This window comes from Pinus tabuliformis, chromosome 5_2 (genome assembly GCF_031772625.1).
Source record: "Pinus tabuliformis cultivar Carrire ecotype Pingquan chromosome 5_2, CPIR1, whole genome shotgun sequence".
NCBI lineage: Eukaryota > Viridiplantae > Streptophyta > Pinopsida > Pinales > Pinaceae > Pinus > Pinus tabuliformis.
Genome location: NC_142306.1, coordinates 514,444,333 through 514,516,421, shown reverse-complemented (window position 1 = coordinate 514,516,421; position 72,089 = coordinate 514,444,333).

Genomic DNA, 72,089 nt, shown 5'->3' with positions numbered 1-72,089 from the left:
TACATGACATTTACTTATCCGATACATGCAGTTTTCTCTCTCTCCCATTGGATGTGTGTCACTTTATGTGTGGCATCGGGTGGGACTCAGTCAAAATTGCTTACCACCTCAAGGCCTTCTGATATCCTAACAGTTTGTGGAATCCTGCACAACAAAACCAAAGACATTACTTTTCCACATTTCATAGTGTTTTCTAGTTCGGGTGCTTTGGGGTTTTCCTTCACTGAGGGGGATGCCCTACGATATTAAATTACCAAAAACCACCCTTGTTTCTTGATTTGGCCTCTAGTTATCCCAGTTTGCACCAGCGCATGTTACCATGGGCCATCGGTCTGTCCGCTCGATCGAGGGTCCTCGCTGCTCCGCTCTGGCCACAATTTCAACTATTACGAGGATTCCTTCTGATAGCTTTGATTTTTCTAAGACTTGAATCTTTTGGAATAATTTTAAACAGTCATGAAAACTTAGAGAGTGTTTAGGATCCAATTCAGATCAACTACAAGCCATTATTTTTTCGTTAATGACCAGTATTTGCTTGTTAGATCTAAATGTAGAGGCATCCAATCCGACCTATGTAGGATAACCCATGCTTGAACCAATAAAGAAGATGAATTAATTTGGAATGATACCACACGCAGGGACGGATAGACATTATGTGTGCATTTAAGGCACATCAAGTTCAAGATATGGTGACCACCAAACGGATTGCATTCCTGACATGCTTTCGTCCTTGTCCACTAGGTGTAATATTGTTCACTAGCTTTGAGGTGCACCACCTTGTTGGCCACACAGGTTTTGCACATGCTCATAAATACTTTTCTACCCAGAAAATATCCTTATCGGGGCTTGTTGCTGGGGCCGAGTGGAGGTTTTGCTACTTCGCCAAGTAACTTCCCCATTAGGGAACCTTAATTTACCAATCAATGAAACCTAAATTGAATAGATTCTAAACCTTAACAATAACTTGAATTCATTATTTTTACTTTTATTTAACTATATTTAAACTAAGTATTAAGTACTCCTACTATGTAGCACTTTTGTTTTTCTTATTCCAACATAATTTCTCCTTTATTCTGATAATTTTTTCTTGAGTTGCATGTGGCTTTAAATTGAGGTTGATGTAATCATAGAAATCATCTTGTCTTTTATGTTTCTATGACATTAAGCATTGTGTGGAAATATTCATGTTCTTCATGGAGGAAATATTCACCTTATGATGATGATAGGATAGGGAAAATTGTAATTTATTTTAGGATATGTTCAATCATTTTCCATAATTATTCATAGATGTAGTAACACCAACTTCACAACCATGTAAGATAATGAAAGCGAAGAAAGTTATTGTGTAGGTAAACTCTATGATATTATATAAAGTCACATCATCCAAGTTATTTTTATGATAAGAGAAATTATGTAAATGATTTTTTAGGATTTGATTATCACAACATTTTTCTTGACAATTCTAATAGTATTAAATCATTGGTAATTTTTAATTTTTTTTCAGTATCTTAGAGATACAATATTATAAGACCAATATCATTAACATAAAAAAAGATAGATAATGACCATTTCAAAAAAACTTATTATTTTGGTGTATATGCCAATAAATGATAAGGAACGATCTTTCTTAACTTTATATTATATTATCATTTTCAATTTAATCCAAAAAAACTTAAAAAAGGTTTTGATACAACTTTATCATTGCAAACTTTCAATTCTAAAAAAACATTTACCCTTTTAATGTTTTAATGAATTCAGAAAATTAATTTTAAATTATTTTATAACAATAAAAAATAATTGACATAGTTATTTTTTAAAAATTCTCAATTTAATATCAAATTATGAAAGCCTACATATTGAAATAGGAGTTGTTTTTAGTGTGATTTTTGGACTTTCTAGTGCGAGAGTCTGGCGAAAAATTTGAGTTGAAATCTTCATTTATGTTATTTAAACTAGTTTTTTGACTGTATATATCAATTCAGCACCCTAAAAAACCCCTTGGGCACTTCCATTTTGCAGGGATTACCCATCAAACTTGTGATTTCAATAACTTCTTGCTAGATTTTAGCTAAATTAAACTAGAAAACGCACCAGAGAAACTTCCAAAATGTCACACTTAAAATGACTCGATTGAAATATAAAAATTTAACTTTGTACAACATTTAATTGTATCCAAAAGGCATGAATTAATACTAGCTTTTTTCAAATACCTTTCTTCCACTAATTAATATTGATCAAGCTATAAGACTTATACTACTTGTCTATATTAGAAAAATAAAAGAGAGAACAGAGAGCTATTACACAAAACACAAGTTTCACTTGATACTTTTATTGATCACCACAAGTACAAATATATAAGACACCAATTATTGACTTCAACACAAACATATCACCATTACAACTCACACATTAGAACAACTACTTCTACAATGGCTCCTCGTAACTCCTAATGATAACTACACATGACATGGAAGCATTGCTTCCAACACCCTCCCTTAATGCTTACATGGAAAACATATTACAATAATAAATAAATATGTCTGACTTGTCTTCATCAATACCCACATCCACTCTGGAATCTCACAAACACTGCTCTTTCATCACCACATCTTTGAGTTGTCACTTGACCTCTATTTAAAACATAACTGCCTCTGATTATCGTTGATGAACTTTGCAAGATCAACAATATTCACAACTCGGCTTGTCGGGGCTTCTGCGATAAGAGCCATCAAGTAATGAACCATCCTATGGACCAACCACCATCTCTCGGATATTTTGATTTCGGCTATCCGTCAGTTGATAGGATGGAGGTCTAGATACAGAATGTGTTTAAAAGTTAATCAAACAACTTGACTAATGAGCACCTGTATTGCAACAAGAATGTTGTAACCCCTGGGGCTACCAACTTTACTTTATCAACTCGGGGTTCGTACAAACTTGGAGGTGACAGTGTTATATACACAAGTAAATTTTATGGGTCTTCGCTTTTTCATTGCTAAGCTAGCGATAGACCACTAAGGTTTTTCAAACCAAACTCCTATGGATTCAGAAGAATCTTGACTACCAATGAGGGAAGAGAAATCTTGTCTACTGCAGTAAGGAAAAAGACTGAAATCAAATGCTAAAACACACCATTTTCCAAATGACTGCTAAGAGGATATGATTTAAAATAATGTTAAGTTAACATGTATGAAAATATATTGTCCTAAGCATGTAAATTCAAAGCACCAAACATTCTACTGCTGTGCATGTAAATGAATAAAATACTTATGTTTGTCTTTTTTTCTTTTTTATGTGAAAGTGTGAAAACTAATCTCTTTTGGTGATGTGGCAGGTGGCTTAAGGATGATGGTGAATGATTAGAAGGCTGGGGAGACCAGTAGGAGACCATTTCTAGCTTCCTAGAGGCTTTTTCCTCAATTCAGCCTCAAAGCAGGCCAATACAGGAAAACCTACAGGATGTCCTAATGTGTTCTATAGGATGTCTTGAAAAGCTATAGGATCCCTTATATTTCTACAAGATACAACCGAGAGAAAAATGATGTGTGTTGAAGGTGATGGAAGTCTTAAGGAAGGTGGTTGGTGGATTTAATGAGGCAAGGGAGTGCCTATGACCACTTCAGAACCCAAAACCAAGGTTATGAGATGATTGGATTTGCTCAACAAGCTTGCAGAAGTTTCCTTGTGAAATGATGAAATTGGTGAGGGTTTTAGTGAAAGCAAAGAATGATTATGGATGGATGAAGTTGGAATGAGGTTGCTAACTATGAAATCTCTATGTACTTCTGAAACACCTGCACTGCATCAAACATTGAAATTTACCCAAAAATCATGTAAACAACAAGACTTTCAATTATCTAAGGAAATCATGATTTTATAATCTAGCTACCTACTTCATGCATGCAGAGAACTTGCAGAATAATATGGAACATTGATGAGATCTAATGTAATATTGAAGATGGAAGAAATGATAACTAAATCCTACTCTTGCAAACTAGTCAAATTTTGGCCTAAGTACAAAAAACCCTAAATTCTATGAGAAACTAGAATTATGTCTTTTTGGGGCTGCATAAGAGTTCTTTCCTCAAACCATGATCCCTAGAGGAAGGATTGAGGTCAAAACCACATATTGAAAAATTTTTGATGTTCCTTTATCTCTTCTAAAATATTGCTAAAGTAAAGCACAAATGGAAGAAAACTAATCAAATCTACATTACTTGCAGTGAAATAATTCTAAAGAAAATTCAACCATTAATCTATGAATTCAATCTAAGCATACAAATATAGGAAGAAAATCCTTTTCTACTGGGATTAGTCCCTGACCCAAGAGCTTCAACCCTCTAAGTTAACTCAGTGATGGATCAAGGAATTGCTCATTCTCATTATCAAAACAGAAAATTACATAACAATGTCTTCCACAAGTCTTGTACTCTAAAATGACTAGTGTTTTTACAGCAAAAATTTGAATCCTAATGAGGCTCTAGGCCTCTTTATTTATAAAACTAAAGTCTCCAATGACTTCCTTAAATCTAGGGAGGCTCAGCTCTAAAACTTGAGATAAACTAACTCTTTAACTATCACTTGCTCGATTGCCTTTCAATCTCCATGACTTGGCTGCTTGTTCTCCGAGCTAATATTAATGATGGAGGAATATTCGAATGAGGGAGGAGTAAATGAGGAGGATCTACCTCCTATAATCTCTCCTCCTTGTCTCATTTGAGTTTCAACTCTTAATTAGCCAAAATTCCATGACTTTCTCTCACAAACCTGCAATCAATGCACATTAGTCCATAAACAAAATATAATATCTCACTTTGACTCATCTCATTAAACAAAATATAATCAAAATATGTAATAAATTGTGAGAAGAGTTGATTTGACTAAGCTAGGAGGTGGATTAAGGTTCATATATTTACCCAATAATAAGTCTCATCATCACCCCCTACTGAAGGTGTTTCTCATCCTCTGACCAAATCAATCAATACCATGTATTCCATTGCTCTATTGGCCTCCCTGACATCCCATGCTTTTGTTGTAGTTTCCTCTTCCTATGCATAGAGTCCTACCTTCCTTTATATTTCCTCCCATTTCTTTCTTTCTTCCTCTTCCTTCCTTCCTTCTAACATTCCTAAGAGTAGTGGTGGACTAAGTCTCAAGACAATCCAATTGACTTTGAGTCTTTGGAGAGCTTGCTTTTACATGGGTGTCCTATTTAATGCTTCTCTCATTCTTTGAGGAGAATGGTACTCTCTGATTTTCAAACTGTAGGGAAATGTATTCCATCTCCTTTGGAAAGATTTCATGTTGTCATCCCCTAATATCCTAAACGTATCCTCAAAGTGTGTAATGGCTTGCTCTTGGGCAGCAAGGTATCTGGGTGCAAGTTGAGGTTCATTTGAAATCAAGTTATGTGTGCTGATGATAGCCATGGGATTAGACTACTCAGCCCTTATGATGAGATGCTATATTTCTTCCCTTGCCATTATTTTCTTCATTTTAGCATCCCTTTCTTCCTCATGGTTCATCCATGATGCCAAATCCATCAACTGTAAGTCCCCTAGTTTTGAATTAGGGTCCCACACATTCATATCTATCAAGGCTAAGTTATGTAGGTAGAACTCAGACATCTTAGACCTATCCTTGAGTGTGCTTTGATCACAAAGATCAATGAACTATCTATAATCTTGTAATGACATAGTGCCTCTCTGTGCTAGAGTCTTGATTTGGAACTACAACCATTATTCCTTAAGGTATAATGCATAGGACTTAGCTGGCATCCTGCACTGAATTTCCTCTAAGGATAGACTGGCCATGGATGCCAATTGATTCTCTCTTTCTTGTATTTTTCCTTTTAACCATTCATTTTCTGCCTCCAACTGAGCTTTCATTATCTCTTCTCTGTCCTTGAGGGTGCTCAGTTCTCTGCCCATCTCTTTAACTTTTTCCTCCATGTGACCTATGTCCTCCACCCCTTTGGATTTGGCAATCTGCATCCATCTGTGTGTTCTTACCCTTGTTTCTCAAGCTGAAAGAATAATGGGATGGAAATTTTTTGTGGAATGACCCTACCCCCTTCAATAAACTTGTAGTAGGAGTCAAGGTTAGGTTGAGGACTAGGTTCCCTTAGCCTTGGATCCTCCTTCTTTGTTTCTTAATGCATACTCCCTTCTTTATCCAATTTCTCAGTTTCCTGTAAGTTTAGCATAGTTTCATGTAGGATTGCCTCTGCTTCCTTCAGATCCTTCTTTGTATCCTGTAGGATTCCTTTTCCTTTCGATGAGGCAAATCTATTGATAGGCCTTCTAATATAAGTGATAGGAGACTTGGGGGAGGATTTTCCTGAGGATCCTTCTCCTTTGACTTTTCATAAGAGATGCCATTTTCTCCTACTATTCGAGTGAGTCTTTAATAACAATAAGAACCTTGGTGGGAGTTTGAGGTTTTCCCCACCCTATTCTTGTACTTTTTCTTGTCCTAAAGTACAATGGAGTTTGTCTCTCTCTTTTTCCTTTTTGTTTCATAGGGGTTCTAAGGGCAGTGAGGGCAGCTACTTCCTCTTTCCCAATGGGTTCTGGAGATACCCTGGGTGATTTCTCCTTGTCTTCTACCTCCTCTTTTCCATTCCCCCTCTCACCTTTGTCTTTCTCCTCTTCTTCTCCCTCTAGTTCCTCACTCTTTTCATCGGTTTCATCCTTTGCATGTTCTTTTGTCTCTTCACCACTTTCCTTCTCTTTTTCTTTCTCTTATTCCTCATCTAATCCCTATTCATCCCTCTCTATTTCTTCTTCATCCTTTTCAGTTTATTCTTCATCCCTTTCACTGGTAGTAGGGCTCTTGTCATATTCAAGGGCTTTTATATCTCCCTTTGTCTGCATGTCTCTGAAAGTTGCCCATGTGATAGGGATTCTGAGGTTTTGGAGGGCATCTTCTATGATAAGTTTAATTAACCCATGATGGGCTAGTTGTTGATGGTTTCCTTCCTGCACCTTCATGCTCATATCTATCACTGATTGAAGAAGGAAGTAGGGGATGCTGAGTTTGTTTTGAGGAGGTTTGTCTACTCCAAACCTCAATTCTTGAAGAAGCCTAAAGTGGTATCCATATACCACACTGTACCTACCTCCACATGAGATATACTTTATAAGGTGTTAGCTAATTTAATTACAAGGATAGGGTAGGCTTGCTCTTCTCACTCCATTTTTTTCTTCCATGGCCTCCTCTCCTTCTAAAAAGAATTTCTCCTTTGCAGTTTGGCTAGTTTCCTTATCCTCCTTTCTCTAAGGCACTGCTAAGGGAAGTGTGGTAATTCTACTTATGATTCAGGGGTGAGCTCTATGGAGAGGCCTCTCACCACAATAGTGGCATGGGTCCTAGTGAGTGGAATGAGGGAGAGAGAAAAATCTATGGCTACTTCATCATCATACCCCCTCAATTTCTCAAAGAAACCCATCCAATTGTGCCTTGTGAATATCTCTAGCACAGGAGGGTTCTGATGGATCCTCACTATGTTGATGGGCTCCCTTTTATTAAATCCCCCTGTCATTTTCTGATGGATGGAGGGTTGTATAGGTCTGCAACCAAATTTAATGAATGACGAAATTTAAATGAAAATTCTATGTATGAAATTCCCTTATGCTACAATCACTTTCAACAACCTAGAAGATTTTTTTATGTTCCTTTCACTTGGAAAAATGTGGGGAAATGTAGAGCCTAACTCCTTATCACTTCTTGATTAAGCCAACCCCTATTTTCCTCCCTCTGAAACTACTCACTACCAATCCTGTAGGTGTTGGACTGTATCCTATAGGATCCAATAGGATTTTCTGTAGGATCCTGTAGGTGTTCATGCGCAGGAAAAAATGAAATTTTCCTTTCTTGTAGATTGCTTGAGGGCTGAGAGTGACTTTTCTAGTGTGGAGCCTTAATAATGTGAATGCTTCTATGCATGGGGATCAACGTTTATTTCCTCATATGGGTGATTTGAGTGAGATGTTGTGCTGGCAGCTAAGGTACAAATATTTATTTTGGGACTATTGGTCCCACTACCACATCATCATTCTCCTTACCTTGTAATAAGCTCCCACTTTGGGCATCCGTATCTTTACTACTTTCGACCTCATCCTTCCTTTCCTTGACTTGACTGCTGCAACGTGTGTAAAGACTAATTGTTTTATCCTCATTGACTAAACGAAGGTGGCCAAGTTAACTGGCCAGCATTCGCTTATAAACCAACTCTTTCACAAATTTTACATCTTTTGATCACATTATGCTAACGAGAGAGTGGAAGCGAGATACTTACCTATGGCAATGATGCCTTGATGCTATTTGAAGAATGAAGTCTTTGTTGTGTGTTTGCTGCATGTGATTTTTTCCTTTTTTTCTTATTGTCCTTTAATGATTTTCTTTGATGTGTAGGTACTTGGTGTTGATGATGATGCTCCTAATGCTGCTACTAGGCTCTGGAGGAACTTCTTCTACCTCTAGATCTTCCATGCTTGAAGCTGACTGCAACCTGTGATTTCTTTTTTGTGGGATAGGCTGCTACAAGATTTCCTACATGATGTCTTGTAGTTGCTTCTCCCTCAAAAATTTTAATCATTTTCTACTCCTAGTGCCCAAGGATGGTTGGCATGGGCAGAGAAGGGATCTAGGGATTTGTGAATGAGGAAAATATCCTTCAAGTGTTGTCCCCTTGCTATCTGCCTTCATCCTCTTTTCCCTGTTTTTTTCCTTTGAAAACTGATTTTTTTTTTAAACTGATTTTTTTTATGAATGCAGGGGTGATCATGGTGGAGAGAGGTATGGTGATGAGATGGTGAAGTAGGAATGTACTTTTTTGACATGGGCAGGTCATCCCTTGTTGTAGGGTTACTTCCTTTACGATTCCCAAGCCACTATAATTCCTACAGGATCATCCTGTACATTTTCAGGGAATCCTTTAGGTTTACAAGGAATCTTGTAGAAAACAAATAACCCTTGCAAACTGAGGTAAATGAGTGGAAAAATGGAGGGAACGATGGAATGATGAAGGATAATGAATGGAGAAATAAAAATATGAGATGGATAGGTCCCTTTTGATTCTTTTTTGTTGCTATGATGGTCCTCCTGCTGACCTGCAAACAATATTTTCATAATTTTATTTTTCTCTTTTGTTTATTTATTTTTTATTTATTTATTATTATTAAATGAAATTGGTCTCCCTCCAAGAGGTTTTCATCCTAGCTGTTTCCCCTAGGCACCTCAAGAGAGGCTTTCACCCATAGATATTTTTATTTCTCCTTTTTTTTTTCTTTTTTTTTGACACCATTGGGTCGCCTCAAGAGGTTTTCAACCCAACAGTGGGACTCAGGTGCATCATGGAGGTTTTCACCTGAGTCTCCTTATTTTTCTCTTTTTTCTTCTTTTTTCTTTTTCCTTAGTGACTTGATGAGGTGGGTGCTGAGACTTGCTCCACCACCATCATTGTTTTGCTGATACCATCAATGAACTCTTGCTTTGACAATGGCCTCTTGTAAACCTTCAATCTGTTCCCATTAACAAGTGAAGGAATGGCCTCTAGATCTATGGTTTTAATATGCACTAAACCATTATCATGGAATTTCTCTATGACATAAGGCCCAAACCATATAGTCCTTAACATTCCCTTAAAGTCTTATATCTAGAATCATATAACAAAGCCCAATCACCTTCTTGAAATTGCTTGTCCTTGATTTTCTTGTCATGCCAAATCTTCCTTTGAATTTGAGTCACCTTTATGTGTAGGAGGGCCTACATTCTGAACTCATCTAGCCCATTCAGCTAGAGAAATCTCTCTTTTTGTGCATTGTTGAGATCTAGATCTAGTTGGGGTACCATCCTTAATGTATTCTACTCAAATTCAATGGAAAACATGACCTTCTTCCCATATACCAACTCATAGCGTGTGAATCTAGTGGTGGTCTTCCAGGTGGTATTGTAGGCCCAAGTGGCCTCAAATAATCTATTTGCCCAATCTTCTCTACTGCTACTAACCAGTTTGGTCAGAATGGCCTCCAGTGTTCTGTTGGTCACTTCCACTTGCCCATTAGCTTGTAGGTGATAGGGAGTGGAGGTTGTATGCTTGATCTTGTGCTGGCTTAACAAGTCTTCAATCATGTTGGATGTAAACTAGCTGCCTTGATCAATGACCAGTTCCCTTAAGAAATCAACCACCTTCTCCTCTGTTGCTGCCTCGATTGCCTTGGTTTCAGCCCACTTGGTCAAATAGTTAGTGCACACAATGATGTACTGCTTTTTCTTAGAAGGAGGGTCAATACGTCCAATGAAATCCATGCCCCACTTGTCAAATGGTTCGAAAGTCACTTGAGGTTACAGAGGAATTTCATCCCTTGGAGTAGGCTTTCCCATCATTTGGCACCAATCACACTGACTAGTATATCTTCTCACATCCTAATGAAGAGTGGACCAATAATAACCAACTTGCAACACCTTGAATGTTGTCCTGTAGGCTACAAAGTGACCTCCACAAGGCCCATGATGACAGGTCAGAAGGATGTCAAAGACTTCCTCCTCTGTGAGACATTTTCTCAGAATTTGATCCGGGCCTAGTTTGAAGAGGTTGCCCCTAATCCAATTGAATGGGGCACTCTTCCTCACAATCTTTCTTTTCTCTTTGGAGGACAAACTTGGTGGGAACTGTGCAGACACCAAATAGTTTTCTATCTCAGAAAACCATGGAGAGATAACTGAAATGGTGAATAAGTGTTCATGTGATAACTGATAATCAACCATTCCTTTCTCCCTTGCAGGAAAACTTAATCTACAAGAATATTTTACTTACCAAGCTTATCAATAATAGTTAGATCAAACTACTGTAATAAAAGTAACCATCTAATAATCTGGCATTCACATCAAGTTTATTCATTAAATATTTAATTGCAGCATGGCTAGTATGTACAAATGTTTGGTAACCTGTAATGTAATGCCTAAATTTATTCAATGAATGCATAATAATGAGGAGCTCCTTTTCAGTCACTTTGTAGTTTAGTTCAGCCTTTGATAAATTCTTACAGATACAGTAAATGGCATAAGGAATTTTTTCATCTATTTGGCCTAGAGCTACTCCTATGGCTTTGTGTGAGGCATCAACATGTATATGAAAAGGAAGGGCCCAATTTGGGCCTTGGAGAATAGGTGCAGTGGTCAACTTGTCCTTTAGGGTGTCCAGGGCCTCTTGATAGATGTTTGACCATACAAACTGAGAGTCTTTGGCCAACAACCCAAATAAAGGAGAATCTAATATTTTTGAAGTCTTTTATAAACCTCCGATAGTATCCAGCTAAACCTAGAAAACTTCTGACATCTCTCTTCTTTTGCATAGGTGGGACCCTTTGGATGATGGCTATCTTGTTTGGGTCCAACCACAGTCCTTGCTGGGATATTGAATGACCTAGCATAGTCCCTGAAGTAATTAAGAACCCACATTTTTCGGGAGTAAGGGAAAGGTTCATTTCAATTCATTTTCTGAACACCTTACCTGAGTTGGACATAGCCTCCTAGAAATCACACCCATAGGTTGTAAAATAATCCATATAAATCTCTACTACATCATGGACTAGCTCGACAAAGATACACATGAGTGCTCTCTGGAAAGTGGCAGGGGCATTGCATAGGCCAAAAGGAAGGACCCTATAGGTGAAATTACCCCAAGGACAAGTGAAGGTGGTTTTATCCTGGTCTTCCAGGCTGATTTGGATTTGATTGTACCGGCTGAATCCATCTAGGAGAGAGAAAAACTTTTTCACTACCAGGCCATCTAGCACTTGGTCAGTGAAAGGTAGAGGGAAATGGTCCTTCATTGTCGGTTTGTTTAACTCTCTATAATTGACAAAAATCCTCCACTTCCCATTTTTCTTTGGACCCAACACCAAAGGAGAGAACCACTCACTATCTGAGATAGGGTAAATGAATCCTCCATCTAACAACTTTTGCAGTTCTTCTTTAACTATATCCTTGAGAGTTGGATTCATTCTCCTTTGGGGTTGTCAGACTGGTTTGAAACCTTCTTTGATATAAATCTAGTGATTACACACCGAGGGGTGCAATCCCTTCATTTCTTTGTAACTGCAAGCAAAGGCATCCAGATGTTCCTTTAGCATATTGCACAACTTTTCTTCTTGGTGTACAGAAATAGATGGGTTGATTTTCAAAGTTCTCTCAGGGCCAAATTATATGGTTTTGACATGGGTAGGGCTTGAATCAGCTAAGCATAGATCAATCTGATGGCTGTTCTAGGTTTCCTTTACTACTTCCTCTAAGGACAAGGTGTTGGGAGTTGGACTTTGGATTATGTGTTCAATCAAATCATCTTCATCTAGTTGTCCTCCTCCCATGGTTGTTTCTAAGGTATAGAGTTTGACTCAATAAACTTCATCTTCTTCCTCCTCTTCTAGCCATAAAGGTAAGTCATGTTCTAGAAATGGCTGGGCAGGAGGGTACATGACTAACTGCTTGGACATATGCCCATTTTTTATAGTCATATTTCCAGCCCTGTAGCTAATGTAGGCATCAGCAGTTGCTAACCAGGGCCTCCCAAGGATGAGAGGGCAACCAATAGCTTGGCCTTAGGCTGGAGAACTAGGAAATCTGCAGGGTACTCCTAAGATTCAATGGAGACCATCATATCCTCCACAATACCCTCAGGGTTCACTGTGGAACGGTCTGCAAATTACAAGACTGTTGTGGTCTTTCTCAATGAACCCTGGAGGTTGAGCTTGAGGAGGGTGTCCTTCGTCATCACATTGATGGCAGCCCCAAGATCAATCAAAGTGTGTGGTACATTGGTGCCATGGACGTGCACATCTAATACAGGGCTTCCAGGGTCGAAATACTTTGGACAAAATACCTGCCCCAAAATTAAGTAAGACAACTGTTCAATGACATTAATGGTAGGGGCGTCTCTTTCTTGCCTCCCTGGATGTTTGAAGCACTTCTTTTTAATCAAATTATTGTAAATAGTTACATATTTTATAGCTTGGAGAAGAGGAATTTTGACACATAGATTTTTCAATTCTCCCAGAAGTTCACTCTCTTCTGGGGTAGGCTGGATTTGTTGAGTTAATCTCTCAGGAAAGGGTGGTGGATTTACTTAGGCATGCTTTCCTCTCTTTCCTCCTTACTCTCCCTAGGTGGAGGTAGAGGTTGGTTGTCTGGGAGTACTCTCCCAGATCTCAAGTTCATTTTCTGAACCTCTAGAGCATAAGTAGGATAAGATGTCTCTCCACTGTATACTTGTTGTACCCGTCTGTTTTTCAGGTTCAGATTTGGCTCGGCAAGCATCTGGGGTTGTTTAGGCCGAGTAGGGTGTAAAAGTTATGGTTGAGCAAGTGGTGGAGGCAATAAAGCTATAGCATTGTTGTATTGGGGTCTCCACCCTTCGGGTGGTTCATTCCACTAAGGCTATGGTGGAGCATATGGTTGAAATGACTGGCTGTTCGGCTGGGAATGATACTAAGGTGCAAAAGACCAAGGAGGTGGCGTAGACCACGAAGGATGAGTAGGGGGCCCCCAAGAGGGAATGGATGTGGTCTGGTTAGGGTTGTAATATGCATGGGATGACCCTTGCATGCCCTGCTGGTATGGCCAAGGCCCATGAGGTCTCCTTTGATTTACGTAGTAGAGTTGTTCATCACCCCTTCAGCTCCCTGATATACAACTTTTAGTCCAAGTAGAAAAGGGCACTTTTCTGTGGAGTGGTTTTCTTCACAGATTGAGTAGACTTCAACCAGGTTTAATGGATATTCATTCCTAGGGTGCCTCCTTTTTCATATAGGGCAGAAAATGGCTAAGGCTCTCTCTGCTTCCTCCTACTTTCTCTTAATGTGCATAGTGTCCATCTGTAGGGAAAGGGTTTGCAACATCTCACTCTTGAAATCTTCCAGCATGTTTCCAATTTCACCCTTGATGGATGTATTGGAAGAGGATGGACTGACCATAGGTTGACTACCCCTACCCTTTTACCCAGCTGCCTTAGAATGGTTTCTAAAGACAATCTTGATATCATCATAGGGTAGCTGGTAGATATCCCCTCCTACTAACATGGTTAGGGTATCCATAAGATCTTCCCTTACCCCTCTAATTAGGACTAACTTTAGTGACTCAGGGTCAAGTGTTCACCTGACCCTTAGCTAAGTTGGAATATTTCTTCATAATCCTCTAGGGATTCATCATGACCTAAGGTCATCCTAAAAATTTCCTCTTTAGTGTCTTTAGACCTGCAATAATCTTGATACTTGTTGTTTAATGCTTGTTTCATCTGAGCCCATGTTGTTATGCTATCCCCAAGTAAACCCATGAACCAACACAGAGTTGCATCCTTGAGAGTGGATAGAAATATTTTCAACTTCTGCTCATCATTGGTGTAATCATAGGTTCTACATATAACAACAAACTCAAATAAGAAAGTGTCTAGATCTTCTGATGTCAGGCCATGGAAATGAGGAAGGCTAAGGGGCTTATATTCTTCATCTTGGTATCCCCATTGGTTTCCCTGATGGGGAAGGCACCCTCAACTCTTTCTCTATTTCCTCTGTCATTTCTATTTTTAGCCATTGGGTCAATTGGAATGGGATTTTCTTCTTCTTCTCTCCGTGTAGGCTGTTCAAATATATCTACTTGTTCACCTAAGGGTTCCTCCAATTCACAGCCACCAAAGAATAGAGAAGGTTGGCTATTTGAAGCAATGGGGGTATTTGGCAAAAATTTCCCTAAGTTATCCCTATTCCTATGAGGCATGAAAGAAGTGTTTTTGTTTTCAAGCTTTGAAAATAATTGTAGATATGAAATTGCAGACTGAATGAAAAATAACTAACTGAATGAAAACTAACTGCTTGAGTGAAATACTTGTAGAATGGAAAAGAAAGCAAACTAAATTAGTTTTGGAGAAATGAAACTAATAGTAAAATCTCAGAGACAAGAAATGGAAGAAACAAAGTAGTAATCAAATGTTACTCAGACACCTCCTCGCCAACGGTGCCAAAAAGTGATAAACACCAGTATTGCAGCAAGAATGATACAATTCCTGGGGCTACCAACTTTATTTTATCAACCCGGGGTTTGTACAAACTTGGAGGTGATAGTATTATATACACAAGTAAATGTGATGGGTCTTCTCTTTCTCACTGTTAAGCTGTCAATAGACCACTAAGGTTTTTCAAACCAGACTTAGGGAAGGCTTAGGGAAGGTGTTTGGTGGATGGAATGAGGCAAGGGAGTGCCTAGGACCACTTCAGAACTCAAAACCAAGGTTGGGAGATGGTTGGATTTCCTCAACAAGCTTGGAGAAGTTTCCTTGTGAAATGATGAAATTGGTGAGTGTTTTATTGAAAGCAAAGAATGATCATGGATGGATGAAGTTGGAATGAGGTTGCTGACTATGAAATGTCTATGTACTTCTAAAACACCTACACTGCATCAAACATTGACCTTTACCCAAAAATCATGTAAACAAGAAGAATTTCAATTATCTAAGGAAAGCAAAATTTTATGAGCTAGCTGCCTACTTCATGTACCAGGAGAACTTGTAGAATAATATGGAACATTGATGAGATCTAACATAATACTGAAGATGGAAGAAATTATAACTAAATCCTACTCTTTCAAACTGATCAAATGCTAGCCGAAGTACATAAAACCCTAAATTCTATGAGAAACTAGAATTTTGTCTTTCGGGGGCTGCATATGAGTTATTTCCTCAAACCATGATCCCTAAAGGAAGGAGTGAGGCCAAAACCACTTATTGATAGCTTTTTTATGTTCCTTTATCTCTTCTAAAATACTGCTGAAGTAAAGCGCAAATGGAAACAAACTATTAAGCAAACCAATCAAATCTACACTACTTGTAGTCATAAATAATTCTAAAGACAATTCAACCATTAATCTATGAATTCAATCTAAGCATACAAATACAAGAAGAGGAGCCTTTTCTGCTAGGGTTTGGCCCTAACCCAAGAGATTCAACCCTTTGAGTTAGATAAGTGCTGGATGAAGGGATTTCTCATTCTCATTATCAAAACAAAAAATTACATAACAATGTCTTCCACAAGTCTTGAACTCGAAAATGACTAGTGTTTTTACATCAAAAATTGGAATTATAATGAGGCTATAGGCCTCTTTATTTATTAAGTTGAAGTCTCCAATGAATTCCTTAAATATAGGGAGTCTTGGCTCCCAAAATCGAGATAAATTAACTCTTTAACTGTCACTTGCTCAACTACCTTTTGATCTCCATGACTTGGCTGCTTGTACCCCAAGCTAGTGTGATTGATGGAGGAATATTTGAATGAGGGAGGAGTAAATGAGGAGGATCTACCTCCTACAATATATCCTCCTTGTCTCATTCGAATTTCAGCTCTTAATCAGCTAAAATTCCATGATTTTCTCTCACAAACCTACAATTAATAAACATTATTCCACTAGGCATAATATCTCACTTTGACTAATCTCATTAAACAAAATATAATCAAAATATGTAATAAATTGTGAGAAGAGTTGATTTGACTAAGCTAGGAGGTGGATTAAAGTCCATATAGTTATGCAATAATGATGCTCATCATTGAACTTACAAGAATTGAGGTTTTAGACATCGGGGCTTCCAGTTTAAGACCCACCAACCCTTTTTATAACCAAAATTACTAACACACAAGGATTGACGTTTCAGACACTGGGGCTTCCAGTTTAAGAACGATCACTCGTTTTTATATAACCAACAAAAATCTCACAATTTATTTATTTATTTTTTAAATATCTACATACAACATCTTAAAAACATATTTATAATGTTTAATTCCTTCTGAACATATTGGCAATGGCACGCAGGGCAGGATACTAGAATGAATTATGCAACAATTAACTAATCAATGTAATAGTTTACAAGCCTGCAGTTTCAATACACTGGCCTACAATTTTGAATAGATTTCATCAAACTCTCCCAAGAGCAACAAATGCATAGGACTAGGAAATTGTTGTCCGTAAAATGGCTCTCTAGCACTAATCTCCAGTACCAGACTCGTCCCACATGCAGATGGGTCTCTGTGTTGCACGTTGTTTTTTCTTGAGATCAAATACTCCAAATGTAGATTTGTAGGGCAGTCGATTCATGTTCATCCAAGCTAACTGTGAGCGGTTCAGTACTCTGGGCACATGCATACCACACACTACGCAGGACTCCTCTAAACGAGTTTTGTTTCAACTCATATGTGTCACTGTGCCACATGCAAGTTAGAAGATTGCTCTGATTGCAGTCTACAAGTAAGGATATTACGCTGCAACAATGAACCACTGATAGGAATTTCAACACACTCTACAAATTATGGTGATCTTTCTAATCTATGCGGCTACTACAACTCAAAACCCAAAGCAAACATATGTTTTCCCCATGCAAACTTTCAAGCTTATGTGTTTCGATTTGCATAGAAAAATTGTGGCTCTAAAAAAAATTACTAGCCATGGAACTATCTATTGCATTTAAAAACCATTATTCAAGCCCCATTTGCAATAAGATCCTGGATGTTAACCATCACTATGGAAATCTAATCAGAGATAGAAAATATGTGATTGTTGGCCCTCATTTTCTATCCAATTTTGTTGAATTAAATACACTTAATTTCCATGTTATCCATCCATTTACCATCCATATACACCTTATTTTGACCAATTTATGCATATCCAGGTATATAAATTAATTTTTGTAATTTTTAATGTTTTTACAAAAATTGGATTTTAAGTGCATTTTTGGACAAGACTAAAAATTTCCGTAATGGCTTCATTGATGTCATACTTGCAAGACACCAGGGCACGAAATTAGCACATTTCTAGAACCTTGGAAACTAAGAATGTATGTGTACCTATTATTTTAGTCAAACCAAGCTTAAACATGCCCGGTTAAAGCTGGTCAAACTGGACCAGTGATTCAGGAAATCCCTAAGAAATAGGCCAAATTTAGAATTTTATGGGATTTTCCAGATTTTGAGTGATTGAATGGATGATATTGATCTGCATAGATGGGAAAAGGATAGACATAGTTATTAGAGATATTCTACTTAAGATTGTTTCATATTTCTCTATTTAAGCCAAGAACATTGAAGGCATGAACATGGAGAATTTGCATAATTTCATATTCAGACTTCTAAAAATTGTGAGTTAATTTGAGGAACAAGTTCTATCTTATTTTTTCTCTTCAATGATATAGATGATTGATTAAGGTTACAGTAGCTAATAATTTATTCAAGTGTGCAAGGCAAGGGTGGAGGGCCCCCACACCAAGCTACGTACATATCATAGTTAATTTAGCTTAATTTTCATAAACTAGTTTTGCTTCAGATTTTTTCAGTTAATTATATGAATAAGGATTTATTATGTTTATTGATGAATCTTGGTTTAATTCTAATCTTAATATGAAGAGAAAAACCAGTCTTTAAGTTAAACTCTCCTTCTATCTGATATAAGAACAAAAACTAAAATTCTTTTCCTTTTTCTTTTCTAATTTCCTGGTGTTAAATACAATGGTAACAATGATGAATGAAATTGTGAATAAGGACAACATGGACCTCCTCAATTAGGAGCCTCTTCCATTACTCTTTATGCATCGTAAACTATTGTTAAACAAGTGTTTAGTTTCTCTTCGTGAAAGTAGTATTGTAGGGAAGGACAACCTAGTTCTCCTAAGTTAGGAGCCTCATCCCTCATAGATTATATAAGTGAATCAGGAATTACTTAATTAAATTTTATATTTGTAATATGCATTTCTTTCAATCTCTATATTTTTTCTTCTAAAGTTGACTACAACTAAAATCCTTATATTTTGGACATGCTTCCAAGTTTACAAGCCCAGAATGATAATTAAATACTTGTGTTAGTTTACATATTAAATTGACCCAAAATTTTTGGCGCCATTGCCGGGGAAGCATACTTCAATATAGTCAATTAGGAAGATTGTTTAAGAAGAAACAAAGCATAAAAAGAACACCTTTCTTTATGGTTATTCATGCTAGATATAGAAATTAGAAAGGTAGATCTCAAAACAAAACCCCCAACCACTAATAAAAACTCACTAACTACAACATCCATTTGCAAAACAAAGATCTACGAAACATGATGTTAAGGAAGTCATTTAGAGAAGGGCGGTATGCCTCCACAAGGCTATTCTAAAATTCTTGTCGAAAATTTAGAATAGTCACTAGGGATGAATCTTCATTACAAAGGATAAAAGAGCAAGAAAGTATCTATCAAGAGGATCCACAAGAAGAGAACCTAGAAGCCTCTTCTGGTTATCTTTTTAAGGATATAAATGATTTATCGATCACATGCAACGAAGTTCAAACAATAGAGCTAGAAATTGAAGAATTTATAGAAGATCCCTTGTGCATTGATGATTTTGAACAAGTTCCACAAGAAGAACTTTGTGCTATGATAGTTGATAAAAATAAAAACCTTAAAGATCACATTCAATAGAAGACTTATTTTCTTATACTTGAGAGAATGACTTATTTTTCTACAATATAAGAGGATAGAATAGAATAAATAAACAAGTAGAATGAGTTCACAATAAGACTTCTATAATATTTTTGTTTCAAACTCTCATGAATAATTCTTCAAATCATTGTTCAATACTCATTTGGAAGGATTTTATAGGAAAATGCAGTAAATAATATCTTCAAAACTAGTTTTTAAACCTATTTTCAATTTGGATCACAAATGAAAAAAAGACAAGGTAAAAATAAACACTAGATCTCAAGAGAAATTTTGAGGACAAAGTTATTACATCCTATATTCTAGGCATCTAATGGAAAAAAATTAACCTGATATTCATAAGGAATATAACCCTTCCAATCTAGTTTCCAAATAAATTTGAATCACCTTAATCGGGTGTCATATGAAAATGTTATTCTTGAAATACTAATTGCTTCTTGAAACATCTGCATGATGACAATTCTAGGTCTTGACTGTTCATTGGAATATTTGACATATCACATCATCTTATTTTCAAAACTTGTTTTTAAGGGAGATACATATTCAAATCTAGATCAATAAAAAATTTTAATCATCCCATTTGGAGGTCAAATGAAAAAGTTATGCCACATTTAGTGACTGCATGTCTTCAAATCAGCACAGTAAAACTCTACCTCCTAGGTCTATTCATTAGCGATTTTGTGATATAAAAACTAAGGATTTTAAAAACCTGTTTCTAATGGATATAAAAAAATTAATCTAATTTAATCTTCAAGTTGAATCACATCAATGTGATATTTAACGAAAATGTTACACTCTAAATAGTGACTGTTGGTCTAGTTAACAATTCACAAGGAGCTCTATCAAACATGTTACTCTTCATCATTTTTAGCATATCATTTTAAACCATTTTGAAAACCTATTTATACTGGAAGTAGCCATATGAATTCACTTTAACTTGGATTTGGAATCACTCTAATTGGACATAAAACAAATATTTTGTGAATAAAATACCGCTAGGAGGTCTAGATGGCCACTATTCCTCAAACGGGTAAATAATTGCAATTTCTTTGTATATCATCTTTGGACTTATTTTTAAACAATGCTTGTAATTATTTTACATATTTCTTGGAAGAAGAAATACTGTACACTTTCTTCCTCCATCATCTAATATTGTATCGCAGGCAAATGCTATGTTTTCGCAGATTTAAGGAGTGAACTCCATGGAAGAAGGACTTTTCAAAGTCAATTTTAAACAAAATTCATATCTATGAATATGAAATGAAAATATTCAAAGTGAAAATAAAGTGGAGATTCACCTGATGTTGATTTCATCCAGTAAAACTCAAATTTGTGAAGTTTTCTCTCAGTTGTTGACCAACAACACGAACAACACTACAACATGAATCAAGATCAAGGAAAAGGTATAAAGCTAATCATTACAAGAAGAAGTCAACTTTTTGTACTATGAAAAGTCACATCCATTGCTTAAGAAGCCTTTCATAAGCCATATTGTTCATGATTTCATCCATCATCCATATTGTATGTTAAGCTCTGCAATCATACATGTTGAAGTCTAGACTTATTATCTACTATCTATCTATCCATTTACTACTAGATCATGGCTTCAACATAATCTATTTTCATACTTCCCTACTCCATTACACCCCATCTCCATCCGAAAAAGATTTTTTTAAAGAAAAAGATAAAAAATAATAAAGGAGTTTGGTTGTGAAAATCTAGGAAACTGGCACAACATAAACTCGAATTCATATCGGGAAACCAACTTGTTTGGCCAATATGAATTCCCCAATTTATTTTATCTTTTCTTTAGTTTATTGTTCAAAAATCATCCTCGAGCATTCCAAGACTTGAGGACAAGTCTTAAAATAAGCAAGGGGGAAGTTTGTAATAAAACTATGCAAATAGTTTGAGCAGCTGAATTGCAGAAGGAACCTGAATTACATGTCAGAATGGACTTGATACATCATTGAAAATATTGTGCAGAAGAGACCTGAGATATCATTATATAGAAGGGAACTATATTATATGACAGAAGAAACATAAAATATTGTTGAAAAGTACATGTCAAAAGGGACCTGAAACATCAATTACAAACTACAGAAGGGACCTGAACAACATCAACATTCAAAGATCCTAAATCAATGTCAGATATGAAAACATGAAACAAAATAAGTCTCTACATTTCAATATATCCTAGAATATCCATCGTTATGATAATAAAGACATTGTTGACCATATTTGACCGAAGGACATCACTGACATCAAATATTTTATGGGAGTACATGTACAATAAGTGAAAATTTTTCTCTTAAAATTTCAATTTAAAAAAAAAAATCTAGAAGTCAAGACTAATTTAGTGTTTGATATGCATTCCATTACATTTTACCTATATCCTACCATACCTTTCATTTAACATACATTAACCTACATTAATCCATATATCCCTACATTACCCTATAAGCATTTTGATCCAAAATTGAGGACAATATTTGTGCCCTTAAGAAATTCTTTTGTTGCCTATAAAAACCACAAGGGTTAATATCATTGTCAAATGTTTTTGATTTCAAAATGACCTATCCAATGGTCATTTCAAAATCAAAATATATATATCATTAAAGAAATGTACATATAAGAAATCATTACAAAAGTTGAAGGTGCACATATATATTATGGCAAAAATGGTATATATATCATTACAAATATGTATGAAGGAAAAACTATAAACAATGAAAAAGGTACATACACAAACACACACACACACACACACACACAGATATATATATATATATATATATATATATATATATATATATATCATTTGAAAAAGAAATGGAAGAACGAAATGATTAAATGGGCATACAATGGAAAGCTAAGGCATGAACGAAAGGTGATTTTTCTAAGAATGTGGGTGATGATGAATTACGGTTATAAGACAGGCATATACACCATGGAGGAAAGGAAGAAGAGAAACACTATCAAATGGACACATAGGCAGCCAAAGGTACGCAAGTGAGAGGGTGTGCTAGAATGGTGAAAGGGTCAAATGCCTTAAAACAAATGATTTCAAACACTGTGTAAACTACTACTATTAATCACTATGTAAATCCAAACCAAGCTCTGTGTTAAACATTTCTTCCACCATCATAGCCAAAATTTCACTGAGGTAGAGTTTTGGAGAATTTGGTATCTATGGATAAATACTAATTCCCTAGATAAGAAGCCATATGTGGAACAACAGTTTAAAGCATTTTAGCCTTTTCCTATAAGCAATAGATAAGACAAAGAAGATGAGAATACCTACTTGTAGTTCCACTTTCCTCTTGTCTCCTTTGTATTGATCATGTCGCTCCTTCCTTAAGACAAAGAAATGATCAAAGCAAAAGATCTCTTGAATAAAAGTGATTTGAAAATGGGGCTCTTAGGCTTCTTGTCAAACTTACAAGAACCTCTCCCACTCCCAAAGCTTAAATTATCCCCAAGTCTTTATGATTAACCAGTGCGGAATTAAATATGTGCTTGAACAGAAGGTGTATGCTGGTGTTGTTTTATTAAAATTGTTTATGTGTTGTAATTTAATGTGTTCATACTGATATATAAATACATATAACAGTAGATAAAGCAGCAGAGACAATGTAGCAATAACACACTTAGAACAACAATATTCATTAGGATTTCACCCAAAATTCTTGGGCTACATCTTCGTGAGCTCTAGCCAATTCGACCAGGTTCTCTGGGATTATGGCAAAGTCCTTTTTATAAGCTCTTGACTTAAATCCACTTTTTTACATAGAAACAATGGGTTTAGACACCATTTTTTCCCTGGCTCTTAAAGCTCTCAACTTTCTGGCTCTTGACTCTCATTTTGGCTCTTGGCTCTGGCTCTTGACTCTGGCTCTGGCTCTGCCTCTTGGCTTTGGCTTCTTCGGCTCTCTATCAGTTTAAAGCCCTCTGGCTTTCCACTTGAACTCCAAGTGACTCCCTTGGCTGCATGCGCTTTAGCTTTTGCTTTCTACGCTGCTTGTTTTGCTGCTGCCCTTTTTTTGTGCTACTCTCTTATGCCTTAGCTTCCTGCTTTGGCTTCACTTTCAACAACAACTCCAACAACTTCCAACCTGTCTCTGACATTCATTGCTTTCAAACCAATTGGTGATTTTTTGTTCATTTTCCCCTTCTTTGGCTCTCTCGCTTCCCAGCCTCTATCTGCTCGAATCCCCCTGTGAGCATTAGCAATCATTGCTAAATTCCTTCAGGGATGGTGGCCACCTATTCCATAACAAAATGGACCCATCGATGCTGCAAATCCCCATAAACAGTCATTTTCTATTTACATAGAGAAACACTGCAAAACACGGGAAAAATCTGCCAAACACTATTCATCAGATTTCAAGTATTCATAAATCCGCACTATATTTCCATCGAGTCTGCCTTTTAATTGATTATCACATCTCCACTGTTGATCTGGAAGATCTAGATCCAATGGTTGTGGTTCATTTCCGGCGGCCCATGCATACAGGACTTAACCGCCTGAAAAGAGTGGTTTTCTCTCTCCAGGGCCTGGACAAGTGGTAGCTAATGTACGGGCTCAGGTGGAGCCTAGCTAAAACCATTTACCACCCACGACCCTCCCGAAATCCTGACTATTTCATTATTTCTTTTGTATTTTAAAAATACATTAAAACATTGAAAAATCCCACAAAATGGCTTTAGATAGACTTGAAATACTATACGTTGGCAGTTACAAACCTTTTCGGTCCGATTTCATTGCATCATGCTTCCCTTCACTTTTTGTTTATTAAACGAAATATGCAAAAATACATAGAAAACTGTCGGTTGACAGATCTCAAAGTTTTATGCAATATCGTTTATAGCTCTATTGGGTCTGGCTATCGCATCGCGCATATATATATATATATATATATATATATATATATATATATATATATATATATATATATATATATATATATATATATATATATATATATATATATATATATATATATATATATATGTATGTATGTATGTATATAGCCCCGCTCCTCTATGTAGCTCCGATGTGATATTGCAATGCGATTGATCGCAATCGCGTATCACATGGGCTCGGGGTCTTTCCATATGGCATCGCCGATTGCGATCCGCAGATATCGGCGATCTCAATATCGGTGGCCCGGTCCCCCCTTTATGTTATATATGCACGTTCCTTCCTCCGACCTGATTTGTTTGGGATCGGTGATCGGGGTGCTTCCCCTATCTACTTAAGTTCGCCTCGGACCTCCTCTGATGTGATTTTCTTCATAAAGCATTTTAGGCCAATTTTTGAAGATTTGCCTCTTTTTCTAAAGAACTAAGGGCATCTTCTTTCCGCGATAACTTCTGCGTACTAAGTCCATTTTTTCCCATTCAAGCTGCAGTAGATTCAGAACGAGACGATCTTTGCACTGGGATTATTTCTGAGAGTATCCTGCAATTTTCATTTTCCTCTGATTTACAAAGGATTTGTGCCATTTGGCACCTTTTACCTCTTATATGAAGCCTTTTAAACTTAGAGGTTTATCCAGGATCCATTTTTGGATCATGCCTTCCCACTGAAATAAATTTTTGTCTCCAAAGGACTGATATATTGATCTGAATAGTAAATGAGAGTGACTCACCCTCCTCTTTCAACCTCCCTACACTTGACTTGCATAGTGCCTTTAACCAAAGTTTCTCACCACTTCCCTTCTTAGATGGGCTGGTATTCCTGCGAAGAACTGTCTTCCTCCTTGCCTTCCTGCAGAACTTCTACTGAAATGGTCATAGAAGGTGGTTTGAACTTCTTTGCCTTGATCATTGATCTAAGCTGGGTCAAACAAATGTGAAGTTCATCTGCTCCACAAAACTTTCATTTGTACCTGTTGGACAAGCTGTCAACAACAACTGTTAACAAGAACAGAAACACAGACAACAACTGGATGGCCTAAACTCCTGCTTCAGCAAAAGAAACAGACTTCACATCTTGTGAACACCTCCATGCCTTACATCTGCATACAAATGATGGACTAAATAACAAGCCCAAAAAACATGCCTTTAAACAAATGACCCTTCTAGTCAAGCATGCAGAAAAAGACCATTAGGACTCTTTTTCAAAAGATGAAACACTTCATTATTATCTCCATCTTGGAGACCAAGTTAAATCCTCCCAAGTCAACATTGCATCACATGCATGTCAAAGCAATCAACCCTACAAGTTAATTACACATACATGTTTAAAACAAGGAAAACATTGACATCCCTGTGTTCATGCATCTCATGCTCATGCATGCATTTCATCCTTCAACTTTCACTTAAGCACACTATCTTTTGAATCTAAAATGAAATATAATGTTACAACAACAAAGTGAGTCTCCTACTAAACCTTTTTCTATTCACTATCTTGGTAAAGTCCTGCAACTTGCTTCTCATTGACAAAGAAATGCAAATAGATGCATCAATAAACATGCAATCTTAATCAGATAATAAATTTAACCGTTCCTTACCAATCCCTTTCAAAGGTGCTACCTTTGTCTACACATTAGCATCATCATGTGAATAATTTTGAGACACATAATTCATGGAATCTTCACTTCCATTTTTGCCATCTTCTCTTTCCACTTTCTTCAACTTTTGTGGAAGCATTGCTAGATTCAGAGTCCAACATCTTTCAACAAGATGCCCTTGATTATGGCAATAAGTGTAACACATGTGCATCTTCTTGACAACATGATTTGCCTTGTCCAATGGACCTTTGGCCTATTTCTTCTTTTCCTTCAAAAGTTTCCTGTATGTGACCATTCTCTTCCAACATCTAGAAACATTATGGTTATCCAACCCACAAAAGGAACATGGAATTCTTTTCCCATACATATGTGGAAATTTATCATGCTTTGCACAATCAATAGGAAATTGTTTAGAACCAGATTTATACCTTTCTCTTTCACCTTTATTTCCTTCATGAGGAGGTGAAGAAAATGTAAAAGTGGCTCCCTTTGGAACTCCATCAATCTCTTCAACGTTGTTAGAGTTTCCCCAACTCTGTGGTTCATGTGTGTGCTTCTGAACACCTGCATCCTACAAATCATGTTTCAATCTATTACATTCCTCCTGAATACAACCTTCACACTCTTGAAGAACTACAATGCAACTCCTTCTTGGAGCTGTTTTAATGGTCTTCATGGCAGCTTTGGAACTTTCTCCATAAGCTTGTCCATATCCAAGGCCCAAATACTTATGCCTTTCCTCGATTATTATTGGCTCAAAAATACCTTTTGCATGTCTACCCAAGCCTTTTCCCTCATAGCCCATCTTGGACATTAGCTTGGAACCTATGCCTTTGGTATGTTTTTCAAAAGAACCAATATAAGCATTCTTAAAGGAATTTGAAGACAAACATGAATGGCTTACCTCTTTTTCAAGATGATACTTAACCAAAGGATTCTTTGGCAACAAAGAGTAGCAACTCCAGATCATGAATCCTTTTCAGGTTCATATTTGCAATATGAAGTTTCCTCTCCATTTAATTTGTTAGAAAGCAATTGCTTCTCTTCCTCCATAGAATTCAATTACTCTCTAAGCATGTTGCTCTTCCTTCCATCCTCATACATTTCTCTCGCCATATCCATCATGATGGACAACTCTTGCTTCATGTCTTCATCAAATAATTTTGTGAAGAACAAAGAATTTGAGGACCCACTTGTAGAAGTTGTCATTATGCCAATGAACAAATGAACTTCAAACAAGAATAAAAAAGAGCTTTATTAAGAAACCTTTTACAACAAACCTCTTGTGCTTCAAGGATTGCTTTGAGGTCCTTTGGAATATAAGAATGCCTTTCTCCCTTCTTCCCTCTTGTCTTTCCAGGACTAAGCTATCAACAACTTTCCCTTCACCTCTGCAAAATCAAACAATAGTCAGTCTGCAACAAGCATACAATCAACCTCTGACTATTTAAACACCTTTCAAACAAGCAATCTTTGCTCCATCAATCAAGAATTCTGATATAACCTTCTCTGAAGGTGTGGTTAATCAAAATTAAGCTCTGATACCACCTGATCTGAAAATGGGGCTCTTAGGCTTCTTGTCTAACTTACAAGAACCTCTCCCACTCCCAAAGCTTAAATTATCCCCAAGTCTTTATGATGGACTAGTGCAAAATTAAATACGTGCTTGAACAGAAGGTGTATGTTGGTGTTGTTTTATTAAAATTGTTTATGTGATGTAATTTAATGTGCTCAAACTGATATATAAATACATATAACAGTAGATAAAGTAGTAGAGACAATGCAGCAATAACACACATAGAACAACAATATTAATTAGGTTTTCACCCAAAATTCTTGGGCTACATTTCCGCGAGCTCTAGCCAACTCAACCAGGCTCTCTAGGATTATGGAAAAGTCCTTTTTACAAGATCTTGGCTCAACTCCACTGTTTTACATGGAAACAATGGGTTTAGACACCGTTTTCTCCCTGGCTCTTGAGGTTGTTGGCTTTTTGGCTCTCACTCTAGCTCTTGGCTCAAGCTCTTGCTCTGGCTCTGGCTCTGGCTCTTGGCTCTGGATTCTTCGACTCTCTGCCAGTCTATAGCCCTCTGGCTTTCCACTTGAACTCTAAGTGACTCCCTTAACTGTGTGCGCTTCAGCTTTTGCTTTCTACTCTACTTGTTTTGTTGCTGCCTTTTCTTTGCGCTGCTCTCTTACGCCTTAGCTTCCTGCTTTGGCTTCACTTTCAGCAACAACTCCAACAAATTCAAACCTATCTCTGACATTCATGGCTTTTAAGCCAATCACTGATTGTCTGTTCATTTTCCCCTTCTTGGGCTCTCTGGCCGCCCTGCCTCTATCTGCTCGAATCCCCCTCTAAGCATTATAAATCATTGCTAAATACCTTTAGGGTTGGTGGCCAACTGTTTTGTAATGGAATGGACCCATCGGCGCTTGAAATCCCTAGAAATAGTCATTTTCTGTTTACATAGAGAAATGTTGCAAAACACGGGAAAAGTCTACCAAACACTAGTCATCGGATTCCATGTATTCATAAATCCACACTATATTTCCATTGGGTCTGCCTTATAATTTATTATCGCATCTCCATCGTTGATATGGAAGATCTAGATCCAATGGTTGTTGTTCATTTCAGGCGGCCCATGCGTGCGAGAGTTAACTGCCCGAAAATAGTGGTTTCCTCTCTCCAAGGACCGGACACCTGGCAGCCAATGTATGGGCCCATGCGAAGCCCAACCAAAACCATTTACCACCCACGGCCCGCCCGAAATCCTACCTGTTTCGTGATTTCTTTTTTATTTCAAAAATACATTAAAACATTGAAAAATGCTGCAAAATGGCTTTATAGAGACTTGAAATACTATACATTGGCACTTACAAACCTTTTCGGGTCCAGTTTCATTGCATCGGTGCTTCCCTTTGCTTTTCATTTATTAAACGAAATATGCGAAAATACATAGAAAATTGTCGTTTGACAGATCTCAAAGTTTTATGGAATATCATTTATAGCTCTATCGCATCACGCATATCTATATCTATATATATATATATATCTATATCTATATATATATATATATATATATCTATATCTATATATATATATATATATATATATATATATATATATATATATATATATATATATATATATATATATATATATATATATATATATATATATATATGTATATAGCCCCGCTCCTCTATGTAGCTTCGATGTGATATTACGATGTGATTGATCGCAATCGTGTATTGCATGGGCTAGGGGTCTTTCCATATGGCATCGCTAATTGCGATCTGCCGATATCGGTAATCGAAATGTTGGTGGCCCGGTCCCACCTTTATGTTATATGTGCATGTGCCTTCCTCCGACCTAATTTATTGAGGATCGGCGATCGGGGCTGCTTCCCCTATCAACTTAAGTCCACCTTGGACCTCCTCTGATGCGATTTTCTTGATAAAGCCTTTTAGGCCATTTTTTGAAGATTTGCCTCTTTTTCTAAAGAGTCAAGGGCATCTTCTTTCCGCTATAAATTTTGCATACTAAGTCCATTTTTTCCCATTCAAGTTGTAGAAGATTCAGAACGAGACGATCTCTGCAATGGAGCTATTTCCAAGAGCAGCCTATAATTTTCCCTTTCCTCTTATTTACAAAGTATTTGTGCCATTTGGCACCTTTTACCTCTTATATGAAGTCTTATAGACTTAGAGGTTTATCCAAGATCCATTTTTGGATCAACAAGTGAATGGAATCAGATACATTTCACACATATAAGTATCATAAGACAATACAAACATATGGGAGAAAGGTTCAAATACTTTATTGAATAGAGGAAGGAATTACAACCATTGTGTCTGATTCAAAGCCATTCCTCCAGCTTGGATCCCATCCACATCACATCAAAAAGCATGACAAACTTGTAGCATTACATTACTTGCTTCAAAGCCAATTCTCATAGCAACATTATCTCCTTACAATTCAACATAGTCCAGCCCCTGATCACTTAGATGAGTGGTCAATTTATAGGGAGATGAAAGATTTTTTGTCAAAAATGGTGGTATTGAATGGCCTTCCATACTTAGAGTTACTTCCATGGAGGAAGGGATGAGAGGATAGGATGTATCTTAACTCATTCCTGATCAATTTTCGAGCTCATAGGAGTTGATAAGTGAGGTAACCTTCTAGATGACTCCAAAAGATAAGAATACTCCCCAAACCCTATGTGAATTTCTCTCAAACTCACCCAGCATAGGTGAAAGGAAGCCTAAGTGCTCTACAAAGCACCTTGGCATGGCCTTAACTGCTCTATGGCACACCCTTACATGGGCCTACCTGCGCTAGTTCCTCTAGAGGTCATTTCAGGATGTCTTCATGTCGTGAAACTATCTGGAAAGGTGGCATTCAAAAGGGTGACTTTGCTTAGGGCAACTGAAATTAGGGTTTTATGAGCCCTAAAACACTGATCTAGATGATGGGAGTGATGTGCCCAAATGGATCTGTAATAGCTGCCCCCTAAAGCATGAAGTCAGAAAAATGCCAATGTTGAATGAAATGCTTTACGATGTGATGAGGAGGTTTCAAAGTGGAAGGTGACCTACATCAATTACAATACATATATCATGATATTTTTATTTTTACATGAATCGTTGAGGGAAGGAATATCCATGCTCAGCTTATAAACTTTCATTACATGTACATGAACACTCATCTACAGATATAGACCCATGATCGAAATGACCATCAATGTAAAGCCATTGTACATATGATTTAGTACTCCTGAGATCATAGCCAGGATGGATGAAACTAGATCTAGGGTTTTCTGTATCGTTCAATCGTTCGCTCAAGTATGAGTGTAACCATGTGAATATGTGATCTAAAGTTGATCATGGGAAGACACCGTCTGATTACCAGCCAATGATGTAAGTTGTTAATAGACACAAGAGAAATCACTAATAATGATAATGATCCTCAAGGTACAACACTACATTCTGCATGGTCTAAATGGATGATTTGATGTCGAACACCATACAAAGTCTTTCGATCTAAGGCCATTGATGTCAACCTATCACCAGAAGCGAGAAACCTGCCATTGATGTATGCAAGCCTCAAGGTACCCCAAGGGTGTTTCTAAGTCAAGTTCTTGGATAATGTGTTGATGTCGACAAGAAGTGACTCATCGTAGGAAGGTCTTGATGTATCCCACATCAACGACACGGAACGAGTGTAATGATTTTGGAGACAGAATTTGACTGACGACACAAGGTTTAGGAATGGAGGTCATGAAAATGAAGGTTTATGGTATTGCAAAGGATGAATTTTGACTGGATGATTTCTCTTGAACATGTCGGCGACACTGAAAGAAATTGGCAGCATTGACCCAAAACAAAGTGATCGATGGTATGATATACCAATGGTATGATAACCATCAAGTTGATAACCCAACCCAAATAGTCACGGTGATAGATTGAAAGTGTCATGTTCAAGAGAAACCTACTACCATAAAGTGGTTTTCCCCTTTTTCCCATTTTCCCTAGTTATTGTTGACCAGTACCTCTTTATTTTTATCAATCTTGAGGAGGATAACATATGCTTGTTGTATAATTCCACCCTTCGGGTGAATCCATTGCTATTTGATGCTTTAACGAGTCTAGCAAAGGTGAAACTCAGTTTTGTCTAGATGGACAAGTTTGTCACTATTTGATGTTTTAACAAGCTTCACGACAAAGATAACTCGGTCATTTTCATGTTTAGAGAGTTTGAAAAGCGACAAAAAGAAAACTCCACAAGTTCTTTTTCATAGATTTGTCTCTCAATCCTGAAAAATTGTAAAACAATATGAGAGAGAGCCTATTGACCATGTTCGATCAACATATTTCTTTTTTGTAAATAATCTATCTCAGCCCAAAAATGGGTTAAACTTATATTGAGTAGAAGTCGTTTCCAATCCATTAACGAGCTGAAAAGGACAAGCGTTCGATAATCTTTTCATATTTCGAGAGTCCGAAAAGAGCTTAAAGAGGACTCCACTTTGAGGAACGAGTGTTGTCTAGGATAGAAACTAGTTCCGGTGATGTTGGAACTTCCCAAAACATGTTGATCTATGTGAAGAGGCTGGCTAATAAGACCACTCATTGCAACTGTTCCTCAAAAAGGGTAGAACAACCAAGCGAAAGCATATGATCGGCCAAAGGGATGGTGGCGATGGGATGAAAACAACCAAGGCTCATCTGATGAAAGAGGTTGATAGAATGATAGTCACAAGGGTTAAAATGGAGATGGGTTCATTTTTACACAAGCTTGGACCATGGGAAAATATGCTTGGATTCAGTTTCATGTTTACACAAGCTTGAAACAAAAAACTATGCTTGGATTCAGTGTCATATTTACACAAGCTTGAAATGAAAAACTTTGCTTGGATTCAATTTCATTTTTACATAAGCTTGAAATGAAGAACTATGCTTGAGATTGGTTTACATGCCCCCAAAATGGTGAAATGGAGAGTCTCCTGTAACTAGATGGAAGTCGCTGCGGTGAAGCAGGACGGTTATCCAACACCTTTTTGGCTTCATCCAAACAGGGACAAAGGTGAATGGGGTGATTCCCTTCACATAACCTACATGTAAACTTAACTTTACCACTAGGTGCATGCCTTCCAAGCTTCATTACATTCACCTAAGTAGACTACTTGCGGCTATAAGGTGGATGGAACATAGGTTCTTTTATGAGATCAAGGGAAAGACTTGATTGGGATTTTATGAGATCTAATGAAAGACTCAACTTGGAACTTTGCTCCAGGGGACCTTGTTTCAATTTTTAATGAGCTTGACACAAGAGAAGGAACTCTCCTCAGGTTCCTTGTTTCATTTTTTAACGAGCTTGACACAGGACAAGGAACTATGCTCATATTCCTTGTTTCATTTTTTAACGAGGTTGACATAAGACAAGGAACAATTGTGATACCCTTCGTTTCATTTTTTAATGAGGTTGACATAGTAAAAGAACTATCCTCATATTCCTTGTTTCATTTTTTAACGAGCTTGACATAAGACAAGGAACTCTACTCATATTCCTTGTTTCATTTTTTAATGAGCTTGACACAAGACAAGGAACTATGCTCAGATTCCTTGATCATGACTCATAAGAGGTCATGAATTCTAAGAGGTTCTCATCAGATAGGAGAACAATGCTATGGAAGGGATCCATAGCAAGGAATCCATTAGAGAGATATGGTTCCAATGCCCCCAGTACATAGTGTATAACATCACTGAATTGATCCTCGGTTGATGTAGGCATGGAACGGTTGCCACATAATTAACCCGTGGCAGGCATGATACCATTGGTAAAAAAGGACCATTTAGGGAAGATGTTTGAATGGAAGCCATATTTGGACCAGGAAATGAAAGCTGGTCAATGGTGACAATTCTACCTTCATGCGAGAAACAAATCACTCGAAAGAGTGTTGAAACAATAGCTCCCATGTCATAAACATAGTCGCGCCCAAGAAGTAAATTGTAATCTAAAGGTCCTGGGACTACCATCATATTCAGATAAACGATTTTTCCTCCCAAAGTAATAGGAAACTGAGGAAGGATCCCTAATGGTTGATTGGTTTAAAAACCAACAGATTTTGGGTAACAAGAACAAGCGGCGGTGAACCGAGCGCTTGCCAAGTAGTAGATGAAAGGATACTCACTGATGCACCTTCATCTATAATAGTGCCAGATACAATCATATTATAGACGTGCACTATGATCTGGGAAGGCACATAAGAAGGAAGACAGAATCCTTCCAATCGATTCCAATCAAGGAAAGTGATCAAACTACCTGGAGAGGGTACCATAAGAACGGGAGAATTATCCCCTTGAGTTACGAAAATATGAGGATTTTCCTCCTAACTTGGTGGAACAGGAGGGTTTCCTCCAAGCTCATTGGAATCCAAAGAAACAAAAAGAACTTGATTGGTATCATACTCACTCTCTACGGGAAAGTGTTGTGCTCTACAACAACCCCCCATTTCATATCATTTTTATTCACAAAAAATATCATATGAAATGGGTCCCTTTTAGTTTTGATTGGTATCAACATTGTATTATTCAAAAAAAGGTCTGAAAACAAAATGAAAACATTATAAAAAAACCTTTTTGACAAACCAATTTTGATCTTATAATATAAATAAGCAATCTTTCATCGTTGCGATAAAGCAATTGCAAGATCGCATATCACAATGACATAGGAGGCATACTTTAAAGGCCCATTGGTTTTCTCCGATGCGATAAAGTTCCTTCCGCCCCGATGCGATGCGATATCGCTATCGGCGATTGATGATATACTATGCATGTTTTTAAAGCACCCCAGGTAATACACCCGATGCGATGCGATATTTCTATCGGCAATCGGCAATATACCATCCATGCGTTCATAAAGTGCCCATACTCCCGATCCAATGCGATATCACTATCGGCGATCGGGGATTTCCAAAGGTGCCAATATAAGGATTTAAGATTTCCCCGATGCCCGATTGCGATAAAGGCAGAAGCGCACTCTTCAAAAAGCTGTTAAAACAGAGGGATATTACGATCAATTCATATTAAAAACCTTATCCACCGAACAATGATTTACCTGCGCTCAACCGCCAAAACATCCAAGGCATGCTTAAACAAATCATTCGGCCGATTAATGATATGATGGGCATTTAAAGGATTGGCAGGTTTTAAATAGCCATTTAATGTAATAGTAAGTCCTAAAATCTTCCCATAGATTGTATTCGCAGCCACTTTAAAGTTAATCCCTCATCACGCATTGATCAATATATCTCGGTCATATTTGACTTTCACTACCAATTCTCTCTATTACGCTTATTTTCACTCTTGTGCAGAATTCTTCCAAAGCAGAAAACTCAAGCAGAATGGGGAAGGAGTCTAAGAAAACCACATGCACTTCCGTTGTGCCAGCCACAGGACAAGCCGTCACTGATCCAACAAATAAAAAGAAAGGATTGATATCTGATACTACATGTTCTGGTCTCGGCAAAACTACTTGGCAAAGTACCTATAATTTGATTGAAGCTGAAGAACTTGAAGTGACGACAGTACAAGCCACTGCAGATGCAACTCGCAAATCTGATGCTACTTTAAAGGACTTAGCCGACTCCTTCCTTCATCGGATAGCAGCTCGGGAACAAATTCTCCCATATACGGATGTAGTGAGGTGGGCAATTGAGGAAATTCCAATCACAGACAGAACTTTCTGCACCAGAGTTGCGAGAATATTCGGTTCATTCAAGGTTGATGATTTAAGGCAAATGTATCATTTTCCTGAGCCAGAGAAGAAGTACAACAAGGCATTTTTGGAGAAATTCTGAAAAGAGAATGAAATTGAATCCGAACCCATTCGGGATTGGAGACAAAATCCGGCAAAACGCAAGCATGAATCTTCCGGTAAGTACTCTATTGATTCACTATGTTCTCCTTATTGTTATGCTAGGATAATGATGTGTAGATTATGGGGGCTGCACGATTCCTATAATTTCACTATAGAAATGGTTCCCTTGATGGAAGCGGTGTGTAACAGTGAAATAATGGATTAGGCAACTATACTGTCAGATAAATTAGCAACAGCTGTTCTTGATTTTAGAAACAAGACCCGCATTACTGAAAGGTTAATTCCCCCGTTCTATTACAGTGCCTATATTCTAGATACCCTGTGTTTTAATTCTAAATTTCCCGTGCTCGGCTGGAGGTGGACATCACAAGACCCCATGCCTATTCACATATACCATCAGAAATTGTGGAAATCTTCTTATAAGCACCATTTATACCAAGTCTGCAATGGCTTTATGTTACCCATTCATTACTCTATTTTTGATAAACCTACTCCCAAGATTTCCTATCAAGCAGGGATTGATTTAACATCAATAGGAAGATGGTTCGAGGAGGAAAAGTTTACTTATATAAGAGTTTTCGGTAGCCAAGCCGAACCTCATGTCCTTCCCTTGTGCATACCTGATAAACTGCTGGCAAGGGAAATAGCCTATCAGATCATTACCGAGGGAGTTACACAGACTCTTAAGAAAAATAAGAAGCAGGGCTGGCCCTCTTTCCCTTTGAGATGCGGTGTCTACACGTTGCATGATTTCAAACATGCAGAGAAAGAAGCTACAAAGATAAAATCATTAACTCTAGCAACTCTACCTAATAGGCAATTTGATCCCAACAAATTCGCCTATAATGCACTTGAATAGGCCAAATTGGCAAAGTTGGATCACAAAGAAGATATGTTCGATGACTTGTTCTCCTCAGCCGAGTCAATAATGCAGGTTAAGGCATTAGCCAGAATGAAATATCAGGATGAAGGGTTGGTTGAATTCAACAGACTTAGAGAACAGAGGTTGCAAACTCTGCCTCTAGATCTATTAGCAACAACCCCAACAATAGCATCAAGCGAGCCTGAACGACAACAGTCAAAGGAACCTCCAGTTACAAGAAAAGAACAAGAGAAACCATAGGAGGAAACTCAAACTAAAGAGCAGGAGAAAGTGCGGGAGGAGACCCAGACTAAAGAGCAGAAACAGAGCAACATTGAAGTAAATGTGGATACTCATATTGATCCAAAACTGCTCCAGGAATGGCAGCAATTTGATTCTATTATCAGCAGTCTGGAATGTTCAAAGGACACTGAAACTTCGAAAGCAGCAGACACACAGGAAACCACTTCACAACAGGTTCCAAGTGGAACCAGCGGCCTACCCAGTTCGAAGGAAGTAGAAATAATACCAAAGGACCCCTCCGATCAAATCATTTTGCAGGTAGAAGAGATTCCTCCCTTGGATGTCTTCTATAGCCCAAGGCATAAAGCTATAGTAAAACGACAGAGGAAGAGAAGAAGGACTGATCAACCTTCCCTTTTCCCAGAACAGACAGTCACGGGCAATGTGGTTTGGAAGGAGGAATTTGACCCCTCCGATGACCTGACAAAACTATCACAATATGTTGGAGCCTATTCGGCAGCAACAATAGACAAAGCATCAGAGGCGAGTCTTTTATTGAAAACAAAAGGCCAGGAAATCTTTTTATTACAGGCACAACTAACAGAAGCATAGCAGAAAGCGGAGAAGGCAGAATAGCAATTGTTGACACAACAGCAAGTAAACAATCAATTAACTCAACAATTGCAGGTAGAGAAACAAAGGATTGATCACAGTGCAATCCAAAAGTAAAAAGAATTGTCTGAAGCCTTGGCACAACTAAGGGCAGCAAATGAGCAAATGCTGAAAACAAAAGATGAGCAGATTGCTCAACTATCAGCACAGCTTGAGAAGACAAAGGGCGTTCCACAAATAACTGAATTTAGAGTAGAGGCACTACAGATAAATACAACATTAATAGCCCAAATCAAGCTTCTATGTCAACAAATTGCCCAGGCGGGACCATTATGCGAATTGACGGCATCAATAAGTGAGAAAACAGAAAAGGCTAGAGCGAAATTGGATCAAGCTGAAGAAACGATAGCTGCATTTCTTGACTGGCAAGATACTGATCAGGGATAAGCGGCGAATTTACCAAGAATTTTAGAGTCACATAAAGATATATTGTTTACAGAATGGCAGTCCCAGTTAATGAAAGCAGAGAGGGCAATTTCAAGGTGCAAATCAACTATAAGCAATTTGGTTGAATTGGTTAATAATACTCTCTACTTGTCAAACATGTTCTCCCAATGCACTCCAGGAAAATTGACAGCAATGAAAACATTGGAGCAGTCATGTTATCCAGATCTAGAGGAAAAGGGGAGATTAATTGCTGGAATTAACAGTTTAACATGGGACACCTATTGGTTCTTCTTGGTAAAACCACACAGTCAAAGAGCCGCCCTCAAATGCCTTACAGATGCAATCGGGTATATTATCCCCGATATTCAGGATGCCACCTATGCCGCCCAGCTTAGTTCTCGCCTCAACAGACTGCCCGAAGTGGAGCCGATGCTTGCGATAAGTCAGCTCAGGTTTAAAGGCAAACAACCTACTTGATGATTCATGCCGCCGACTGCGAGGTTGCTGAGGAAAATATGATCAAAATCAATTGATAACAGTTAAGTAGGATTTCAGTTTCATAGATAGTTAGCTTAATTAAGTATTTATAGACCCTTTCATTGTTTTGGAAAGGGTCGTAAATTTTTGTACTTGAATTAAAGATTGAAGTTGCACTATTGTGCTTCAGTCATATTCTTTTATAAAACTGGACCAGTTATTCTAATTTTGACAAGGAATCTTTTATGAAAATGTGCACTACTGTCTTTGTTTGAAAGTATTTCTGCGTTGGAAGAAGAATCTCAAATAGCGATTGATATTGGGAGTGACTAGCAGCTCATGTGGTAATATTATCTATGTCTGAATTCATTCTTTTCATATGAATTGTTATTTGATTGCCTTTGCTATTATCGAATATATGTATGTGTTTTAACAACATTTCTTTATTCCCTCCACTATTGGATGTTTATGGGATGCTTTTCCTTTGATCATATATGTATCGATGATATATAAGTGTAGCAATATTGCGCTAATCCCTTTGTTTAACCTCATGTCCTTCCCTTGTACATACCTGATAAACTGCTGGCAAGGGAAATAGCCTATCAGATCATTGCCGAGGGAGTTACACAGACTCTCAAGAAAAATAAGAAGCAGGGCTGGCCCTCTTTTCCTTTGAGATGCGGTGTCTACACATTGCATGATTTCAAACATGCCGAGAAAGAAGCTACAAAGATAAAATCATTAACTCTAGCAACTCTCCCTAATAGGCAATTTGATCCCAACAAAGTCGCCTATAATGCACTTGAACAGGCCAAATTGGCAAAGTTGGATCATAAAGAAGATATGTTCGATGACCTGTTCTCCTCAGCCGAGTCAATAATGCAGGTTAAGGCATTAGCCAGAATGCAATATCAGGATGAAGAGTTGGTTGAATTCAACAGACTTAGAGAACAGAGGTTACAAACTCTTCCTCTAGATCTATTAGTAACAACCCCAACAACAACATCAAGCGAGCCTGAACGGCAACAGTCAAAGGAACCTCTGGTTACAACAAAAGAACAAGAGAAACCACAGGAGGAAACTCAGACTAAAGAGCAGGAGAAAGTGCGGGAGGAGACCCAGACTAAAGAGCAGAAACAGAGCAACATTGAAGTAAATGTGGATACTCATATTGATCCAAAACTGCTCCAGGAATGGCAGCAATTTGATTCTATTATCAGCAATCTAGAATGTTCAAAGGACACCGAAACTTTGAAAGCAGCAGACACACAGGAAACCACTTCACAACAGGTTCCAAGTGGAACCAGCGGCCTACCCAGTTCGAAGGAAGTAGAAATAATACCAAAGGACCCCTCTGATCAAATCATTTTGCAGGTAGAAGAGATTCCTCCCTTGGATGTCTTCTATAGCCCAAGGCATAAAGCTGTAGTAAAACGACAAAGGAAGATAAGAAGGACTGATCAACCTTCCCTTTTCCCAGAACAGACGGTCACGGGCAATGTGGTTTGGAAGGAGGAATTTGACCCCTCTGATGACCTGACAAAACTATCACAATATGCTGGAGCCTATTCGGCAGCAACAATAGACAAAGCATCAGAGGTGAGTCTTTTATTGAAAACAAAAGACCAGGAAATCTTTTTATTGCAGGCACAGCTAACAGAAGCACAGTAGAAAGTGGAGCAAGCAGAACAGCAATTGTTGACACAACAGCAAGTAAACAATCAATTAACTCAACAATTGCAGGCAGAGAAACAAAGGATTGATCACAGTGCAATCCAGAAGCAGAAAGAATTGTCTGAAGCCTTGGCACAACTAAGGGCAGCAAATGAGCAAATGCTGAAAACAAAAGATGAGCAGATTGCTCAACTATCAGCACAGCTTGAGAATACAAAGGACGTTCCACAAATAACTGAATTCAGAGTAGAGGCACTACAGATAAATACGGCATTAATAGCCCAAATCAAGCTTCTATGTCAAAAAATTTCCCAGGCGGAACCATTATGCGAATTGACGACATCAATAAGTGAGAAAACAGAAAAGGCTAGAGTGAAATTGGATCAAGCTGAAGAAACGATAGCTGCATTTCTTGACTGGCAGGATACTGATCAGGGACAAGCGGCGAATTTACCAATAATTTTAGAGTCACATAAAGATATATTGTTTACAGAATGGCAGTCCCAGTTAATGAAAGCAGAGAGGGCACTTTCAAGGTGGAAATCAACTACAAGCAATTTGGTTGAATTGGTTAATCATACTCTCTACTTGTCAAACATGATTTCCCAATGCACTCCAGGAAAATTGACAACAATGAAAACATTGGAGCAGTCATGTTATCCAGATCTAGAGGAAAAGGGGAGATTAATTGCTGGAATTAACAGTTTAACATGGGACGCCTATTGGTTCTTCTTGGTAAAACCACACAGTCAAAGAGCCGCCCTCAAATGCCTTACAGATGCAATCGGGTATATTATCCTCGATATTCAGGATGCCACCTATGCTGCCCAGCTTAGTTCTCGCCTCAACAGACCGCCCGAAGTGGAGCCGATGCTTGTGATAAGTCAGCTTAGGTTTAAAGGCAAACAACCTACTTGATGATTCATGCCGCCGACTGCCAGGTTGCTGAGGAAAATATGATCAAAATCAATTGATACCAATTAAGTAGGATTTCAGTTTCATAGATAGTTAGCTTAATTGAGTATTTATAGACCCTTTCATTGTTTTGGAAAGGGTCGTAAAGTTTTGTAATTGACTTAAAGACTGAAGTTGCACTATTGTGCTTCAGCCATATTCTTTTATAAAATTGGACCAGTTATTCTAATTTTGACAAGGAATCTTTTATGCAAATGTGCACTACTGTCTTTGTTTGAAAGTATTTCTGCGTTGGAAGAAGAATCTCAAATAGCAATTGATATTGGGAGTGACTAGCAGATCATATGGTACTATTATCTATGTCTGAATTCATTCTTTTCATATGAATTGTTATTTGATTGCCTTTGCTATTATCAAATATATGTATGTGTTTTAACAGCATTTCTTTATTCCCTCCACTATTGGATGTTTATGGGATGCTTTTCCTTTGATCATATATGTATCGATGATATATAAGTGTAGCAATATTGCACTAATCCCTTTGTTTAACGATTTAAGCAAAGTAATTCTTGAATGAATAAAAGTCCATGTTTATTGAATAGAGTCATCTACATGTCTGTTTATAAACATAGATCATCAAGCACTACACTTTAAAAGTACAATAGTTCCCGGGATTAGTAATAGTTCTTTTATTTCGCCGATAGATTAAGTTATTCGCCTATCATTAGATTAGTCAACCAATCATTCATTCATCCCGTTTATCCATTGCTGGGAAACTGGTCCCATTATCCCTAGTCGGAGCCACCATTCCAAACGGAAAAGGAGTTGTATTAAGGTTCGAACTGGGTGGTTATCCCCCAATGTTGATACAACGATTTTTGGGGCATCAACAAAAAGGTACAATTAATTGAAGGTGAAATCGGGTCAACTATTTCCTTGACCTGTTGATTTGGGTCAAGTATAAACTCATTGGATTCAATTTCAGAGAGAGTGCATTTGACCAACGGTTGATTTTGGCCAACCAATTCATCAAATAGTGAAGGATTAAGGGAGAGTCTCTTTTAACCAGATGGAAGTTGTTGTGGAGAAGCAGGACGGTTATCCAACACCTTTTTGTCTCCATCGAGATAGGAACAAAGGTGAATGGGTTGATTCCCTTCACATAACCTACATGGAAACTTAACTTTACCCTTAGTTCCATGAAATTTACTACCACTAGTTGATGGTGTGTCAGTAGCATGATCTCCAAAAGTTGATGACATAAGATGATATGAATGAGAAGACCATTCTTCTAAGAGCTGAGGAATATCAGGACAATTTCGAAGAAGATGGTCTCTCGCACAAAGTTTGCATGGATATCAAACTTTGTGAGGCTTGAAGGGCGGTTTCTCATCAGATGTTGCATTCAAAGCAATGGTTGCTTGGTTTCCTGTCTACTGAATTTTCTTCTTCTTCTTCTTCTTCCCTTTCTTCTTCTTCTTAGTGACCTGGTTACTAGTATCAATAATTTCACCAGGTGAAGAGGAAGAAGGGGAGGAAGAAACAATCGAGGAAGAAGGCAAAGGGGCAACTGGAGGTTTATTTTGTCCAGTTGTAGGAATACTTGATTGTGGAGAAATCACGACATTTTGAACCAAGGAGGTTGAAAACATCCATACTGGAAATCCAATGGTAAGTCCTGGTAGGGATAATGTAGCCATATAAGGAGCACCAATATTTCTGAAATGAGGAAAAGGACTAGGATTCCCATCAAAAGGAATTCCTTGATCGGTGGACTCCAGATTTGTCGCCATATGTTTCAACCTAAGATTAACTGAGTGAGCATGGAGAATTTTATCCATGGTCAATTAATTTTATTTTAATAAAAGTAACATAACAACACAAAAGAGGGACAATCTAGGCAAAAGGTTTACCAAGCACCTGTGAACTGCAGAATACCTCTCGACGAACTGAGAAGTACGGGCAAGCAATCTCCCCGAATGATGTGTTCGGTGTATCACAGTGTACAAGGCAACCAACTTGGTTACCTAAGGATGGATAGAAACCTAGTTTTTTCCTCACATATATACCCGAAAGTACGTGGAGTCCCAATCCGTATAAGCGTTGTCTAATGCAAAACCGCACAGTGAGAGCATTCCAATATAATTTACGTATTGTAACACCGCGCTATATACCCGAAGTTAGGTGGGCGAGCTATGATATACTAACATACATGGAATGAGGTATCACACTCGGGATGTATTGTAGACAAGTTAGCGACAACTGCCTTTTTTTACGATGTCGGAACACGTCTCTAGCCTAGAACCACTAAATGTTTTTTGTTAGGTGACAATGCTCCATTAGGTAAATTCAGATAAATTTTAAGTTGATCTTCTTTAGAATTTTCCTTTCAAGGTTCACCATGTGATGTATGTTTGCAATTCCTAAAATCCACTAATATGATAAGCATTATTTTCATTCAATTGAATAATGAAAACCTTATCTAGTAGGGATAGAGCAATTAGATCTTTGACAAAGAGAAAAGATCACATCTAATGCAATTTCCATAGCTATTCCTTTCAAGCATTCAAAAACTACAATATGAATGATGAAAGTTTTCCTTTTGGAATCCCTTAATGTTATGATGAACAAAAAAGGAAACTAATGCACATGCAATCAATCAATATTTTTATAAGAACGAAGGCTCTATGACAGTTCAATTTCGAAGGACAAGAAGACTTTTACAAGACTTTCTTTCGAATAAAGATTAATCAACTATATTCTAACTTTGACTATGGATCAATAATGACAAAGAAAACATTTAAGAAACACTAATCAATTAAGTCAAAGTAGGGCTAGGAAAGGAGGTAGAAACTTGTTCTCTCAGACATGACATTCATTAATCAATCAACAAACAAACAAACAGAGAAAAGCTGGCAAAAACTCATTCCAAAGGTCGGAAACTGACCCTAGGAGGATCAGCATAGCCCTGAATGGGAGAAAGTGTGCTTCAAAGAACTATTGCTAAGCCAAGGGTGCTCTACAGCGCACTGTGTCCCTCACAAGCCTGCACTGGTGATAGTGAGCCATTTCAAAAGGTAATTTGACATAGTTTTGACCAAAAATTCAATGCAAAAGAGCTGAAATACAATCAATGAACACAAATAGGGTCTGCAAGTATGTCTTAGGAGGTGGATAAGATACTAGGAAGGATGATCTTCCCAAATGGAGTTGCCAATTTGTTTTGGAGAATTTGGTATCTACGTATAAATACTAATTCCCTAGATAAGTAGCCATATCTAGAACAACATTTTAAAGAATTTTAGCCTTTTCCTATAAGCAATAGATAAGACAAAGAAGATGAGAAGACCTACTTGTAGTTCCGCTTTCCTCTTGTCTCCTTTGTATCGATCCTATTATTGTTTCCCATACTTAACACGCTTGAGAAGTACCTGTAAACACAAATATAAGACAAATAACCAATCAAAGCAAAAGATCTATTGAATACAAGTGAATGGAATCAGATACATTTCACACATATAAGCATCATAAGACAATACAAACATATGGGAGAAATGTTCAAATATTTTATTGAATAGAAGAAGGAATTACAACCATTGTGTCTGATTCAAAGCCATTCCTCCAGCTTGGATCCCATCCACATCACATCAAAATCATGACAAACTTGTAGCATTACATTACTTGCGTCAAATCCAATTTTAATAGCAACATTATCTCCTTACAATTCAACATAGTCCAACCCCTGATCACTTAGATGAGTGTTCAATTTATAGGGAGATGAAGGAGGTTTTGTCATAAATGGTGGTATTGAATGGCCTTCCATACTTAGAATTAGTTCCATGGAGGAAGGGATGAGATGATAGGATGCATCTTAACTCATTCCTCATCCATTTTTGAGCTCATAGGAGCTGATAAGTGAGGGAACCTTCTAGACGACTCCAAAAGATATGAATATTCCCCAAACCCTATGTGAATTTCGCTCAAACTCACCTAACGTAGGTGAAAGGAAGCCTAAGTGCTCTGCAGATCACCCTGGCATGGAATTAACTTCTTTGCATCGCACCCTTACATGGTCCTACCTGCACTGGTCCCTCTAGAGGTCATTTCAGGATGTCTTCATGTCATGAAACTGTCTGGGAAGGATGCATTCAAAATGGTGACTTGTTTAGGGCATGTAGCAACTGAAATTAGGGTTTGATGAGACCTAAAACACTAATCTGGATGATGGGAGTGATGTACCAAAATGGATCTGTAACAGGTATAGGTGCATAATGCTATGCATTCATGCACATGCATACAACACCCTCGTGGAAGGAGAGATAAGTAGAAAAATGCAAACAAGGAAGAGAGAGGGTTGCGTAAAGCAAGAACCCTGAAGAGAGGAAGAAACATAAAATATATAGGCAGCTATGGAAGGAAGAAGACATCAATTTTCAAGAAGATAGAGGACCGAGATTTTCTCAGCGTTTAGATTGACTGAGCACTCCAATAGACTCCAGAAATCCTACAAAAAAGGTAAGAGATCGCCTCCAGATTGCCATAAAATGTTGAACGGATTTCAAGGGAAGGAACTCATGTTAAGTTTTGAAATATGTCATGTTAAAAGGAGTTAAACTTTAGTTGAAAAACATGAGAGTTTTCCACCATTAAATAAGTGTTTGCCATTGATTTAATGAATTAATACTTGGAAATATCAAAGGATATTTCTGATCAAAATGGCGTTGTCTAACACAAGAACTCAAGTTATGTCAGAAATATCCACAAAATCACTTCTATATCAGGTAATCGAGCAATTTCCTTATGCATGGTTATATGTGAAAATACAAAGTTTTTTATTTTGATACATACAGAGAGCAAAATTTTTCCTATTTTTATACACACAATGGGCATAATTTTTCCCTATTCTCATATATATATAGTGGCAAATTTGTTCCATCCATGTGCACAGTGAGAATTTTCGAAACAGAGAAGGGATTTTTGATACATTTTGGCAAAAAAAGAGATTGATTTATGAGTTAAGGAGCAATAAAAATATGGTCAACTTTTTTTATAATCTTTGTACACATAGAGCAATGTTTTTCTATGGGTTTTGAAGAACAATGAACCTTTTTGCAGCAAAACAAGAGGATTGAAGAAGATTGATTTCATTTCTTTGTGAACAGAATTAGAGAAGCGAACATATGGCTATCAGGGTAGAACTAAAAGATTTCCAAATTTAGCATTGGGAAAAAGAGACCATAGAAAAACTTTATCAGGTTGGTCTAATAGGTTTCCTCCAAAAGTTGAATAGACACAATGAAAGCATGACCAAGGAGTTCATAAACAATTATGCACAAGATCAAACCATGGTGGGGAGCCTAGTTATCCCAATAAGTCCAGAACCCATTTCTCAGGCCTTAGATCTATCACTGTCAGGGGAACAATATCATAAGGGATTTCACTTTAAAGATAAGGGATGGACTCTCTTTTTGGAGAAAAAAACCCTGAGGTACAAATTGTTGAAACACCTTCCACAAAAAAAGAAGTTGATGAAATCATTGAGAGATTGTAAAAAGAAGCCTATGAAAATACATTGGAGAGAGATTCATACATTGATAATGTTGAAGCCACTTCATTTTCCAAAGACAAGAGAAAAATAGAAAGAGATGCACTTAGCAAAATAAAAGAGATAACAAATCAATTGGAAATAAGTAGAATTATAGAGGGACATTTGAAGAAAGAAAACAAGACATACAAGAAAAACAATGAAAAATTGATCAAGGAAAATGAAAAGATGAATGAACAAGTTGGAAAACTAAAGACAAGTAATAATCCTCTTTCTAGGCGAGCTTTTAGCTGGCTTAAAGACAAAGACTCATGGAAGAACAAGTATGAAAGACAAAAAGTTCATGGCTACAATATAAAAGGGAGAGCAATAAAAAGGAATTGACTGTCTACTGCAAGCAGCACAATAGGAGGCATTTGGATCAGGTACAATGTTTACATTAGAGCTCAGAAAGTGCAAGAGAAAGAAGAAAGCATGAAGACATGCTTGTACATCAGTAAGAGGGAGATGTTGGCCCTCCTTTTGATCCATTTTCGCTTAGTTAAATACACTTAATTTCCATGTTATCCATCCATTTACCATCCATGTACACCCTAGTTTGACCAATTTATGCATTTCCAAGTATATAAATTAAGTTTTACAATTTTTAGATGTTTTTACAAAAACTGGATTTTAAGTGCATTTTTTTACAGGACTGAAATTCTGTAATGGCTTCATTGATGCATACTTGCAGGACACCTGAGCATGAATTGAACACATTGTTAGAAATGTTAGGAAGTAAGAATGTATGTGTGCCTATTGGTTTGGTCAAATTGAGCTTAAACAAGCCCGATCAAAGCTAGTCAAATAGGACCAGTCATTCAGGAAATCCCTAGGAATATGCCAAATTTAGGATTTTATGGGATTTTCCAGATTTTGAGTGATTGGATGGATGAGCTCAACCTGGATAGATAGGATAAGGATAGACATAGCTATTAGAGACATTTTAGTTAAGTTTATTTCATATTTATTTATTTAAGCGAAGACCATTGAAGGCATGAACATGGAGAATTTGTATAATTTCATATTGAGACTTTTGAATATTGTGAGTTAATTTGAGGAACTAGTTCTATCTTCTTTTTGTTGTTCAATGCTATGGATGATTGACTGATTTTGCAGTAGCTGATAATTTCTTCAAGTGTGCAAGGAAAGGGTGGAGGGCCCCCACACCAAGCTAAGTACACTTCATGGTTAATTTAGCTTAATTTTCATAAACTAGTTTTGCTTTAGATTTGTTCAATTAATTAGATGAATGAGGATTTATTATGTTTTCTGATGAATCTTGGTTTACTTCTAATCTGCATATGAAGGGAAAAACCAGTGTTTAAGTTAAACTCTCCTTCTATCTGATATAAGAACAAAAACTAAAATTCATTTCCTTTTCTTTTCTGAATTCCTAGTCTTAAATACAATGGTAACAATGATGAATGAAATTGTGAAGAAGGACAACATGGACCTCCTCAGTTAGGAGCCTCTTCTATTACTCTTTATGCATCATAAATTGTTGTTAATCAGGTGTTTAGCTTCTCTTCGTGAAAGCAGTATTGTAGGGAAGGACAACCTAGTTCTCCTAAGTTATGAGCCTCATCCCTCACATATTATATAAGTGAATCAAGAATTACTTAATTAGATTTTATATTTGTAATATGCATTTCTTTCAATCTTTATATTTCATCCTCTAAAATTTATTACAACCGAAATCCATATATTTTGTACATGCTTCCAAGATTACAAGCTCGGATTGATAATTAAATACGTGTGTTAGTTTACATAGTAAATTGACCCAACAATGATCCTCTTCCAATTTCAACCAATTCACACAAGGCACATTATTTTTAAGGAAACTAAGGCGTCTCTGAAATCAATATGCTTGCCCTTTTCTTGCACATTGTTCTTCCATTTCTCATACCCAATCTCATTACAACAACTCTTAAAACATCATTAAAACAACTCTTAAAACAAAAGGAATGAATAGATTTGCAAATCGACAAACTAGACCAACATACAAAACACAAAGATGTCACAATAAATAAATTTTATCTCACACATTCTATCCTTATCTATTTACAAACAAATAAAACTGAAGGTTGACTCACATCTTCTTGGCCTTCCTAGAAGGAAATCAAGCCAGAACAAGCTCTAATACTATATTAGAAAAATAAAAGAGAGAACAGAGAGCTATTACACAAAACACAAATCTCAGTTGATACTTTTATTGATCACCACAGGTACAAATATACAAGACACCAATTACTAATTTCGACACAAACAAATCATCATTACAACTCACACATTGGAAACAACTACTTCTAGAATGACTCCACGTAACTCCTAATGACAGTTACACATGACATGGAAACATTACTTCCAAAAGTCTATGTTTTTGTTTCATTTATTGTTTCCTTTTATGTGGGGAAAAATCCCGATTTGGATGAAAATATATAAAATGTTTGCTTCTTTTTCTCAGTTTTTATGTGTTGGGCTTTGGAAAAAACTTTTAAAAGCAATGTGTTTGCAAGAGTTATAGATATGAAAGTTTCAAGATAACAGAACGTCATGATTTTCATGATTTAGCAGTAGCAGCTTGTGAAAGCAATGAGAAGTCTCAATCTCGAAAGGATATTATGGAGATTTTGGAGACATCTATGTAGTTGTACGAGAAGATTATTATGTGATGGAGGTTATTTTTCTTGACAATGATTAATTTTTATTAAGATTTATATAGATATTATTTTTCTTGACGATGATTAATTTTTACTAAGATTTATATTGGTTATTGAATCTTATGATTATATTGTTTATTGAATTTTATGAAAGTAAGAGATTAATTACAATTCTTTAACATAAAATAGTGAGGAAAGTATTCCAATATAATCATAGTTTTGCTAATTTAACAAGTTAAGAAAGTTTGTAGTGTGACATATTTTAGAAGTCATATAGAATGTGCGTATAAGGTGTACAATCTAAGAGAAAGTTTTATTCATCTACCACCAAGCTTAGTATCACAACGGAGACAAACTGTTCATCCCATAGTGTTAAAGTAGTTATTTAATTTATGTGATTTTAATTAAATTGATTAATTAAAAAAATTGTCATATAAACATGTATTGTATGAATGTGAATTATGGTTTTGGGGCATGTGGTAATAAGAACCCATGGTATTGAAGGATAGTATTTTAAGGGAGCCTATTTACATGTAAACCTATATATGTTTAACTCATATATATATATATATATATATATATATATATATATATATATATATATATATATATATATATATATATATATATATATTTATATTTATAAATGATAATGTAATTTAAAATAAAGTTATAATTTAGTTAATTTTTATCCTTCTTTTTATTCTTGACAATGTAAGATGTATTGTAAGGTATGTGATTTAATGCCTATAAGAGTTTATAGTCCATCTAATTTATATGACTATACTAAGTTATTCTCTTTATTATGCAAAATGATCTCATCTTTTATCCTCCAATGGTTTGGCCAAGATCAACCATCGTCATGTGATCTTAAATTGAGTGGAAGGTGGGGGATTTTGACAATTTTATAATACTCTTGATGTGTAGAGCTTAGATTACCAATTTGGCAATGTCATTCTTTTGCGACTTTTCTTTTCCTCTCACCTTAGATTCTGATTTACAAATATATTTTATGACACGGATCAAATCTGAAGAGAAGACTTAATTTTAAATAGAAGGATTAATTTCATTTTAACATTTCAATATTAACAACCTAAAATACATTATTCTTTTCATATGAAAATGAAAAATACTTTAAAATTTCATGCACGCCTCATACATCACATCTATTGCATCGGTCAGGTTGTGTAGACCTCAAAGGAAGAACCTAATCTTAGATGCACTTGAACAAGTACACATACACAACACTAGATCAAAAATATTATAATCTATATAGGAATAATATTGAAGGAATTTAATAGGACCAATTTCTCTTTCAACTCCTCTAAGTCAATTCCTCAAATACAATGCAATTGTTCTACAATGAGACTATAATTGTTCAAATAATTTTAATGAGTTTTTTTAAAGACAAAGAAAATATAGTCGTTATCGCTACAATGTCGTGTATCTATATATATATATATATATATATATATATATATATATATATATATATATCCTCCAACAACACAATTGGCTATAAAAGAAATATAACTTAGTAGAATCTTTTCCCATTAGAATGATAGGCCTAATGATTGTACATATGTGCATTATGATGTAGATCACCATCTACATATGTGCTAAGTGAACTATTCAAAAATCATGAGAAATTAGTCAGTTACGACTACCTCTCATGGAAATGGTCATACGTTTGAATGACTTACTTAACGCAGTTGAATCCCAAAAATGATATCTAATAACATTATTTTTTGTCGACAAAAATGAATGATGAAACTTGAATACTGCTTATGTAGTGTTGAATAATAAGGAATCAAACTTACAAGGGATCAACTTTGATCCATGGTGAATACAATTTTGTTTATATATTAAGTAGGCACAAAGGAAACATACAAACAAATTTATGAATCCAAGCAAAGTAGATAGTGAATACAAGAAAGTGCATTGAGTAGAATGAAGATTAGCAGGTTAAGCCATGGAAAATTGAGAGGTATCGTTTCTAAATGGAAGTAGCAAGAAAATGCAGAGGTGATACTAATTCGAAGAGGGATTAATCACTACCAAAATTCTAGTAAGAAGTATCTTTAATAAATATACTATACGCGGATGCATGAGCTCCAAACAATAAGATGATTTTATTATATAAATTTGATAACATTTCAGTTTTTGGAGAAAATGTTAATACTGTTACTTTTTCTAATGATAGTATATAGAAAAGTCACCCATTAAAAAAATATTGAACTAATGCTAAGTAAAATATATTATATATTATGAAAAAATTCCTTACTTTTTAATTGGACAAATCCAAATTATTTTTTCTTTCAAATTTAACAAATTATTTGTTTCAATTGCATGTTGTGGTGTTCAGTTGGTTTATATGGTATTGCACTACTATGGCTATGCTGGTAAATGGGTTTGTCTTTCGGGATATTTCTTTTGTTTTAGGGTCTAGCTTGCTTTTAGCTCTATCTAGGCGTGTGGCCCGTAAAGGAAGATTCAATCCCTTCATTTTTAGGGAAGCCCTTAATGTCTGCATTGCTCACATTATGAATATTGTGGTGGCACCCTGCAGGGTTCATTGTTGCTTTATCTGTGGGTGGGGAGGCCTCTGTTCATTATCTTCTTTTCGGGCCACGACCGACCGCCTCTCATCACGTTTGGGTGCTTCTACTGGAGTGATGTCTTGTCTTTGAAAGCGTGGAAAGCCTTTCCCACGCGCCTAGTCTATAGCTATCCAGTGTCTGTAATGGTGAATTAAGAAAGTGTATAATGACACACCAGAGGGGCTGTGTGAGGAGGGAAGTTGGGGAGAGAGTACAATCCAAACCACCAACACCTAGAGGTTACTGACGTAGGCAAGGCACTAGCCCCTTCCCTTGCAAATTCACCAAGTCTTAATGAATATACTTTTGGTAGGCAAACAATTTTTTTTTTATTTGGAAAAAATAAGAATGCTTTTGAGATGGCTGAACAAATATATGCATGATGATTGAAATACGACCACCTCTTTCGTGAATGATCTCCAAAGAAACTAGCGGCACATTCGCGTCTTTAGGAGAAGCTTGATTTCTGAGAAGGTCGGCACATTCGCGTCTTAGGAGAAGCTTGATTTCTGAGAAGGTAGGTTGGCTCACATGGAAAAACATATTCACTATGAGTTTCAACATCCACCATCATTTGGATCTCGTACGAAGAATCCTACTCTTATAAGTTCTTCAAATGAGTAATGACTTATGATTGTGTCTTGATTTTGTAGTATTGTGCTTTTGTGCTCATTTTGTTACTAGGTAGCAAAGTACTTTTGGCAATGTGTAAGTGATATGGCGACGACTTCAATTTTAAAACCTGCTAAGTGATATGGCGACTTTAACTTTAATGGGTAGTTTAAAAAACTTACAAATTTGCCTAAAAAATAATGAAAATTCTAGTAAGAATATGATAAATTTCGGTAGAAATTTTTGAAATTCTGGAATTAAATTTCAGGATTTTGGGTGCCTCAAAGATTCTTAATAGTGCTAAATCCGTTTCCAACATCAAAAAAAATATTCAAATACTCTAGCATTCTAAAATTTTGAAAAAAAATTTGTTTCACACAAGAATCTGTTATCCAAATTTATGACATCGGTAAACAATGCGCAACTTTAAACCCTGTTCAGTGATATACATGTTGTTTTCCGTTGAGGTACACCATACAAAGTAGTCTAAGACAGCCGGAATTATTCGCGGCAACCAATGTTATACGCCCATTAATACATCCTAAGGACTGTCCTGGGAGAAGTACTCTGACATTTGCTTTGGTTGTCAACCCGTGTATACAATTTCCCCGGCGAACACTTTCTCCGGCGAAATGGGTTAATGTCTGTGACCTTATTTAACATTCATCATCCTGGCTTATTCCGATGGCAGATGATCCACCATGTGCATGATGGATCTGAACTTCCTTTTTTTTCAGTAGGAAAAAATCTGCATATTATATATTGAGTGATATATGGATCATATTACATATAAGACCGCAGTCTTGGAATATATGGTTACATGGCTCCGATTTTGCGCATGTGGGAGATGCGTGTGATATATCAGCAGCGAGAAGGCTATGAATCAAAATATAAAAGAGAGCAGCAGCGATCTATTTACCGAGGCAAAAACATAAATGGTGAGCCTGATAATGAGATGCGTGGGATGTAACAGCTGCGAGTGAGCTATGAATCATAATAAGAAGAGAGCAGCAGCATGTGCTATCAACCATGTTAAAAACATATTAGAGAGCCTGATAGTATGGAGAGAAAATGCATATGAACATCCTGTTACAGCCATAAGGAAAAAACATGTTCTTATAAGAAACCTGTGAAATATTGCGCCTGAAAAAGATGGAAACGCCAGTTAGAACTGAGTGGACATTGATCCCATGATGAATGGGAGGATGGAGAGCAAAGGCAGGCTGGAGGCCTGAAAAATGCGCCGATTCCTCCATAACCATATATTCCAGCATGTGAGGCAGAAGAGCGCCTGTCTGTCAGAGCTTTGATCTGCCCACCATTTAAAAGCATCCTGAATGGAAGAGAAGTGACTGAGTGGGAAACTGTGAAGAAGCGAGAGTTCCTGCCAGATTACTTTGGCAGCAGGGCAATGAAGAAACATGTGAAGATTGGATTCATTGTCCTGAAGACAAAGAACACATCGACCAGGACCGAGCCAACCCTTTCTTTGTAATACATCCCAGGAGAGATTTTTATCATAGAAAAGCAGCCAGGAGAAAAGTATGACTTTAAGAGGGCAAGGGGCCTTCCAAAACTTGACAGGAAAAAAAGAGGAAAGGGGAGGGAGATCAGCAATGATGGAGGAATAAATTTTCCGGACAGTGATGAAATGGATGTTGGAGTCGGTAGACCAAATGAGGGAATCCTTTGTGCCATGTTGGAGAATCCCCTGATGGGAGAAATGTGAGGTGAAGGCTGACCAAAGGGCGTGTAGAGGGGGAGGGATTGCAAGCTGGAGGTCGGATTTCCAAATCGGATGAAGAGACGACCAGGAGTCAATGAGGGTGTTCCATGTGAATAAGCCTCTAGAATGGAAAAAAGAGAGAAGGGGAGGGGGGATCATAGACTCGAAGTTGAAAAGAGTTGGGTCAATACCAATGAGAATGAGTTGGGTCAATACCATCACGAATTTCCCCAACTATTTTTGATATTTTGAATTTGCCCACCCTCTCTATTTGAATTAGAATCACATGAAATAGTGGGAATTGCTAAATCCAATGACAAGCGAAGGAGAAACTACTACATACTCGTCTTATTGTAGTATCTCTTTGTTGAAGATTTGCAGAAGCTTGCAGAACTCTCAGGGAACCAACATTTCCAACTCCGAGGCTTCTGGAATCCGCCGGAATGCTTTTGTGGCCATGGATACTACTTGACTATTGAATATAGTAATAAAAATTTCTTCTGGTTCATTTTCCCCTTTCTCTTAAACGTGGGATTGTCACCGTGATTTGGTGGAGTAAAATCGGAGTTGGCCTCATGAAATCGAAGGTCCCATTCGTTCACCCCGCCATGATTTGGGATGTCTCCTATTTCTTTTATTTCGCAACTGTTTCACCCATTGTCTCTAATGTTCCAAATATTCAAGTTTCCTCGACCTATGCTATGCCGAGAATCTAGGAGTTAGTTGGGATGAAATGTTATTGACATCCAACCCCAACAGACAAACCATTGAAGTCCACAATGTTCGTTGAGCCATGTCGTCAGAAGACATTCAACCGATTCCAGGCGATGGTTGCAGTTCTTTGATATGATTTAAACTGCTGCCATTGTATAGTGTGTCGTACCATTGGCCACTAACTCGTAATATTTTACGTATTAAAAAAAGCGTTTAAAGAGTAATGAAATCACGAATGTAAATCATAATTTACTGATTATAAAAATAATTTATATTTTAATGGTTCAAAATGTAGTTAGGTTCTAAATGTGAAAATTTAGAGTAACTCGTAACATTTTAGATGCTATCACAGCTCTCTGACTGATCGCAGGTGAACTCGGTCTCGACTGTTGCTTAAACCATTTTTCTTTCAACAAAGCTCAAATATTGTTACCATAACTTTCTGCTGTAAGTCCAAAGTTGGAAGGCGCTGAATCGCAGTGGCTTAGGGCAAATCCAAGGTCAAGGTTTCCAACAAATGCTGAATCAGAAATGAAGCCGCATATTGCTACTTGCACATTGAATTCAAGCTCATGTAAGTTTCTTTAATGGTATTTGTTTCATTAAATATGGCATGTTGAATCAGAAATGAAGCCGCATATTGCTACTTGCACATTGAATTCAAGCTAATGTAAGTTGCTTTTATGGTACTTGTTTCATTAAATATGGCAGGAACTTGCATGTGAAGATTTCTTATCAATAAAATATAGCTAAATGACTAAATATGATTTTTCAATGTAATAACAGAGAGTTAAACGATTAAATATGAGTTCTCAACGTAATAGACATCATGATATTTTCGCTCCTTCATTTAAAATTTTGTCTTTAAATTTTATTAAAACAATGCTTATCAAATTTTATATTTTATATCTATTTTTAATAAATCAAACTTATTAATGTAATTAACAAAAGTAATTTAAGGATTAAAAATCCTTATAATTAAGGAATGAATCTGAAGTCTAGTCCTCTTCATGGTTTAAAAACATTATTTTATTTATTTTTGTAAGTTTCAGGTTTTAAAAATATTATTTTATTTATTTTGTAAGTTTTTAATTAAATTATATAGGAAACTTATTTCATAAGAAAATTGGATTATATATATATATATATATATATATATATATAATTTTTTCTTGGGAAGTTTCGAATCGGTAACTTTCACATTATGGAATGCCTTGATAATACACCACCACTATCTATTATATATCCCTTACCTAAATTTTATATAAAAATTTAAGGAACATACATCAATATAATTAATGCAATTATTTTAAGAATTTAACAACTCTAGACTTGTGGTTAAAAAATGAAGTTGGAGTTTTTTTAAGAAATGAGATTTAAATTAAATAAAATTAATACTTTTGTATTCAGAAAAATTAATTTATTTACACATTATTTTAGTTTATTAATTAATTAATTAATTTATATATATATATATATATATATATGGATTTTTCTATTGCTTTATATAAAGGAATATATATTTTAATAAAAATAAAGTATTTCCCCTTTTTATTTAAAATGTTTTAATTAAAAAATATATTTTTCATTTTTATTTAAGATTTTGTTTCTTAGTTTATGGATAAAAAATGAGATTGGATTTTTATCGTGTGACTTTGTAAGTAAGAAAGTTTCAACAAAATTCAAATTTTATATATATATAAATTATCGATATATATTGAACATTAAACTATGTAAGTAGGTTGAAATTATATATATATATATATATATATATATATATATATATATATTAAATAGATATATTATACATGTTACAAATAGTGAGATTTTGTCTTTTAAATTGAAAAATAATATTCAAATCATATGAAAATAATATTTAATATTGAAAATGGAATATTATTTATTATATTGAATTTATTCAAGTAAATGCTTAACATGTGTTATAATTATGAATGAGTAATATTTTAAATTAGTTAAAATTAATATGTATTATTAAGATAAGTTAACTTTATTTACTATGATTGATGTGTAAAGAGAGTTTTACTAGAGTTTCTTGTGATATAGGATTTTCTAGACTTCTGAATCTCGATCAGCTAATCTTTCCTTCTGCACATGTCTTCCTCCTCTGCTTTGAAGTAGATTCTCTGACTCACTGACCGAACCCATGTATGTTCCCCCGGGGGAGCGAGTGCCCCCCCTCCTTCAAATCTACACTTCATGGCAATCAACACTCTGCTCCTCACTCTTTTGGTTCTTCATGGAAGTAGAAGAATAAGAAGGTCGCCTTTCCAACATTGGGTGCACAATGACAGTCCAAACTAAAGGGAAACTACCTATCGAAGGCAACAAAAAACCCTCGAGTGGTTATCCCCAACAATTGCCTGGCTCAATCCCGATAGTTCCTACAATACCATGTAATCATATGCAAATTTATGGAAATTTGGCCGAGGGAAAAGAACATTCTTCATTGGATCCAACTAAAATGGCAACCAAAGGACCCAATTGAGCTTCATTTAAGAGGAAAAGGATTGTTCATTTAAGTCTTCGAAGATCTGGAGGATAGGAGAAAATATTTGGATAATGGCCCCTATTTCATGGACAATGTTGGAATTTTTATGAGACATTGGGAGCACTTCTACAATTTGGAAAAGGAACAATTCCTAGTGTTGTAGCTCCTAGAGACCATCCTCGGGTTGAAGAGAGACTAGTGCCTAGGACATCTTGATGAGTTCTTTAAGGATCTATTGATATTTTCTATTACACTTAGTATTTAAGATATTTTAGATGAAATTGATTCAGAAGCTTCATTAAGAGGAGAAATACAAAGCCAAATGCAAAATATTACTCACAGAATCATTAATATCTAACTCTAGCATCCAAAATCACATGAACATGCAATTTTATCAGTCATTTGTAGTATATTGAATAGAAGAATCGAGGAGGAAAGAAAACCAACACACAAGGCTTAAACTAAGAATCTAGTGCATCGAAGTTCAACATGAAGTGGATGAGAAAAAAACTTAAATGAAGTGCTAAGATACATCGAGTGCATTTTCAAGGATAATAATTCATATCAATTATAGGCATCTTTAATTAGCTTTATACATAGATGAATCCATATAAGGAATACATACTACACATTCATTTGAGATGGAATTACCAAAATATTTCATTAATATTCCACCGAGCATACATTTCATTGAAATTTTCTAGAGCTTCTCTCTTGGAAAACCAAAATTTCAAACCCTTGGTTCTGTATCGTAAATTGTTTTTATAGGGCCTTACAGGGAGAGAACATTACAAAATATTCTTGCTTGATTTGGTAGTGAATCATCAGAACAAAATATCAGCATGATTTAGTGGCACAATTGTACTAGCCAATTCTAACTAGCAATTATTGAGTCATTAGAAATGAAAAATTTACATGAAACAAAAATATCAAAGTGTCATGATTCGACATAATCAACAACATCTTTAACTATGATAGATAGGTTCAGGAGGGGATGTCATTGGGTCGATGATCTGGAGAATAGAAGGATTGATGAATTGTTCACATCTTTTCCACAATGCTAGAGTTGGAAGAGGAGCGAGAAAAAATCATTGATATGAAATATTGAGATTTTTTAGCCCTATATAGTTCAACCTATGGAGGGACATGGTCTTCACTGATTCTAATAGTTGAAATTCCTTTTTGACAAAATGAACCATTTCCTTACATTTAAGGGTGAAAATCTTCTCATGGGATGAATCCACCTTTCTCTTGGCCTGAACTAACATCTAACTGTATTGTGCCCATGGGACCAAAATTCCCACAAGATGCCAACAATCAGGCAACCCTGCTCTGACTCTCTCATCAAACTCAGAGTTGAAGGTAGCCACATCCTTCCTTTTGAACTACTTTGGAGATCTCGATGATAGCATACATTCTATCCATCACATTGATGGCCCTCAACTCACTGAGTGACCTTTCATTTACAAAATCAATGAACTTCTTGTAAATATGGGGGTTCTTTTCACCATCTTCCTTGAAAGTTAGGATGAAGAACTCATAGTGCTTGATCACAATCTTCTGTTCATCCACCAGAGTTATGTACTCCCAATTTTTTTCATCTCTTCTATAACTTCATCCAAGGATAGTGGCTTACCTTGCACAAGACACATAATTCCCTTTAGAATGCCTTTGATCTCAACAATCTCTTGGTTGGCTTCCTGCATATTCTTGCTGATCAGATCTGCATTAGTCTTGTTTGTCTCTAGCTCCTTTTCTTTTTGCGATAGGGATCACTGGGTTGTGTCTAAATCCTTCTGCACCTTCTTAGGCTCTCCATCCGAGCTCTGGAGCTGAGTAAGGGTCTTTGTGACCTGTTATATGGGACTTTGAGGGTTCTCAAGCACCATAAGAACACAAACGTGAGTGTTTGTTCTCAGCTAAAGTTCTGCCACTTGTTTCTTGAGAACCACCACCTGATTGCTTCTATCTATCAGATCTTTTTCCGGGATCTCTTTCTCCTCCGTGACTGTTATAGACATTTTTGTGCCTTACAGCATTGAGCATGAAATGTCCATAATCTAAGGGATCCAAAGTCCCTAAACATGTTGTTCCTACCCCTAGAGGAACAAGGCTAACAAACCACAACAATTCGCAGAAGTTCTCCACCAAAAACTACTCGAAAACAAGTCAATTCAGGATCAATTTAGTGGCTCCACTAGCTGTCTGCGCTGAATGTCAAAGCCAACACTGGCTACCTGCGCTAAATGTCAAAGCCAACACTGGCTACCTATGCTGAGCGAGAGTTGACATGTGGCACGTTCATTCCAAGAGGTGTCAAGACCCAGGAAGCTTCCAGAATCTTCCTCAATGACACTTGCCTCAGTGAATTCGACTGGTGATGAGTAAGAGGTTCCTAATCTCCAAGTGGAAGCAAGAACCTCCAAGTGGAATCAAGAACTGATAGAGGGAGAGGACACTAGTCAGATCTCAAGCTGACTCATCCTCTCTCCAAACATCTATATATGGATCTCTCCTCCATGAGATCTAGAGGCTGGAATTTTGTTATGGCAAAGAATTGCTGTTGGTTTGAGATTGGAATCATTGGGTGCTTAATGCTTTGAAGGGGGTGAATATAGGAATTCCATTTGCTGGGAAGGAGATGCTGGATTGGAGCCCTCTGGGTTGTATCTCTTCCTGAACCTTGTTATTCATCAATAAAGCTATCTCGGTTTCTCCTATATACTGATGTATCTTTGATGTATGATTGCATTAGTATGTTTAGTTTATTTTTAACCCTTAACTAGTTATGAATATGAATCCATGTCTTGTGTAGTGTTCTCTTCTTGTGATCTTGAAGAAACTTCTTGAAGCTGGGCGAGCGAGAAGGCAAGTGGCTGGGAACTCTCCAAGAGAAGAGAAGCCGGATCGAGGGACAAACGGAAGACACCGGTTAGTCCATCCATCTCTCTCTTCATTCTTAATTCATAAAGGAAGAATACTAGAATAGCTGTCTCTGTTTGTTGCTAAGGCACTGTCACACCTTAGGTGGATAGGATCGTCCTGCATAGGCATTTTTCCCCACAACAAATTGGAGACTCCGCTAGGGAGATCTGTTTAGTCATTTTATTTGTGTTTCTATCATTGTTTGTTTCATAGACTCGACAACAACAATCGAACTGCATCTGCTATTCCCAGATGCAAAGTAGACAGTTGCTGCTTTGATCCAATCACTGGACTTGTCTATGATTTGAACAATGGACTCATAAATGATTTGATGATCCTTTGTGATAGATCTTAGTACTCCCTCAAAGCATCCCTTTGATTGCACCTTGCTTGTTTCTTTTATTTGGCCTAAAACAATAGATTAAATAGCAATCTGTGACCCAGAACCCAGTGAGAAATGAGAGTTTCTCCTTCAGCGCAGACCCTATGAAGGGATTCTGCATTTCAACGCAAGTCCCGTGAAGGCTACCTGCGCTGAATGTCAAAACCCCTGTGTTGAGGTTGCGCTGAACCAGTTTGTCCTTGTGCAGCTGGGGTTCTCTGCTTTGTTTTGCCTGGTTTTGATCTCTGATTTTTGCAGCCTGTGACCAGCATAGGTACCAATATGATAACTCCTTTTCTCTGCTTAAATTCTGCCTCCTTTTGTACAAAAAGACTGTGAGTGTTTATATGTGTTTGTGGCATCATTTGCAGTTTTCCTTTGCATGAGTGAAATAATCATCCTGTAGCCCTTGATTTAGATCTATTGATTGTGATCTTAGGAGAGAGTTCATTGGCTGTTTGCAGTTGATTATACATTTACTTTTGCATTTGGTTTGAGTTTGTCTCTTTCAAGTGTCAAAACAAGTCTTCATTTTGAAAATCGTTAAGTGTTGTAATCTCTTCTACCCTCTCTGATTTCGGAAAAGTAAACTTGTTTGTATTTGTCATTTAAAAGCAAATTCAAAGTTGTACAAAAAGCTTTCTTCGTAGGAATCGATACTAAGAAAGCGGAAAACAAACACCTGCATTGTGCATTTGCATCTTGATAGTTTGCATGTCTGATTTAGGAAAAGTGCATTAGAGTGTGCTGATTGCTCTTTGAGAAAAGATGGTGTCTTTCTTTTCCCTTAGTAGCTAGGATTTTCAAAGGTGAAAAGATATAAAGCTTGCTTATCATCTTTAGACTGCTTTTAGGAATTGTATCATACATCTCGTGGTGAACCTCAAAAGGCAAACTTCTAAAAATATCAACCTAAAATAAATTGAATGAACTTAACAATGCTTTGCAACATAACGCACAACATAGAGGTCTAGGTTAGAGACGTGTTCCGGCGTTGTAAAGCCTGGTGACTGTCGATCTCGTTGATGGTGGGTGATTCCTCCTGAGGGACGATAGTGCCAGTACGGATTGTGCTCCCACGTACTGTCGCGTATATATTGGGAGACCCCTATAGGCATAAAACCTTTATCCTTAGGAAGCCGTGTCAGCCACCCTACTGATCACAATGCACTGAACACAACATTCAGGAAGATCGACCGCCCGTACCCTAAAAAGTATTCTGTGGTTTTGCGAAAAGTTTGGCACACCCTCTGCCTAGAACTCCAGAGCAGTTTCTTTTGGCCTTTTTCAGACTCTATAACAGAAAAAGTCCATCCGAGCATTTGTCACTTCGGGCTCGTTAAAACATCGAAGGAGACTAGAGTCATCTTTAGCTTTTTCTCGACTCTTTAAAATTGAAAAAGCAAGTTGTGTCTAAAGCGTCGTTAAAATTTATTTTAAACGGAACAATCACCCCTATTCCTGCGTTGATCTTTGGGTTGAGAAAATGGAGCACACCAACCAAGGAATTCCCCTTGGTGGAAATCCTAGTCCCTTCTCCTCTTGGGGAGATGTTGGTGCACCTCATATGGCCACATTGTCGCTTCCAGGACTGACAATTGGCTTGCCGGTCTGGCTCTTCTCAACCAATGTCATTCAAACCACCACTATTCCTGAACAGTCGAGTCAACAGTTAGACCAGACCAGAGTTGCCCACCAGCCTTCTACTTCATCTAATTCTTCCTCTCCTCCTTCCTCTTCACTTGACGGAACTGGTAAAACAAAAAACCAAGTTCCTAAGGAGAAGAAGGAAAAGAAGAAGAAAGAGAAGAAGAAGAAGGAGCCGAAAGCGACTGGGGGCAAACAAGTGTCGTCTGACAAAAATCCACACACAGCACTGACTAGGCCTAAATCACCATGTGTCATATGCAAGGGAGACCACTTCCACAGAGATTGTCCCTGCATCCCTCGGATACTAAGGGATTGGTCTCCCCGTTTGCACAATTCGGTGGCGTCAACCTCTGATAGCCATGTTGACTGCTCACCGTCAACTAGTGAAAGTGAAGCCACAGGACAGAGAGGGAAAGCTAGATTTCCCTGCAAAATGTGTGAAGGCGACCATGCCATCCACCGTTGTCCCTTCTTAGACGAGGCTAAAAGAGTTTTGGAAGATCGCCCGATCTTACGAGTGCAGCTTCCTCCTGGATATCAAAAACTCCTACCAAGTCCTTCACTAGTTGAGAACCCGGTTGGCCTGCCCAGGTGGTCAGCTGAAGCACCTATCATTGAAGATGAACCGTCTGAATCCATACCTGACGAAAGTCAAAAGGTTGAGGCGGCAGTTGACCCGGTTTTGCCTTGAGAGGCTCTATCTTCGAATGATACCATCACAGAGGAGAATAAAGATGACACCGTCCAAATTCTCTTCGTCAACACTGACTCCGACGAACACGGGGGCAATGCACCCATTCCTTTATCGCAGGAAGGAAGTTCATCAGAGCGATATCCGGCTGTCTATTCGGTCCCACCACCAAGCAACCTAGTTGTCTCGTTCGACTGGAACCAACTAGGCAAACCCCGGTTGCCAGCAAGCATACCATTCAAAATTATCGTTCAAATATACAGAATGGTAATGGCTGGCACTATCATTGATGAGGGGGCATCTGTGAGTATCCTTTCCTCTATTGCTTGGAAAGCGCTTGGTTCACCGGCGCTTTTTCCTGAAATGAGAAATCTATCAGGCTTTGATAAAGGAACCAGTCGACCTTTAGGGATCCTCCCCAATGTGCCCATAACATTGAAAGGGAAGACCGTTCAAATGAACGTGATGGTCGTTCAAGGACCCTTGGATTATAACCTACTCCTTGGACGAGACTATATATATTGCATGGGGGCCCTCGTCTCCTCACTCTTTAGAGTAATGTGTTTTCCGCATGAAGGAAGAGTGGTCAAGCTCATGGACCAACTTTCATTTCTCGGATCACACATCGCAAATAGTCATATACCATCCCTAAATGGTCTATTCAGGCAAGAAGTGTCTCAACCCACGGTCCGTCCTCCTGATAAGCGCGAGTAATCCAGGAGGATATGACTGGAACCCAGGGGGCATGCGTCCTGGTCTGCTTCGGTAGGGAAACTTTGGGTATAGAGTAGGTTTCCGCGGGAGAATATGACTAGTCTGTACCTTGTCCGTCTAGGAAGAGGGGTTATTCTAGAATAAGATTCTTTTGTCAAAGTTATGTGAGTTGGCGGGCTACGTCGCTCACCTTTGTCTATTTCGGTGGACATTTCTGAGGAAGTGTTTTGTTTGAAAGATTAACGAGACAATCTTTGGGTAACCTGAAAGAGGTAGGCCTCTCTCGGTGAAACGAATGTTTTGACGGAAATGAAGTAGAGGTAACCTTGAAATCGTACATTATGCCTGGGAGCATGCAAACCTTTTGGAGTGCAAGCAAGGGGCGACTATTTATTTTTAAAATTTTTAGGTCCTCCCTTTAAACCTGTAGGTCTAACCCTTTAAACTCGTAGGATTAGTCGTTTCCGAACTTGCATAACGAAAGGATCCGGGGAAAAGCTTCGTGAGATGAAGCTCCATAAAAAAATAGAATCTCAATGAGACACCCTTATCATATGACTGGTATTTCGAGCAGTTTTAGCACACAGTTCATGCTCGTTAAAAAATAAACGCAAGATCCGAGCAGTTTTAACGCGGACTTCATGCTCGTTAAAAAATAAACATAAGAAATGAGCAAGTGTTTCCACGAGCGTTTAAGCTCATTTTAAAATAAAAAATGAACCACTACCCGGTAAATAACCACCGTGAATGTAACCTTTTTAGCCATTAAAGCCTTGGTCGTGTTTGCACCATCACCTCCACTTTTCATTTGGCCGATCGTTCACCTCCATATGATTGTTTACCCATTTTAAGGAATAGTTGCGAAGAGTGATTTCACCTAGCCATCCTTGTGACGCTGTCGTGATTGGAAAATTCCAACCTGTACCCGGAATCAGCTGCTAACCCTGTTTATCACTCTTTCCTCAAAAGACGAGTCTTCTTTAAGCTCTTTTCAACTGACTCGTAAAATATGAAAAGATTGCCGAGTCCTTGGCCTTCTAGCTCGTTAAAGGGACAGGAAGTGCTATCCCTCCTCTAGATTTTAATATTTTTGGACCTGAGGGATTATTGCACAAAAAGACCGAGCGCTTGTTTTATTCGGCTCGTTAAAACTATCGAAAACTCATCCCTTCTGTATTGTTTCATACTTTTTCAGACTTAAGGGATTAGATGACGAAAAAGGACTTTTGGAGTTAACTTTATGTACCTTTTCAGACTCTCTAAAAATGAAAAGGATCGAGTTATCCTTGTCGTTAGACTCGTTAAAATCATTAAATAACGACAAACTTGTCTTTAGACGAGAACGAGTTTCACTATCGCTAGGCTCGTTAAAACATAGCTATGGGCTTGCCCGAAGGGCAGGTTATAGAACAAGCATATGTTATCCTCCTCAAGATTGACAAAAATAAAGAGGTACTGGTCAGCAATGACTGGGGAAAAATTGGGAGAAACTCAAGAAAACTTTGATGGTAGCAAGTCGCTCCTGAACATGACACTTTTCCTCCGTACCACAATCGGGTTGGGTTGTTTCATTCACCGGTCACATCACCATGGTCTCGCCATACCATCCATATTTGGGGTAATGCTACCAATCCATCGCATCAGTGTCGCCATATGTTCAAGAGAAGTCGTTCAGAAAAGTCAACCGCGTCCCATCCACTGCCATACATTATCCTTCATCCTTTCATGACTGCCACCCTGAATCATATGTCACAGATCGTTTTCACCTCCATCAAAATCATTAGCTCCGTTCCGTGTCATTGATGTGGGATTCATTAAGGCCCTCCTTTGACGGATCGCTTCTTGTCGACATCAGCTCATTATCCAAGAAGTTGATCTAGGAACAACCCCTTCAGTAATTTGAAGCTTGCATGCCTCAATGGCAAGTTTCTCACTTCCGGCGACAGGTATACATCAATGACCTTCGACCGAAAGATTTTGCGTGGTGTTCGACGCCAAGTCCTTTATTCACACCACGTGAATTGTATTGCAGTACCTTGAGGGTCATTATCGTTATCGGTGATTCCTCTCGCGCTTGTTAACGGTTTACCTCATTGACCGGTAATCAAGCGATGTCTTTCCATGTTCGACTTCAGAACATTTCTCACATGGATCGACTTGTACTTAGAGTGAAGATCGAACGAGTTTGAAGACCCCGGATCTAGTTTCATCCATCCGGGCTGCGATATATATTCAGGAAAGATAAAGACATTGACATGTACATCATTGCAGCAGATAATCATCCTACCCAAAGGATGATAATTTCATCAAAATTATCAGTCTACCATCAGACGATTGTCTGTTCTACGTACAGAAAAATGAATTTATAAAGCTGAGCATGGGAATGCCCGCCTCAGCTAGATCATGAAAGCAGTATGAAAAATAATGTATTGTATTGTATCTCATTACAGGTCTCCTCCCAGCATTGGATGAACTTCGGATCCCCCTGATAAAGCATTTCACCCGATAAACGGCCTCATACTTTAGGGGGCAACTGTTATAGACATTTTTGTGCCTTACAGCATTGAGCATGAAATGTCCATAATCTAAGGGATCCAAAGTCCCTAAACATGTTGTTCCTACCCCTAGAGGAACAAGGCTAACAAACCACAGCAATTCATAGAAGTTCTCCACCAGAAACTGCTAAAAAACAAGTCAATTCAGGATCAATTCAGTGGCTCCACTAGCTGTCTGCGCTGAATGTCAAAGTCAACACTGGCTACCTGCGTTGAGCGAGAGTTGACATGTGGCAAGTTCATTCCAAGAGGTGTCAAGACCCAGGAAGCTTCCAGAATCTTCCTCAATGACACTTGCCTCAGTGAATTCAACTGGTGATGAGTAAGAGGTTCCTAATATCCAAGTGGAAGCAAGAACCTCCAAGTGGAATCAAGAACTGACAGAGGGAGAGGACACTAGTCAGATCTCAGGCTGACTCATCCTCTCTCCAAACATCTATATATGGATCTCTCCTCCATGAGATCTAGAGGATGGAATTTTGTTATGGCAAAGAATTGCTATTGGTTTGAGATTGGAATCATTGGGTGCTTAATGCTTTGAAGGGGGTGAAGATAGGAATTCCATTTGCTGGGAAGGAGATGCTGGATTGGAGCCCTCTGGGTTGTATCTCTTCCTGAACCTTGTTATTCATCAACAAAGCTATCTTGGTTTCTCCTATATACTGATGTATCTTTGATGTATGATTGCATTAGTATGTTTAGTTTATTTCTAATCCTTAACTAGTTATGAATATGAATCCATGTCTTGTTTAGTGTTCTCTTCTTGTGATCTTGCAGAAACTTCTTGAAGCTGGGCGAGCGAGAAGGCAAGTAGCTGGGAACTCTCCAAGAGAAGAGAAGCCAGATCGAGGGACAAACGGAAGACACCGGTTAGTCCATCCATCTCTCTCTTCATTCTTAATTCATAAAGGAAGAATACTAGAATAGCTGTCTCTGTTTGTTGCTAAGGCACTGTCACACCTTAGGTGGATAGGATCGTCCTGCATAGGCATTTTTCCCCACAACAGTGACTTGTGCAAGTTCCTTGGATTACACATGCTTGATGGCTAATATATTCATTTTGTGTCTCAAATCCTTAACCTATACTTGTGAGCTTTGAAGAAGGGCCTCAAACACGGCCTAATCCTTTCGATTCATCCCTAGTTTCACAACCAACTCCTTGAAGTTTCATTTTCCATGTGCAGATCTATGGAGTTTGATCTTTCTTGTTTTAATCTTATTGCAGCCTTCTCCAATATGTTCTCTACTTTACTTATGGTCATTGAATTTCGGTTCGGATCACTGTAAAGCATCTGTCCCACCTTGATGTAGAAGTTTATCTTATCTGGAAAAGGGACACTTTCCAAGTCTAAGGAGACATCTAGGGACTTGAACTAGGATCCCGATGGTAGTGATTGCGCTAGCGGATTATGTAATGAGAATCTCATTTTATTTATTTCTACGTTCATAGCAACAAGAAGTCTTGTCTGGTATGGCACTAAATGGGAATCTATTTACTGCTGCATGTCCTCCCTTATTTTCATGTTCCTTTCTTCAATGGCCATTCCAGCATGCCAGTTAGGCTCATCTATGTTTGTACTTCCTATTGAACTTGGAATGGCTACCTCTGAGGATGATGAGGTAGCGACTTGTAGTGGGTCTTCCAAAGTCACCCAGAAGCCTGGTTGGCCTGGTTTTTTCTCTACCAACCTTGTCTCAATTTCTTCTTTTCTATCTCTTGGGTCTTGGGCTTTTTGCAGGTTTGTACATCTTCCATTTCTACATCCCCTGTATCATCAATGATCCTTTTCTGTACCTTCTCCTTTGCTTCTCAATTCTCTACCTCCATCTCTATGTTAATAGGCCATGAATCAAGGTTAGTTTTCCATTCAAGCTCAGGCCTATATTCATTCTCATAAGTTCAAGATTTTATGATTTCTCATTTCTTTGCAATGATGCCATGAGGATCATAATGCTAAACATTTCCCAAGTCAGAATTCATTTTCCTTAGTAACTCCTCAGTTTCCAAGAAGGTCTGTCTAAAGTTAACAATAAAAGGCCCTATACATTTTCTCAACTTGAACACATACTCGTTCTTGGCAAGGACACATTGGACCTGATCCACATTAATAATTTGTCTAATGAAATCAAGGGAGAATATCCTCATAGGTATGAATACAGGTAAGAGGTATGGAGGAAGGTCACATTCATAGATCTGAATCTCTGGGTAATCCTCAAATAGGGACCAATCACCCACCCTCATGTCCTTGCTCAGTTGAAGGATTTCTTTCTACCAAAGGAGAATTCTAGGAGGGGACACATTATGAATAATTTTATAGGAAATGGTCATGTAGGAGGAAATGAACTATGAATAGCGATTGCTTTATGGTTTCCTCCTAACGACAATGCCCCAGTAAAAAAAAAAAAACTTCCTATGTTTATCTAGGGCCACCAGGCTAAGGCTTAGGCATTCAAATTCCTCCACACAGGTGTACATAAACAGATAGAAGAACGAAGAATCATACCTAAAGTATGAAGTGGTGGACAAATGGAATAACTAGAACTTTATGGACTCAACCAAGTAAGAAGGTATGTCAAATAGATGACCTAGTTACATCATCACCCTAAGAAGCCCAAGGTATGCTTTGTTGGCCATATTGGAATTTTCATCTCCAAAAAGGTGAGAAATCATAGACAAGATAGGTTGTACAGACTCATAAAACATATTTATTAGGAAACTATTAGAAATGGGCAGGGAGCGTAGACCAAGGGATAAAACCATTTGTAGAAAAGACTTTTGTTCAACTGCTGGAAGGGTAGTATAGTTATAAACCAGGGGGGTTTCTATGAACTACTTAGGTTCAGGGGTTCTTGGGTAAACAAGAGCCTTTTGGATTGGCTATGGGGTCACTTTTAGGATTTTGGCTCCAGTGGGGGAAACAAAAAAAGTTCTTCTCTTCTATATAAGCTATAATTAACTAGACATGAAATCAGGGAAGTGATGTACATAAGGGGAGATATGATAATATAGCCCTGAGTCAACTACACAGAATGAGTCTTCTCCTTGAATGTGGTAGCCATACAAGTCGAACCAAAGTTTCGATAGGTGGAAAGAATAAAGCGGGTCTAAAATTTGAGCCTTAGTGTCTAGGTGAAACTTTATTCATTTTTTTAATGAGTATTCCAATAATTTGCAGGTGGAGGAGACCAACTAGTTACCTGGTATTCATGACAACAGCTAAAAATGATGTTCGAGGGGAGTACTATACCAATTAGGTGATATAACGATGTTATATAAAAAACAAATGGTGGGAGGAATTTTCACTGGGAAAGCGAGACAAAGATTTAAAAATTTTGAGCAGGAAGGATTTTTATAAGCGAAGTGTTATGCAACTAACTCACAAAATAGAAGAAAAGATAGATCAACGACTTCAAAATTAACCTCTTCGAGGGGGAAACCTCCTTTACATTACACAAATGAACAATTCTTGGATGATACAAATGAAAATACCTCCTTTCTATATATAGGAGTCTAAGGGGTCACAATATAATCAAAGTTGACATAACAATAATAATGTAAGTGCACAACAATACCAATAGTGGGCTTCTATGGGGCACAATAATAACAATATGGGGACAACATGGGAACAATAATAACAGTAAGGGGCTACAATGACAATAATAATAAGGGAATACACTAGTATTATAGGGACCTAACATGCCCCTCTCCTTCAAAAAAGTGTTGTCCTCAATGCTTGAGTAGTTCTAGATGCTTCTATATAAAATTATCATCCTCCCATGTGGAATCTTTAGCGGGTAAGTTCTTTCACTTGATGAGATACCCTGAAATTGATTGATTTCGTAGTTGTCAAATTCTTGTTTCAGTGACTGCTTCAGGTTCCAATATGATTTTTCCTTCCTCGTTAAGTCCTGGAAATATTGTTTGAACTAGGAGATTGTCACCTATAACCTTATTTAAGCATGAAACATGGAAAACTAGGTACACTCGGGAAGATGTAGGAAGTTCCAATTTGTATGCCATAGTACCAATGTTTTGCAACACCTTGTATGGACTATAATACGTTGGAGATAATTTATTATCCTTCTTAGATTGCTTGAGGGACATTTATTTGTATGGTTATAGTCGTAGAAATGCCAAGTCACCTACATCAAAACTTATTTCATTGTAATGTTGATCTGCCTGTCGTTTCATTCTATTCTATGCCAAAGTAAAGTTATCCTTTAAGAGTTGGAGAATTTTTTGTTGATGCGCGATGTGATCTTCCACTACTTGAACCTTAAATTTTTCTCTTAAATATGATGTGATGGATGGTGGATGATATCCGTAAAGTGCCATAAATGGGGTCAATTTTGTTGCAGTATGGAAGGAAGTGTTATACAACCATTCATCCAGAGGCAACCACTTGATCCATTGCGTCTGTTTATTAGATATAAAGCAACGAAGATATCCTTCCAAAAATTTGTTCACTATCTTAGTTTGCCCATCAGATTGAGGATGATAAGATGAGCTATGAGCTAACTAAGTACCCAAATATTCCACCTCTTGTACTCCAAAGAAACATTTGGAGCTTTTTCCATATACTTGTTTCTCCTCCAATAGTTTGACCACCCTGTCAACATGTTGAACATGATTCTTCCAAGACTTGTTGTAGATTAGCATATCATCAAAAAATACTAACACAAATTTTCTAAGGAAGAGTTTGAAAATGGAATTCATCAAACCTTGAAATGTAGAAGCTGCATTGGTAAGGCCAAAAGGCATGACCAAAAGTTCATAATGGCCCTCATCAGTTCTAGATGTTTTTTGGGAATGTCTTCAGTCTTCATTCTGATTTGATGATATCCTAAATGAAGATCTGATTTGGTAAAGTAAATTGCTCCATGTAATTCATCCAATAATCCATCAATGACAGGAATGGGAAATTTATTTTTAATAGTAAGCTTGTTAAGATCCCTATAATATGGAAACATGTGCCATGATCCATCCTTTTTTGTGTACCGATACCACTTGATCAGAGAAAGAACTTTGACTAGATTGAATTATACCAACCTATAGCATTTCTGCAATGATATGTTCAATTTCACTCTTTTGGGCATATGGATACCTGTAAGGCCTGATGTTTGGGGGAACACTTCTTGGAATCAAATAAATAGCATGATCATGATCATGAATAGGTGGGATGTATTTGGGAGTCTCAAATACCCTCGAATGATTATCCAAAACATTTTGGAGATCTGAAGAAAGATATGATTTCGATGTGGTAACCTTTATTGAAGATAATTGTGCAATTACGCCCCATTGTTATTTATTTAAAAAAAAATTCACACTACTAGAGCTAATTATCTTTCCCAGTTTCCTTAAAATACCCCTTCATTCAACTTCCTTTCCTTCCCAAAAAAAAGTCAAGAAATGTTCTTGAAAATTAAAATCTATCATACCCAAAAATCGTAGCCATTGGACTCCTAGTACAACATCTGCACCACCCATTGGAATGGAAAGAATTTGGCTATTCAAGAGATATTCTCCCATGGATAGCTTGATATTATGGCACTTTCCAGAGAAATTTATGGTTCCTCCATTTGTAACCATTGCTTGACACTCTCGTGCTGGATATAGGAAGCAATTCAATTCCTTGTTATCTTACAATGAATAAAATTATGGATACTACCCAAATCAATCAACATTATTACTTTTTTCTTCTTGATATGCCCTTCTATCTTGAGAGTTTGAGGAGTGGTAATTCCTGTCAATTAATTACAAGATATGGTTAGATTCATTTCTTATTTCTCTAGGATTGTTTCCTGGTGTATATCCTCTTCTTTTGACATTTCTTGTTCCTATTCTTTCTCCTCTTCCTCATCTATGTAAATTAATTTCTTCTCAGCACACTTATGACCTTTAGTGTATTTCCTATTACAATTCTAACAAAGCCCTTTTTCTCTTATGTCTTCCAATTTTTTTGGTGTCAACCTTATAGGTGGTAAAAGGCTAGGAGCAACAACAGTTCCATCTTTATAGTTATCAGTGGTAGGCTTTGTTGTTGCCATAATTTTGCTTTCAATTTTTCTTGCCAACTTGTATGCCTTCTCCAATGAATCAAGTTCTGAAAGGCAAACGTCGTGTT